The sequence below is a fragment of the Sabethes cyaneus genome, chromosome 3 (genome assembly GCF_943734655.1).
Source record: "Sabethes cyaneus chromosome 3, idSabCyanKW18_F2, whole genome shotgun sequence".
Taxonomy (NCBI): domain Eukaryota; kingdom Metazoa; phylum Arthropoda; class Insecta; order Diptera; family Culicidae; genus Sabethes; species Sabethes cyaneus.
In genome coordinates, this window is record NC_071355.1 from 158,218,806 (window position 1) to 158,277,179 (window position 58,374).

The window sequence follows — 58,374 nt, forward strand, 5'->3', positions numbered from 1 at the left end:
CGGTTTGGTAACAGGAACTCAACCAAAAAAATTAATATGCTCTAAACCAAATGGGATGGACCCAATTCGGTTCTACGGACTTCTTTACACAAATTTATTAAATTGTTAAGCTTTGTTTTCTCAAAGCCTTGCTTGGTATAGCCCAATAAGTGCAAAAAAATAATAAAAATAGGGGAAAATGAGCAAAATGGGGCACTTCCCGATAACACACCTGAAAGGGGTTAGCACCACGCAATTCTCCGGAAAATTTTACATAAGATCACCTATATTTTATCAGTCTGCGGGTTGTATCCTAATTGCGTCCGTTTTTTTGCTCGTTTTTGCCCATAGTGCACAGGTCGAAAGCCCCATTAAAAAGTAAATAAATAAATGAATAAATAATGGAAAACTAAAAAATAAACTATTTTTTATACTTACCTGACACTTGTTCAGGTAGTTATTTTTATATTTTTTCAAGCCGTATTCTACAAGATTCATGTGATATATATATTACTGAAACAAGAGATGCAATGTTTAACCGTTATTTGCTTTATTTCCACTGTAGATATCTTCTTCTTACAGAATGTGTGAATATTTTGATTGGTTTTGTTTTTCAATTGATACGTTATTATTTATTTATTTTGATATCAAGAGCATTGTTCTGCTATTTTAAATTCACTACATTATCAACAAATTCCTACACTTTTTGTTACTGGTTTCGATCGTTAAACTGACATAGGTAATACAATAGAGAAACATTATAGCATATTTTACGCTTTCACACTCTGCATTGCTTGACTAGACTAACATCACTAGACTGTTCACCGGTCAGTGTCTTAGCAATTAGATAGTACGATTTGAAGTATTGTTTACCGCGTGATTTATAAAAAAATAATAAATTTCCAGATGTAGGAGGGGTATTTAATTTTGGTTATTGACTTTACAGCTATTTGTTGTCATTAAACTGTATTTTCATTGCTCTCGTCGTAGTCTCGTAGAAACGAAATGGATTGTATTTGTGTACGAAATTAAAAAATAATATTCATAAAGGCAAATTGTACTCTTCTTCTCGAGCCTGGATGGAAGTCTTGCCGAAGTGAAGAGAGAAAAATCACCCCAGAAACAGCAGTAAGTCTGACCACAGCTTTTGTTTCATTCCACGAATCGAGCTATTGGATATGAGATTTGATTTCGAGACTGTTGCTGTTATCTGGCAAAGGCGGTCGGTAGTGTCATCCACCCGCAAAGCCTCTGACTCCGGGTACGAGGAGAGAAAATGTACGTGCTCGGTGGAATAAAACTCAAATATCCCGAAGCGTAGGGGGAAAACTTTTTTTTCGTTGCTGCTCTTTTGAACATGTTGAACTTTTGCTGTACTCACCTTTGCAGCATATGTCGTGGTTTTTTCTTTGAGCAACACCGTGTGAGGCATACACAATCACAATGAATGGGAAGATTACATATTTCCAGGGTGTTTTTTCAAATTAAAAATTTGTTCGAGTGGTCGGACATTACCGGGGAAGAAAGGATGGGGTGGCTATGGCTTCACTAGGGAAGCACCGGAACCGTTGGCTCCAGCTGCGTTGGAGGATTCCAGTTCGGTGTATTTTTCCATTTGGTACATATCGATCAGAAGACGAGATATCGGTACACTACCTATCGTTTCCTTGAAGAACAGCGTTTCGATGGTTGCCGAGCGGATGGTTCGCAGCAAGGGCAGCAGGAGCAAAAGTCGCCCGAAGCGGGTCGGTTGCCGGGGGTAGCGAACACGCACGTGATCCGACAGTACGCACTGAGCCTGATCCTGCAGCATTTCCACTGGCTGGACATCACATAACTCGGATGTTTCTGTGAGAAACAAAAAGTGACTCACATGAATAACTTATCTTTGTCTTTCTTAGATGTAAAAATCGAGAACGAATTAAAACTTTAATTGAATTACATAGATTCATATCTAAGACAAACATCAGTGTTAGCTGTTAGCTCAAAGTCACGAAGAAAACTATTTTACTCACCAGGGGAGAACAGGATCACCGCTTTCATGCAGCCAAGTTCACTCAGATCGGGGCTGATTTGTCGAAAGCGACAGAGAATTTCCTGCATTGTTTTCATCTCCATCTGAGTGGCGGGATCTTGCGGCAAGCGATCCCGCACCTGTGGGCTCTCGAGCAGGGCGCTCAGATCCCAGGGAACACTCCACTGGGCGAAGTTGAGCAAAAATAGCTCCTTCCAGGATTCCTGCACAGTAACAGATGATATTGCCTATCTTAGTATATATATTCACAGTAAATACACTACAGAATATCTTACCTGCAACAGCAGGTGTTGGTCATTTTTGGACAAAGTTTGAAATGGAATCAAACATCGCACCCATCGGACCGACATGAAAAGCAATCGCGCTGTAGTTTCCTGAAAATAAATTAGGATTGGTAAAAAGCAGTACAATTCGCAAGGCAGGTAATCTCACTTGCAAAACTTCCCACGTCGGTAGACGTAGTCCGGGGCTGCCAGGAGGTAATACCGTTGGATGGTGAATTAATGGCGGAGGAGGAGGGGGAGGTGGTACAGGCCCTCCTCCTTCGGAGAGATTGAAATTCGGGAACATCAAGTTATTGTTGTGCATTTGATATTGAAGAAATTCCTGACACTTGTCGGAACCCATAAGTATATCTAAAACTCCGTTTTGAGAAAGCGGTGAAGGAAGACTGAGGTTGCTTGCGTTGATCGGAGTAGGACTAAGAACACTTGACCCGCAGTCTACTGTGGATGGTTGAGGACTGGTCATACTTTCCGATGGCGAATCGACGCTAATGGAACTTTTGGAATCGGTAGGAGAGGGTGGCAGTTGTTCCAAAGGCTTATAGAATCGTTGGCTGGAAGGTGAAAAGTCGAACGAAGAAAGTCTTGTTTGCTCCATCTTAACGGGTGGCAACAAGTTGGGTGGAATTTGAGAGTTGTTGGCAGATGAAAACTCGAATTTCGTCTGTTCTAATTTTACATGCTGGAGCAAATTAGGTGGCATAGGATGACTAAGCGGGGCGAACGACAGAGGTTGCGGGTGGTGTAGTAACGAGTTTTGCTGCATGCTAGCGTGATGTATGCTGGCAAAATGTGGCACATGGCTGTAGGAGGACGTATTCACGAATGGTCCACCGAGATGATGTGGGTGAGCTCCGTTTGGCGGAAGGTGCTGCAGTTTCGGTTTTCGCGGTCCTCGTTCATGCTGGACAGCTGCAAAGAAAAAAAAAGTGAAAAATTAACTTCATTGGAGGACAGAAAAAATCGGTTGAAATTACTTGTATCCGCACCGCGGAAAACAGGAAAGCGAAGACTGCCAGTAAAAAAACTCCCCGCGGCCAATGCTCGATAAAACCGTACAAGTTGCAAAATGGGATCGAACCGTTTTTACGATACCGCTGAATATCGGTGCATCGTAAGCTGGAAAGTACTCCAGCGAGCAATGCTTGAAGGGTTGATGAATGAACAGCATCTGCCTGGCAGTCAGGACATTATATTTAAGAAGCATGGTAATGAAAGCGACTGACGCAACCGAGTACCGGAGGGCAAGCTTAAAAGTAGAGGGGTTGGAGTGGAACAAGACCAGAGCGTATTTCCATTAATTGTGATGTGTGAAACTTCACAGCTTTTACATTATTTATTCATTTCGCTCGTGGGTGTCTTAACTTTTGATGGCAATATCTTATTCGTCGTCTATCTGAATTTCTGCATATACATGCAAAGAAGTTTTTCTATTTGCATGAAAACTTTTCTGGCTGATTGCATTTTTTGTGTTTGCAATTACAGTTAGTCCAAAATCATGGGTCACACACAGTTATGGGTCATTTTAGCTTTTTCTGCCGATTAATGCGTGAATATTATACCAATTGATTGATAAAATTGTTGGTTATAAGTAGCACTAACAATTTGATCAATCAAATTGACGATGATATTTAAACGGAAATTAGCAGCTAAAGCTAAAATGACCCCCGATTGTGTGTGACCCATGATTGTGGACTGACTGTATTTCAATAATATATATATTAAATTTAGAATAGAGGTCATATAAGCCTCCAACTGGATTTTTCGGATAGCTATTATCATTGATGGAACCGGCGCTCATTTCTAGGACGGGATATAACCCTCTTTTTTGTCTTAGCTGTCATATTGACACTAAATGCACAGTAAATGTTTTTTATTTTTACCATTGAGTTAAAGATTTTGTAACATATATGAATATAACTTGAAAAAATAAATCTTACATTGTACATTATACCAATTTTTAGTTAGTATTATATTTCCAGGTCTATAGGTCAGGTTCAGTTTCGTAAACAAAACACAGCTTGAGAAAAACGAAAAAGAAGAAAAATAGATACCTGAAAAAATAAAATTTTGTCTTTTTTCTGTGACTGTGTTTCGTTTATAAACCTTAAAAGTTATAAAAGTCTTTGCCAAGCTACTACCAACAAAATAAAAAAAAGTTTGTTCCAATAGTGGTGCAGTTTCTGAGAAAAAGGTACATAAAGTTTGAAAATCGTGGTTTTCCAGGATAGGCGTTTTATTCCGCCGAAGTTGTTCCACGCCGCACTGGAATGCTTATGTGTATGATCGTTTTTCGGCCACTTTCCGTGGTCGGATCATTACAAATTTAGTATCAAAATAAGCGGAAAAAACTGCAGAATCAAAATGTGAAATAAAAAAATAATGATTTTTTCAAAATTTTTAGTCGTTCATGTCCCCTTAAATGAATTTTTGCGATACGTGGATATCGCCGATCGGGCGAAAGATAGGATTGGTCGCTCACTTTATTAAAACTATTCACTTTAAGCTCATCAAATTGGACTAGATTCATCGCGGTCCTAAGTAATCTTGTTGGGATGAGGAGACTTATCACTTTGCCTGGTGCATTTCCCTAACACAGACATCAAATTGCTCTAGATTTATATCAGCCCTGAGAAATATTATTACGACATAAAGACTATTTCTTTTTCCGGCGTACTCGTACTACACAGTAAATCAGAAGAAAATGTATAGGGATATTTGACCTTGAAACTTTTCGTTAATGTAATGTTACTCATGCGATTGAAAGAGAAAATATGAGACGAGTCTAAACCATGAAAATGCATTCATATTTGGCAGAGCTATTAGCGTTCAAAATTTTTCATATTTTCGGTAACTAGAATCTAAATTATGGAACGACAACCTGCGGTAAGACATAGTCCTACGTCAAAATGAAATCCATTACAAAAAGACAGATCATGAAGTCCGATTTTAAAACAGAAGATAAAATTCCTAGGGCCATCACAGCTTTTTTAGCTTTTCTCTCTTCGATTTCTGCAGTAAGTGCTTGCATAACGGTACCAAAATTTTCAATCAAGCAACGGCAATTCTTGCATCATCGGTAATTCCAATTTTCTGCACTGTTAATCCAAACTTTTTCTGTATTTCGTTAAAACGACATTGTTTGTTGGCTGAAGTTTTTCGAGTGTCTTAGTTACGAAGCTAGAAACTAAAGAAAAGTTGTTTCACTATTCAATCTTATTCACGACATGTTGTGACTTTTCTGCCATATCCAATAATGCATGTGGTAGACCAGTAGCGTCTTTAGCATCCTAGTAGTTAATAAAACCAACAAATTTCTCCTGAGGTGGTATTTAACTCCTCAGAATAACTCAATAGAACAGACATCTGCTGTTCTTTAAAACAGCTAGCTTTATCAACAATTATAGCATATATCTTGGTTTAGCATACTCAACATGCAATGTGCTCTCAATGGGAGTGACCATTTCAACAAAATCATTCTGAATTTTCAGATTGGTATCATGTAATCTTGCTTTTCAATGTTCTGTTAAACAAAGCATCAAATTTTGCTAAAAGTAGGCCGATTTCCAAGCAGTTTCCTCTGTTTTCTGCTTGTCCATTTTCTCTGTGGCCTCCGAAAGCTAATCCCTGTTTACTCAGGCACAAAATTATCCCAAATAGGGTAAATTAACCATTAGTGGACCAGTTAGTACTTGAGTAGTTTTCTTCCACGAATTATTTTAAACTGGTGACGCTAAACACGCAACCGATGGCACTTACAATACGAGTAACTTTCGATTAAGCCTAAAAATATCAATTTATGTTAAAAATCTTTATATTTTGCATATTTTTTAAAACAGATTGGAAGGTCCGTTTTCCTTTAATGGACCTTGTGGTTTACAATAGGATGGCGACCGGGTCCACTATAGAAATTCTAGCGTATTTTGCATGGAGAGGGTCCACCAATGGCGATATCTTTTGCGTTGTTGTCCTATAATGGACCCACACTTGTTGAAATTATCGATTTTAAGGCAATAATAATTGAATGCTGCTAAATCTTTATAAACTGGAATGTGTGGTATGTTTAGTACTTTCTGTTTCATATCATATTTCCTCGGAAATATTGCGCTTTTTGCACCATATTAGACTCCTGTGCAAAAAATGTCTGCACTGTGAACATTTTTACACACTCACCTCTCACTTATACTTGGACTTTGCAGCGCTTTGCACACTTACACTTGTACTGTTTTCATCTACTGTCAAACGATTTTCAGTGTTGATCAAATGTAAACATTATCAACGTTATTGATTGTCACCACAAATATTTAGTAGTATTAGTGACTGCGAAAGTTTAACTGTCATACGAATTATTTGGCAGAAGTCTAAGAATTCGTGCAATCATCAATAAGAAGCACAAGCTAATAACACGCGAAACTGTACCCGAGGTCCATTATAGGTAAAAGGTCCACTATAGGATAACTTATCCTAGTTTTGCTATAAGGTTTTGCAAGGTGACGTCACGAATGAACGCAATTCATCCATTTGACATCCACTCGTGGTTTGTTTACTATTTGTTAGGCAAACACAATATGCATAAACTAAAGTTAAACGTTTTAAAAGCGTATTGTTCAGCAGTGTCGCCATCTAAACTACTCGGAATGGCAGTTTTTGTGCTTTTCTGACCTGCCGCAGACGCCTTTAACAATATTCACTTTAATCATTTTAACCCGCATTCTAAGTCGATGTAAACAAACCACTGATAGACGTCAAAAAAGCGAGGTTATGCTCGTCCGTGCAAAACCTTATATATTGATACGTTTCTTCATCCTGTTGTGTGCGCTGCGATTCAACTTGCTTTGCCACAGTTGCTTTTTGATGTTTGTAAAAAATATATTTCTCTAAGCTTTTTCTATGGCAGTTGAAGGTATCGTGTGGTTTCAATGCCTCCGTTAACTTTTTCCATATATGGAAACCACTTGTGATGAACTTTTCTCGTTGGTCACATAGTTGCGAAGGGACCGAAAATGACGACGCGGAAACAAAATAGGGTACGGGAGGGTATTTCCAGCCCATTAAGCGGTAGCCTGAACAATATTCAGGAATTACGTTGAAACTATATTTATTCGAGACAAAAATTTTATACCAGTTGATAGAATATTATTGAATGAATATCGGCGTGTATTTTGGTTTTAAAGAAACGCTACTGAATTTGAGTTATAGTCGCGAGAAATGATGAAGTCACTGGGCTAAATTGAGCCCATTTTCTATAGTGGTGTCTGTGTTTTTTAAATCCGACCGGCCGAAATAGCCTGCACAGGGATTAGCGATTGCTGTTGGTTTTTTCAGCCTAATTACATACCAGTGGAAAAACAGTGGTTTTGATGTTTATTGAATAAAATTTAGCAAATTAGGCCATTGCAAATCATTTCAAAAGTTTTTGTCACACCCCCCCCCCTTGGAAATTGACTTGAAAAATCAGGGGGCAAAAAAATAATTTGTAGAATATGAGTCAAATTTTTTTTATAAAATCAATTGTCTGTGGGCTCTATAGCCTGAAAAACTTGAAAAATGAGTATACGAGTTGAGTTAACGCTTCTAGCATGAAATAGAAATGAAAATTTAAACAGCGGAATTTCGGAAAATCGGCCAAAACAATTATCTTTTTTTTTTGTCTTTTTTTTGTCTTTTTTTTGTAGATTTTTGCATGGAAATTAATAACGTAGGGTAAGGAACGAGTTAAGCAGTGTTACCTATTTTAATCAGTTGAATATAAATGATCCGAAAATGCACTTTTTTATTCATATTTTCAAAATCTTTTGATAGGATCATCTTCACAAATCACTTAACCATACATTTGATTCACACAAACACAATTTACTGGGTTTCCGACAAGAAATATGATGAATTAAAAATTGTTGTCCAAAAACGTACATTTTCCAGCTGCTCTTCAGCAATCGCCACCTCGCTACTAACGAAGTCATCAAATTTTCAGCACTGATTACAACCACTCTGAAAGTCAAGCACTCAATTGTCACATACCATATTATTCAGTCTCTTTTTTTCTATTATCTAAGGCTTTGTCACTAGCCGAAAGTTTTATTATTTTCTAACAAAACTGAAAACAAATTCTGAATTGACGGAACCTGTTCACCACTAGCAGCAGCTGCAGCACAACTGATGAACTATAGTGTTGCCAAGACACTGTTTCGGTTCTGGAAATAAGAATTTTAAGTTTGAAATTAACTGAAACCTCCTATGGTGAAAACGTGGTTCAATACTTTCAAGAGAAATGTATGTTCATAATTAATTTTTCTTTATTAAAAACAACACAAAAGACAGCTTTGTCAATAATTTTCGAAGATTTTCTCAGTGATTTAATGAAGCAACGATGTGTTTCAATGTTATTTGCTTTGACAACACTGTTCTAAAGTTAGATCGTGTGCACTTCTATGTTTGCCTCTTTTGTTCTCCCACCATCCTTATGAACAGCGAGTGAAACGTCAAACTCGCAGTTTCCCATAAGAACACCAGAGAATAAAAGAGACGACGAATACCGTTTGCCGAACGGTGCGGTGAGTGTATGTCCCGATAAACAATTTAGACAGATGGCATTTTACGCATCTATGCCGATTACGCATCAGATGCCGATTAGTAGGTCGCGGATAGGAACGCGAACTTACTGAATAGGGGGAAAAGTTCGAGGGATTTTTTAACGGGACGTAAAAAAATTCAGATTTCAGGATTGCTTAAAACAGCACCTTGCGGGTGAAAATGGGTTCGATGTGTTCAAAATTAGTTCCACCGCTCCAACTTTTAAAGCGAAAAATCAAAAGTTTAGCTCAACAATAGTGTCTTCCAATGGTAACAGCTTGAAGAACTAAAGATAGCAAGAAGATTGGTATGCTGATATCCCCCACTTAGTCAACCCATCGCTTGTAATAAGGTAAAACAATCAGTGACCCGCTTAGACTGCTTAAAACTAGTTCTTTACCCTATATATTAAAAGCAAGAATAGATTTGGTTTTCACGTTTGAACTTAAAATAAAAATGCCTGAAATCCAAATTTTTTTTGCTCGATTAAAAAATTCACTTTGTTTTTTTTTCGCCCCCCCCCCCTCAGTGGCCCAACACCGGAGGGACAAAAACTTTTTAAAATATTTGTAATGGCCTTACTGACATTTTTATGAAAATAGTTATAACACATTAAGATGAAATTAGTCGTCATCGATTCTGCCAATTTCAAAAGCAGTTTTTTTGTTTGAAACAAAAATTCTGTTCATGAAAATATATTTGAAGTGTTCAGATTCGCAAGAACAATGCAGTATTTACAATTTTACGAACAAAACTCCGCTTTTAGGCCCAAAAACTGCTTCCAAAATTGGGCTTTCCGACGAAAAGTTGATGGCTGCTAATTTCTCGTTAAAGCCTATGAGTGCTATATTCGTTTCAGTATTGTTATATAGCGGCAAAGTGTTTATTTAGGAAAGTGTAGCCAAAAAAGGTAATGTATGACGAAATTAGTATCGTGCTGGGAATTTCCTCCCGTACGCTATGTACCTTGTTGGTACTCAAACTGTACTTTAGCCATTGCACAGTGGTTTGAATGCTCGACAATCGACAAATTTTCAAATGTCTTTAGTAGCACCATTCATTTTCTGGTAAATTAAAAATAATAAACCAGAAAAAAGATGCCACTTTTTTCCATGTGTGGACTCATTACTTCGACCAGTATTGTTGATCTATTATAATATCGCCCGGCTGTTTGCTGTATGACCTGCACTGCATTTCTTTTTGTTATAATCGGTATTGAGTGAGCGATATGCTTTTTGAATTTTATGCGAGCTTGTGTGTATTGGGGTTTACCCTTCCTTCAAAGCTTGATCTACTTTACCCACTGATTCCTTGCTGCCAGCACTATCCCATATTATAGCCGTTCCTGGCGAGGACTCCTTCTTCCTCTGACCAGTACACTTATTACTATAGGAGGTATTTTTTCACTGTCAAGAGGCTTCAGTGAGTAAATAATAGAATTCAGCATGAAAGAAGGGTTAATGAGGGGCCTGAGAATAAACCCATGCTAAAGTCACTTGACATCGAATGGCTTGATTCTACTAAGACTCGAACCAACCACTGCTCGCTTGTCAAAATAGACTCGGTAACCTTGCGGCAACGGCGCCTGCCACATTTTACTTCATTATTAATCCCTTTCTGAATCAGTAGATTATTTAATTTCCACGACAATTTTGATTCAAAAACGACTCTGTGGTGAGAGTTACGATCAATGAAAGCCCTGAAGAGATTAAAAACTGTTTATTGTCAAATGACAGAAGTATGGTAGAATGATCTTTGACGATGAGTATAAGGAATTTACACGTTTAAAAAATTTGACTCACTTTCACAAAAAGTGGAACAACTAATAAAACCAGTGTGGAAGTTATCACATTTGAATGCTTGGGAGTCGCTGCATATCACCACAGCTGAGCAATGTTTGATGAAAGAAGACGATGCTCTGATAGTATTGCCGCACCGTGGGATGAAACCCAAATCTAGGTGGACAAAAGTAATTACGCTAAAACCGTTAGTCCTAGTATGTTCGGAGTAAAGTTGTTATTTTAACTTCCGCATTTTTTGGTGCATATGACATTAGGGTGACCATCATAGTAAGCGAGTGCAAAATATAAACTTTTTTATGGCTTAACTAAGCTGAATAAAATGTTCACCAAAGCTAAAGAGCATTAAATTTTAAGTAACTTTGCTAAAAAATTAAAGTTTTATCTCTTATGGTTGATGGGCTGGAGCTATTTAAAGTTTTTTGGTCGGAGTGGACCTAAAAAATCCGTTTTTTCTTTATATCTTCTTTCGTGTTTATTTCTCACACATCATGCCTTCTGATCACTTTCACATGCATGGAAAACGCACATTTTGTTTGAAAGAATCAAGTTGCTATCTCCTTCGGCTCCGAAGCTACAGGCATTTTATCTAAAAAATATGATTTTTTCAAATGTCAATAACGAAAAAACTGCTCCAAAGCAGCAAATCAAATTTTGTATAAATGTTTAGTAATATATTGGCCTCCGAAATTAATTGAGATCACATCGGTCTAGGTCGGCCCTGTTTTGCTAGACCGTATTGAATATTGAAGTAAAAATTACCGTTTTACTTACTAAAATCAATTTTTACGTAAATAAAACGGATTAAAAAAGCGACACACAGCTTCACGTAACGTATATTCTAACTCTCCATACACGGGTCCAGATCCAGTCTGCGGTATCTCTGACTGTGTGCTGAAGGGTGAGCTGACACAATGGGAGAGCCGAACAGTCATGACTACTTAGATGGCCGTACAATCGCTCAAACAATCAGAAAAAGTTATAACTCCGAGTAATAAGGTTACTCAAAAGTTACTGAGTCTCAATTCGCGACTACGAAGCTACGCGATCTCTTTTACCCTCATGAAAGTGCTCTTATGTGAGTGTGCGTGAAGAATGGTTCAAAATCTCTCTGTTTCTTGCACTCTTTAACAAATTCCTATCCTTGCTTCACGCATATACTACACTTATCCAGGTGGCGGCACCTTATCTTCGTAGTCGCGAATAAGAGCGATCTCAGCACGCTTACCGGTCTTGTGACAGGACATTGCCCGAGTAAATATCATCTTCGGAATCACGGTTTCGTACACGATGATGTTTAACCTCGGAACACTTGCTCTGCAATTGTGGAGCACTAATAGGACGCAGACTGCAGTATCTCAAAAAGGGTCTACTAGAGCCTAGACAGATGTGGTTTTCGACGCCGATCAGGGCAACAAGGTTCATAAACCAAGTTATCCCTGATTGGCACCTGTCTCTCTCAATAAGTGATAGGTAAGCTTAAAGCGTACAGTAAAAGAAATAAATGGGGCATACCACAATAGTTCAAAATACTGAACGCAGTGGTAAGAGTACCCAACAGAAAAGGAGAAATGCGAAATATTCTACACACTGTTTTGAGTAACTCTTATTCCTTTTATGAGTTCAAAGCATAAGCTCTGTTTTCGTGGTTCAAAATAACGATACTCGAATTAGAAAAACGCGGGAGATTATTTCACTTTGGATTTATTTCCAATACTGATCCTCGGGATCGAACTGCTGGCCTTATTTATAGGTCAGCTTATTGTAGTGCCGTGTGCAAATCACAATAGATTCGTGCTGCCGAATAACGTACAGCACACAGCCTAATAATTTTTGACAATAGACTATTGATTGGATTGTTGGATGTCTTATTGTGTCTCCCCAAATGGGAGATCGCCTGATCGGCTGAATTTTATAGCAAGTAATAGACAAAGGGATCTATCTGATCGCCGTTTGATAGCGGTTTGATATTGAAATTAGTCTGCTATAGGATGCCCGTCTGATCAGGTGTCTGATTGGTGCTATGCGTTGGTCAACCAACGTGGTTGACCATCAAGGTAAGTACATATATTTATTTTTCAGATTCGTTGGCCCGCCAGATGGGTTGGTCACAACGGTAAGTATATGGTGTCGGCCGCTATAAGCTCTTTAATGAGTAATATTTTACTTAAAACTGAGTGTCATTTCACCCGAAACTGTGCAGGATAGATGTACCAGAAATAGGGTAGACGCACCACCAGTAGTGGTAGTACCAGTAGTGGTGGAAACTTGAATTATTCCATTATTTTTGCAGATTTTGGTACAAGTTTGATAAGTATCGAACTACTAGTAACAGTATTATTTGATAAGTGGTAACTCGAAACATTTCATAATTTTCATAAATTTTGACCATAGGACAAGTGTTCTTACCAACACGCTCAAAGAGTGTACCTATACGCTTGTTTTCGAAAAGTGCATTGAGCTACATAACTCGAATAGCTGGTACACTTTAGATCTATTGCGTTTAAAACGTGAAAGAGATAAAAGGTACAAGAAGTTTTGTAGAATTAACAATGCAGATGACTGAACTAGGTACACAGCTTCACGTAACGTATAATCACGCACCTTGAAAAAAGCTCGTTGTGATGATTGGAACATTTTAAAACAGTTGATTCAAAGTAAAGATAATTCTTCGCAGTCCAACCCTTTCAATGGCACAGAAGAACAAGCGAGTCAAGTAATAGCGAATAAATTTAACAGTTATTTTGTTGATAATGTTCAGCTGAGCAATCAAAGTATTGATTTGATCAGTGAACTTCACGAAATAATACAACCGATTTTTAATAATATCAGATTTGATGGATTTCGCCCTATTACTTTGGTAGAGTTGAAGGATATTGGTTTTTCTTTAGAGAAATCGGCAGGTTCCCTTACGTTTTTTTGTATGCCAGAAGGACAAAAAAGTAAAACAAAGCCTAGGTGCTACATTCCGTTATTGAAACTTGACATTCTGTGTTTATACGACAGATTTCACAGCTGGCTGTTAGAGTACAGGACAATTGCGGAGCCAGTGCAACGATCCTATTGACTCTGGCAGCCTCTTCCAGCCGAGATTCGAACATATGACGACTTATTTAGACTAGCATCGTATCTCGAGGCCAACTGGGCGGTTTGCAGGTTATCAATACAAAAAAGTCTCGATATCGGCACATGTTTTTTGTCAAATTCTAAATCTCACCAATATTTCTGTTCAGAACTAACAACCTATCTTTTGTCATATGAGATTTCTACTTTCGTGAGCGAACTATGTAAGTTCTAAGGCACCTTTACAGTAGACTATGCAAAAAAAGATCGCCAACTACGACTTCAAAGCGATTAAGATTAGTTTCAAATGGATGATTTTAAACGTATCATCGCCCCTAACCCGAACGATGTTGATGCCATGGTAATGAAGAAGGAGTTCAACCACAACGGTAACACATTCGAAGATAGTCAATTCAACCCGAAATTGAAAATACATAAATCGAAAGCCGATAGCATAAAGCCTCTGTGTGTATCATTGTCACTTTTGTCTCGTCAAAAGACCGATACATTCATGTTTCCTGCTCGAAATCAAACCGGAAAGCCGACCATCAAAAGCTCGTGGGAAGCGGAACACTTGCCGGCAGCATCCCTGCCCGGCCCGGCCAGCTCATTTGTATCGCAACCCTCACCCCGTCAGACCATAAATATTTACTTGCACACTATTGCTGCTTCAGCTAAAGAGCGTCACACGATGAAGCTAACCTAAGCTTCATATATCACATATGCACACATATAGATACGCGTTATTTACCTGTACTTACGTCCAAACCCCGGAACGTCACAGCGCTCAACCAAAAAAAAAACAAAAAGCGGATATTCGCTGCATGCAATTAGATAATTTATAATTAATTAGCTTCACACATATACAATAAGCCCGAAATTTTCGCTCAGCTTCAATGAAGCATTTGAGTGCGTTTTTTCTACGATGAATAGTTAAATTAAATGACATGTTTAGATTCAGTTCCCGTAAAATGACCGTAAGAATTTCAAACTCACATCGATGAACTCGATCAGGGAAAAATAGGAAGTTTAGAACCGAGTGCATTCTGAGCAAGCTGATCAGACGGTCCGTATTTGAATGACTTGTCCCGGATGACCAAGTGTCCTGCATTGATGTGTTGGTGGTCTGATTAGCGTTTTGTATATCGTCAGCGTTGTTCCGGGGCGTCTCAGGTTGCTTGTAAAAGTATGACTTGGCTGAAGATCATGCCTTTGTCGCAACCCTCTGCGCGATAGGACAGTGCCGAACAGTGGACGAATCGACAGTGCTCCTGAAACACACATGTAGCGCATTGGTTGGTGGATAATGTGTATTGTCCGTGCCTCGCGTACGTATAAAGTATCAGTCGGGATATGAGCAACCTTAGATCGCGTATATAGCCAGCTTCGGCCAAAACTACTACTTATTACAGTAGGATATCGAATTTGGCAACAAAAGCGTGTCGCAAAGTTCTTGGTTATTATATCAAAGTCATCTGCAAAGCCTAAGGGTTGGCTACCCCTGATGAAAATTATACCTCTCGTTTCCAGGCCCGCTCGTCGGATCACCCCCTCAGGAGCGACGTTGAATAGCATGCATGATACCCGTCACCTTGTCTCAACTCTCACCGCGTCTCGATGCGCACAAAACACTCTCTCGATCCAATGTAGCTTTGATCTGTCGCGTCAGTTCATCCGGAAAACAGTTTTCGTGCATTATCTGCCATCGTCGGTTTCGATCAACGCTATCGTATGCTGCTTAGAAATCAATAAAGATGTGATGTGTGGGCACGTTGTACTCCCGACATTTCTGCAAGATTCATCGGATTGTAAAAATCTGGTCCGCAGTTGCGCTTGCCCCATAAAATCCACCTGGCGCCTGGTAATTCCCTACGAAATTGCCCATAATTTCGATTATGGCATTTTGAACTACGAGTTCTGTTTTATACAGTCCCTACAGTCATTTGTCGAGTTTTTTAAGCTACTGCGCGCACAGATATACCATATTATACAATTTTTACTCACGTCCATCAAATTTTAGTTTTGCATTTTAAAGCCAATTTTAAAAATAATTTGTAAATTATTAATATTGTTTTTCCACAAACGACCTTACCCGTTAGAAGGTTAACATTTATTGTAACATAATTAAAAATATTTTTCTTGAATGTTTTTATTCTCAAACATATGAGTAAAAATACTAAAACACCTCAACTTGATTTTCACAAAAAGAATCCAGTCGATTATATCAAAGTGAAATGTGAATTTGACAAATTTACAGATTCCAATGAAAGCTTCCAATGCATTTTTTCATTGGATTTATATTGAGATCCAGTAAAAATTGTCAATGAAATTTGTAATCTTCAACGACATCAATTTATGTATTATGACTTTCTAAAACTAACCTGTATAAAATTTTTCTTCACGTATCATTCACAAAGAAACATTAAACGTTCTCGTCAGTTTGCTGCCAAAAGGGCAAGTCCTTTCCTTTGTGTGGCCTCTTTAAACGTCTTAGAGAAAGCGAAAAGTACGGTGGAAGTAAAAATAGCGTTAAAAGGGGATTATCGAACTCAAATTTTGGTTTCTGCAAAAAGCCTCTTTGCCACGGTTTATTGGCCATCACCCAGTTCGTACAAGTCTGGGAAAAGACCGCCCGTGAACAATTCATCAGAAACTTTGCAAGAAGAGAGGGAGCCAAGCCGAAAGACGCGATATTGCCGCCTGATGGCAACGGCTTAGGTGCGAATTATGTGCTTTCCCAGCTTGACGGGTTGTTAGCGTGGGTGAAACTGTGTGCCGATGGGGTGAGTTGTGTGCTTCAAAGCGGAACCATTTCAAGGAAGCTATATAGCTCAAAGATCAAAAGAGGCGTTCACTACCCACTTTGAGCATCGGCTTGTACGAAAGAAGTAAGTGAACGCTTCATTTGAGGTTGTTTGTTCAAATATTTCAACTGTGCATGTAATCGTCAAAGTGAAAATGAGCTGGAAAATGTCACCGTGCAAGAAGGGCAATATGTACATTCTGGAAGGCTCAAGCCAATTCGATCTGGAAGGAAGGAAAGAATTTTCCGTATGACATTTTGAAATGTTGTTTTCTTCTTTTCAGCTAATTTTTGTATGTAATCACTGTACTCCGTTTCAAACCAGTATACTCTATAGATGGGGGATGGAAGCTTCACCAACTGTGTTTGCCCGCCATAATGTGATTTCGTTTGCACATTTCAGCTTCCGGTGAACCGCAGCATCATCAAGGATTGATTAGTATTCAAAATCGCGGCACTGCCTTAATCAGCGCACATTATTCGGTATACGCTCGCGGCTACATAAATGATTTGTAAATATTTTACAACCGTCACCTAGTGGGAGGTTCGCCCCAGTTGAGAGAAAAATGGAATTCGAAAGCACTTTTAACGAATTCTCTTCTGTAGGAGCTTTTATGAGATTTGCACAAAGTGAACGTATCAATCCAGATCATATAAAACTGGATGATTGTTTAGAAAAAGTAAATTCGCTATTAAATATTGTATATACTCACACTTACCGTCTTTGTTCATTGCTGATTGGAAGCACTTGGATAATCTACAGGCGCGGCACTGGTTACGATGGGTTTTGTCGACCGGACAGCGTCCCTTCAGTTCGCCGGCAGCCTTGCAGGTGTAAACCCGATTCCGGTGTATACTACGTTTGAAGAAACCGGAACAACCTAAAAATAACGGTAAATAACTATCATGAGTTCTATTTTTTGTATAGAGATAATAAATGATTTATACCATGCCCCAAACTAATTCTGATTACGATCATTCTCGCAGAAAGATAAAAGATCAACATACGCTAAGTCTTTAGTAAGCAATTTATTCAAAAATTCAAGTATAACATTTCTATTCGAATAAAAAACCGAGAACCCAACACACTTGTATAGTAACAGTAGTGAGTTCGAAACCTTCTACGAAACATTGAGAAGTGCATCAGCTAGCGGGCCAGTTTAATTCGATTGAACTAACCTTTGAATTCAAATCTATGAAATTTGAAACTATTCGTCAGTGAACTATTCATTCAAGATTCAGTAAATTTTCAATTATTATTTTTATATGAACATCCTTACCATCACAGCTATATATTCCATAATGTTTTCCTGAGCTTCGATCTCCGCACACCTTGCATGGAATGTCGAGTAATCTGTCACCTCAATAATATAGAAAAGAAAAAATGTGAAGAAATACAAATTAGTACTACTTTAAAAATTACTACATAGATACTAAGAGATTTCTTGAAAGCATTAGATCGTATGTATCATAAACAACCTAAGCAACAGTTTGAGTTTTATTACACTCTTATGATGGTATTTGTGACCAATTTTAGTCATGAAAACCATAATAAGAGTGTAATAAAGCCCTCATTGCTACTTGGGAAATCATTCACAAACAAATTAATTTTGCCTTTCTGGTTGTTCTGGTCTCAGTTGTTTCAATAAATGAAAACAACTCTAACTCTAATAACATAGCATCTAGAATGCCGCAAGGCTCTATGCTTAGTCCATTACTATTTTCATCAATTATCAATAATTTATATAGAGGAAACTGCTGCAGATTGAGACTAGCTGATAAAATTCGTTTTTCAATGCATGTTATTTATGTTCCTTAAAGCGTATAGTGAACATTAAGCCTAAACCTTCACTGATATATAAGTTTATTTCCAGAAGAAACTGGGTGCATATTTTCTTTGTAAACCGATGTATCAGCTTGTGAAGTACGTCAGAAAAAGTGACAAAATCCCTTCATAACAACAAGATTTCTCACGACCGCAATTAAATCTAGGCCAATTTGATATCTGTGTTGAGGAAGTGCGCTACAGCTGTAGTGTTCGATATGATTCTGTATGTATGCACAAGTTTGCCATTTCATTGGAAGAGTTGTGAAACTAGACTTACTGGCCTGTAAACAGATAGTTTGGAAGCAGGCTTCATTTTCGATTTTTCGCTCAGTAGATGCTCATTTGACTACAGTACCTCGGGAAAACAGAATTCGAAAAAGTAGTGTAAGGGGCAATTGTAAAGTTAATTATTAACTAACGGGTGGCAACTAAAATTTTGAAATCTTTCTTTCAACCTGTCAAAAAAAGACAAGGATACATGAAGAAGATCTGATTTAGCGAAATTAAAGATACATTATCCATTGTTGAAAAAAAATCCGTTTGATGTCCGAACAGGAGCGTTGTACGGCCGTCATGTCAAGTTTGCGAATGCATCTCTAGATTCTACCAATCAACTGTCTGCAATTCGTGGCTCTGCAGTTAATTTTGTACACCAAGGACCTCTATATCCCGAAGAAATGTTCGTTTAGGAAGAGATTTTTCGGGTTGTGGTTTTTGGGTACAAATGGGATCGAATAGGTATTCAGGAACGATTGTGTTTTTATGGCGTTATGCGATGATGCTCTATCCTGCCAAAACACGTATTCTCCATCTGCATGATATTTTCGTGGAAACGGGATCAGAATTTTCTTCAAACATTCGTCTGGGGCACATCCATTAATAGCCAAACCAGAGGGCTTGTTGTTGAAGAAACGAGAAAGAGAACGAAGTCCTTCTGCGTCCATAATTTTGGATGGTCTTTCACTACCTTGCTTGCAAATAGTTGTCCGGGATCTTAGGATATGGTAAACAGTCGAAACCGCAACATCTTCGCTTTTTAAATGTTGTACCGTATACTTATTGCCGAGATTTCTGTGGCAGTTCGTAGGAGTATACAACGTGCTCCCAACATGCTTCTTGTTTCTACGCCATTTTAAGCAAAACTGGGTAAGCATAAACAAAACAAAAAGTATTTACAAAAAGAGAAGAGAAGAGAGAGAGAGAGAGAGAGAGAGAGAGAGAGAGAGAGAGAGCTAAGTTCTCATTTCTCTCTGAGCTCGTTTGTTGTTGAGTACAGAGGCGGTGAAAAAATTCCAAAATTTTGGTTGCCACCCGTTATTGTAGAAGAAAGTATAGTTTTGTTGTTTGCATTGTAAAAATAAATTGTCAATATTTGTAAATACGATAGATAGAACTATACTTTGTTCAATAATTTTGTAGATAATAGCGCATATGAATATGATAATTCTGATTGTAGATTGCAGGAACCTAGAGTGGAAACATACCACAGCAACGACAATTTTAGACATTTTCAGACAAAATCATACAGACAACGGACAGACTAGTTAGTGAGTAGCAAATAAATACTAAAAATTGTATCAAAATAAGTAAAATATCAATATTTATAGCGATTCCTTGAAAAAGCTTTAAAAATAAAAAGCGAAGAGTCGGAGAGTAACTGAAAATTTGTTACGATTTTGGTTTGACTATATATGCCATTTTCCAAAGAGGAAATGAATACTTTTTTGAACAAAATCAGTTCATAATACATTGATACGTTTGACTGAAATTATTCAAGGACACTTACTCTCGACTTTCGTTCTTAATCTTTCGTCTTTGTGTACGGGCGTTCATCTTTTATTTTTCTTTGATTTCCTGTCTTCTTTTGTTATATATGTACTGTCATGTTTTGGTGTCGTTTAGTTGCTGTTTTTTTGGTGTTTCTTTTTTACGTCTGTTAGTCGTCTTTTGTTCTTTTTATTATCTGCCCTTATGGTAGTTTTACATCGTCTGTTTGCTTCACTTCAGCGATTTGCTGTTTTTATCGTCTTTTCTCATGGTTTATTTGCTCTTGATGACGTCTTTTTATTGTCATTTGTAGTCTTTATTGGTTTTTATAGTTCTTTTGCCATTTCCTCGTCGCCTTTTTGCATCTATTTATAGTCTTTTTGTCGTATTTCATTGTGCTTTTGACATTTTTGTTGCTATTTTGGTGTTTTTTCGGCGTCTATTTATTCATCGTATTTTTGCTGTCATTCATATTTTCACCTACTTGTTATCACTTTCCGTCATCCTACTTGTTATCAGTCATCTTTCCGTCGTTTTTTCGCCTTTGTTTTGTCGTATTTTCAGTATTTTATTGTTGTCCTTTAGACGGGTTTCCATCATCTTTTGTCATACTATATCTTTGTTGTCTTTTCTCTGTATTTGTCGTTTTTCGACGTATTTGTGTAGTCATTTCCTGGTCATTTAGTCATTGTATTTTCGTCGTCTATTTATCGTTTTTCACCTTTGTTTTTGGAATTTTTGTTGCTTTTATCGATTGCATTTTGCTCTGTTTTTGCGATTTTAACGTCTTTTTGCTGTCTTTTTATCTTCTTTTCTACGTTTTTATCATCATTTCTCCGTTTTTTGTTGTCTTTTTGTCACTTTTGCTAATTTTTCATTGTCCTTTTTGTTGTTTACAGCACCTGCTTTTTCATTGTTCTTTCGTCGTCTTTCTTTCGTATATTCGTCTACTTTTTATCGCATTATTACATGCTTTCTCGTCTTTTTTAAACGTTTTTTTACCATTTATGTCGTGTGTTTTGTTTATTCTGGTTTTTTTCTGCCGCTGTTTTAGTGTCTTCTCATTGTTTTCATGTCAATTCTGAACTTTGGCATCTTTTTGTCAAATTTTCATCGCAGTTTCACAATTTTTTCATCACTTCTTCGTCATCCGGTCTTCGCATTTCCATCGTCCTTACGTCGTCGGCTGTCTCCTCATTGACCAAACTCGTGATTTTAGTCATGACCTTGAAATGCGGTCCGGCATATATTAATATTTTTTTGAAACGATGATTCTACAATTGATGAAGGTACGGTAAGGGAACGTAATGAAGAAGGATTTTTTGAGAATGGAGGGGAACAGTGGAAAGGCAGGGGGTAATAGGTAGCTACGCTTAACAAGTTGTCGTTGTGACTCCTATCTTTTGTCCAATGCTGGAAGGTGCATGGGTCGAACCAAGCTATAATCAGAGATTATAACCGGATTTGAACCCACAACACCTGCCAGGGCGTGTGGCTCGCTGTTACCCGTGTGCCTTTGAACCATAGAGGCGCTGGACAAAAGAGGTCTGCACAATCCCCCTTATTAACCGTAGCGACAAGGGTTGGGCTATTTTTAGACACAAATTGTGCCTCTTCCTCCACCTACTGTGAAAACCACCGACCGAGAAGTTTTAATCTAACTTGTTTTTACTTTCAGGACGACGACACAATGCAGGCCCTTACGACTTGCAAGGTACTGCGTGTGACGTTGTTCGTCCGTAAGCGTGTTAATCCGCGTCTTCTCAGCGCGGGTCTTCGGAGAAAGGCTCCGTTCCTATGAAATTGACTCATCGTTTTCATGTCAATTCTGAACTTTGACATCTTTTTGTCAAATTTTCATCGCATTTTCACAATTTTTTCATCACTTCTTCGTCATCCGGTCTTCGCATTTCCATCGTCCCTAAGTCGTCGGCTATCTCCTCATTGTCTTTTCTTTGGATTTTAGTCATTTTTTCATCGCCATTTTGTTGTGTTTTTCTAAAGCTTACAGGGTGAGTAATAATAACTCTCAGTAAAGTAAATGGTCACAAACATAAGACGCTTGCATAAATGTTCACCGTAGTCTCCCAACTTTCGCCAGGTGTTCGATGGGAATCTCTCCAAGCAGTGCCTGTAGCTCGTGATTCATTCGCCTCCGCCACTCTCCGCTTTCCGTTTGTACTCCACCAAAAATAGTCTGCAACACCTTTCGTTCAAATACGGCTAGTGCACGTAAATCCTCCTTAAGCAAAGTTACTGTCTCAAGCCCGTAGAGGAGGTCTGAATAGCGTTTTGTACATCGTCAGCTTTGTGCGGCGGCGCATGCTTCCAGATCGAAGCATCTTGCGGAGGGAAAAGTAGGCTGGCTCGATTTCCAGCTTGAATGCGTCGTCGAATCTCCTTACTCGTATTATTGTCGGCGGTGACCAGAGATCCCAAATATACGAACTCGTCAACCACTTCCAGTTCATCACCATCAATAGTCACTGTTCGTGAGAGGCAAACGTTACTTTCACTGGAGCCTCTTCCTACCATATATTTGGTTTTCGACGCATTAAATTGTAACCCGATCCGCCTAGCATCCATTTTTAGTCTGGCGTCCCAAGGTTTCTAGTAATGAAGTCGAAGTCGTCTGCGAAAGCTAGGAGTTGGCTACTCTTGTTGAAGATCGTTCCTCTCGTTTCGATGCTCGCTCGCCGGATCACACCTTCAATAGCGATAATATACGATAACATTTAACAACATACAGGACAGTCCATCCTCTTGCCGCAACCCTTTGCGCGATTCGAAAGGACTCGAGAGTGTCCCCGAAACGCGCACGTAGCACATCACTTGCTCCAGAGTAGTTTTGATCAGCTGCGTCAATTTGTTCGGAAAACCGCACTCGTGCATTATCTGCCATAGCTGTTCTCGTTCAACTGTGTCGTATGCTGCCCTGAAATCCACGAAAATATCCCAGTAAACCATTTGGTTTGTATATCTCGATTGCAACTGAGATATACGAAGTCATATCTGAACGAAAAAGTTATATTTCACGCCATATAAGAACATATATGTACCAAAATGGAGGCGATATACGCGCGAAAATTATGACAGCTATTTGTAATTCTATTTTGCGTAGTTTTTATAACACACAACTAAATACTCCTGAATATATGATTAAGATATAACTTAATATTGCAATCGTCTATACTGCTTTATAATTCACAGTCATGAATTGTATATGAAGACACGCACAACTGCAAAACAACTTATTGTTCACTTCGGTTTGACATACTCTAATCATTATACAATTCCAATGTGAAATTGACATGAAAACGATTTAATGTGAACTTTCTATTACGATTTTGTGTTATCTGGGATGACGCGTGGGCACGTTGTACTCTCGACATTTCTGGAGGATTTTGTCGGAGAGTAAAAATTTAATCCGTAGTTAGCCATCTAGGGCCTTTGATATGACTTTTGTACTTTCCAACTTGGGCAGTCTTTTGAGAAACACCAACGCATTTTAGGATATATACGTACTTAACTTTATTATGTTGTGTGGGCACCATCATGTTGTGCATATCTCCAGGCCACTCGGAACAATTTTTTGGGAAACGCTCTGCGTTTTCTGCCCTGGAACGATGCAACAAATCTATCAGCCTACGAGTATCGTTGTTAATTTATTGACCTGTACTCGTTAGCTACCAGAAAAAAAATCATTGCAAAGGCTTTTTGTCTTTAGATTACTGAGTGGAGGTGTCTATCTGGATCTGCTCTCTTTTAAACCATATCCATGTTCCCCGAAGGCAGCTCCGAAACCGTACCTTACGTGTAAACTGCGGGTAGAACAAACCTTGGACCATATTTTTCGTAAAGTGAAGGAGTTTCTGGTGAGGAAAAAACTGGATGAAACTAGAAACTTTCGATGTATCTGTCATAAATATATTGGGTCGTTCAATCGCAGGCCAGAATACAACCCACACTCTATCGGTTGGTACCCAAGTGTTTTTAAACTACCGCCACACCCTTGTATTAGATAGTCTCGTATCTAATTTTGTGCCTCAAATTTTAATCATTCCATACACACACATACATTCCCCCGCCGACGGTCGTGTGCTGCCAGGTTTTCAATGAAGTTTGTGAATTTTTTAATTTTCCGATAAATAAGACGGTTGATAGAGGTTAATAAGATTAGTAAATTTTCGGCGCAACTTTATGTTGAAGTTGTAATATATGGGAGTCTGCTTTAACTTCACAATGTGAAAATATAGAACAGCAATTATTTATTTTCTGCTCCTGTAAACTACTTCAAGCTTAATACTATATTTTTCTAAAAACTCATTGGAAAACCTTTCTTCGGTATAAAAATAATGAATTTTTAAAGAAAGAAATGGTGACTTTTGGGACCATCCTAAGTCAGAAAGGGGCATCCTAAGCACCAAATAAAATACAGTAGAGATTTGTATAACGCGGATTTGTAGAACGCGGATTTCTATAGCGCGGGTACCATGATATTTCTAGAACGCGGTTTTCCGCGTATAACAAATACACGTAGCATATGGATATTGAGTTAATTGGGGCTAAAGTCGAATTTTGAGCGATTTTGAACAGATACGACCGTGGTGTCTTTTAAGAAGTTGTAGGGCACATAACAGTTGACTCTCTAAGTGATATACGGAAACCACAAAGTTACGGGTTGGCCTGCTGGGCCGGAATATCCGTTGAAATTTCCGTATTGGTAAAGTTGGTTAAAATTGGTGAAATATTTTTGAAGTAACTAAAGTCGGGTAATTAATACGAATTAAAAAAAAAAGTAATAAATAAACGACCTTAGAAAGCCATAAGGTGGTTCTCCGGAAAATTCAGAACATATCGTGAATATTTTGAGTGTAATTTGACTACACTAGAAGTATATTTCGACTATTTGTGATTCAATTTGGCCATTGGATGGTTTACCGGGAGAAAATTCAAAGCTTTTTTTTCATGTTGGGTATTTTTATCACTGCGACCATTTGTTTGATCTATTGTGATATATCCCCCATTTTACTATAGCTATGTTGTCAAGGTCAAGTCACTGGAAATGCAAATGTTTTTAATTTGTAACAGATCAAAATAAAATGGAATATCAGCAATCCTCAGCTAAACAGGCCACTCACGACTCGACATGGCCGCCAAAACGTTAACTGGAAAATTAGGATTTGCCGTCAAAGTGAACAATAATTCAATTCAATAATGCTAGTGTAATTTGATAGATGTAGTATAGTAAACTGAACTACCGGTAACATTTACTATACTTACAAATCTAATGGCAAATATATCAACTTTTGTATAAGCTCTTCACCAGGTATTGTAATCTTCTGGGAAAATTTTAACAGAAATCTAACCATCGTAGTTAGCCATGGCCATTCCGAAATCCGCGTTGACGGTATCTAATATTTTTATGGGTTTTGCCTGAGAAAAAGTGAGAGAGAAGTGTTATTGCTTTTGTTATCACCTTTTCCTGGACAATTCAGAATGGGGCTTCTTGTAAGAGCGAACAGGCTACGAAAACTTTGTTGCTTTCGTCAACGCGATAAGCACTTCGATGCCCTTGATCATCAAATTTAATCATTTAATATCGGATCGTTTGATGCATTTCATAATGGCCAGGTTGAGTCATAAACCGCTGAATTTATATTCCTATTTCACATTGTTCAATTCGAGGTTGAATGAACATAATTCCGAACTCAAAGAACAATTTTCGCTCGTTGACCACTTTTACGGATGTTCCGTATTTGTCGGAGAATCATTGGTTGGCTTCTCAATAGCACGGATTGTTTACTTTATTTATTTTACGCCAAATAATAAGCCATAGAGACTTTAAAAAGAATTTGGAAGCTATGAAAAGACTTCACAGAAATGAAAATTTACCGGATGTTCCGGAAGCTCTGGAAGACCAAGAGGCGATTTTTTCTGTCTCACCAAGCATCTGTAAGATGCAAAAATATATACTTGACATCTTTCCCAAAGGAATAATGGTCGGGTTGATTCAAAATTTCGTAAAATTCAGGTATAGCCCCAATTAACTCATTTTCCATATGCTACGTGTACTTGTATAATGCGCTTCTTATAACGCGGTCCCAATTACCCGCGTTATAGAAATATCGACTGTAATACGAATCTGAAATTTTCCGAAAAGGAACATATTTGTCAAATTTTAACAAAATCGGAGCACTTTTAAATTCAAATCGCTTTTTTCAGAGAATTGCTGCATTATGTCGTTTATTATTCTGACAGACACGCATTCTTACAGGTTTCATTAGTGTCTATTTAGAGTTTAGAAAGTTTTTTCCGATTAATTTATTGTAAATCTGTTTTTAGTAGTTCAACAGATTGACGTTTCTCTGCAGCAATTAAAGGTGAATAAATAAATAAAGTTATGTTCATTGAGCAATAAACCCAAATCTATTTTTTGTGAAAATCCGGCTGTCTAATCTCTGCTAATTTTCCTATGAAACCCTTTCTCTCGGCTATTTTTCTTCCAGCCAAAAAGGACCGTGTTGGAAAAAAATGTAACAAAAATAAAGCAATGTTTCGGATCCAGCAACCCCTTTCAATTAAAAATGTACACATCCACTTTGACGGCGCCTTTCGAGGCGGAGAATTGCTTTCTTGGCTGCTCCGAGCATAGAAGCACGTCGGGAAACGGCCCAGCTCGATTGTTGCAAATGTAATCCTTGCTTAGAGTCGGCGGCGGCTGCCGACTTTCCCGTACCTACTCGGAACATTTTTTCCTCATTATTTTCGTCTATTTACCAGGGTAGGCCATATGTACGACTTGTGAAAATTCCCATGCCTTAAAATTGTAACACAACAGGGTTTCCATAAATGAGCATTCTGGGGCGAAAGCAGTGGAAAATTGCAAGTATACAGAAAGGCGATGATGCGCGAACGTGAAAAAAAGGATTGTTGATAAGTTGCACTGTTGCGTGATGGTTACCAAACAGTTTTACAGTTTTGTTTAGTATTTAATTTCACTGAAATTCTTTATCAACGTACAGCAGTGTCACAGTATTTTGACTTTAATTGTAGTAATGTTTTACATGTATTTCATATATTATAAATTATAATAATTACTCATTATAATTTAATTACTCAGCTCAGTAAGATGAATTTCGTTGCTCAGAAAATAATTTACAAATTTATGATGTGGATCAAATTAATTAAAATTTTCAGTTTTTTCAATGAATCCTAAACCAGTTGATAAGATGTAGGGAATAAATTGGTGTTTTCATACAAAATATTTTCAGTAAAATATTAGATTATAACATTTTGCAAGTGTAAAATTAGCGGTAAGATCCAATTTAGTTTTATGAATCATAATATTTCAAAATAGTCGAATCATGAAACAATTTTAAACTTCTAAATCAAACCAATGATAGTTTAAACACACTCAAATCTTCCAAAACCAATTACCTCAAGGAAATGATATGTAGCGGGTTAGCACAATTCCGATTGTTATTCCTCGAGCACTTTCAAGCGTTTAAATGTTAAAAATCCCTGGGAACAGGCTAATCTACCGAAAGCCGATTTCAAACAATAAACACTTGAGTTTGTTATTTTTCCGCCAGCTCTCGCTCCGTCATAGGTACTGCTTTGCCGGGATTGAAAATTGGCAGCACGTGTCAACCGAAGCCATTCGCGAGGTTGTTGGTTTTAATTTTTGAAACCCTTTTGTTCACGGGCGTCCGGATTGCGCAACTTCGGGGTGTAAAATAAAAGAGTTTAATTGTCGACTACCCCTTTTCCGGTAATGTTTACGCGCGTGTCTAATACCAGTTCACCGTGACGTGCAGCAATATGCTTTTTGTATACAAAATAAACACGAGAAAGCCATTTTAAAACAGTTTGAACGGTATACCGGCGATACAAAATAAATAAGATAAATAAAAATTTTGATTGAATTTTGTTATTCACACTTTTGCTGAGCAGAGTGCGGTCGTGGGTTTTATGGGAAGAAGTATCTTTTCATCCTAGTAAGGGATAAGCGCATTTGTATTTGATAGTCAGTTTACTGATAAAGTCATGAACAAAAATCATTGCGTTTCAACTTTTTTCCGACAACTTCGTAAGTCATAAGCAGTATCCCAGCAAACATTTTCGTACGTATATCAAAGTAACAAATATGGTATATGTACCGATATATATCTAGAAAAATCGCATTCGAAGCACGAAACCAGCATATGCGTACTGTTTTGGAGGCGATATACGTACTGCAAATTATATGAAAACAATTCATATTCATAAGTATTTGTATACGATGAAATCCGACTCAACATGATTAGGTTCATAATGCTATACAATTCTGTGTCGAAAATCGTATGTGAATCAGTTACTATCATTTTATACGAATAAATGTAAACTAGGGTGCGCTTTATTAAGCTTTTTGAACGATTTCGAGTTTACTTAGCGATATTTAAGATGATTTTCACACATTATTATACGATTTGTGGTTTGCTGGGATGTGGGTGCTTTCCTGAAGCAGGACGGGACATCATCAACACAAATGAGTGAATTTACATTTATTTTAAATACAATCGAACATTTCTGAATTTTAGAAGTCTTTGAATTATAACAGCAAGGTAATTCTTTTAATTCCCCAGTCAGTAAGAATTTATCAGCATTGACTACCGGGACATGTGTTACTTTGTAATAGTTATAATTCAATTGCAATTCATTTCAATATTTTGCTGTTATCCTGTTACACATTATTTGACAGTAAAAATTCTTGAAAGGGAAAGAAAGATCATCAGTATGAATTGAAAATACATGATTTAATCCACCTAGTGGTAAAAGTAACCTTTATTATACGGTCTTACTTACTATTTGAGATAGAAATCGACACATCTTCGGAACATAATTCATCTATTGGTTAACGTTGTGTAGTGCGTTGGTTTACATAAAATTTTTGAAAATTGAATAAGTTTACAAAATTTGAACAAAATAGGAACACTTATAAATTTTGTTAGATCGTTTTTTCATGAAATTACTGAGTAAGTATAAGTAAGTTGTTACTAATTTGAGTAAACGCAAGTAAAAATAAGTTGTAAGAGTAAATATTAATCTTTAATATATATGGGAGTGTCGTGGTGGTTGGGCCACGTTTTGGAATTCGCCCATAACTTTCGTTTCAAAAGGAATTTTAGAAATCTTAATACATCGTTGCAAAGGTCTAAGAATAAGGTATATTTCCGGAAAGCTTTGAACTGATTGCTTGAAAAATAAAAAAGTTATAGGCATTTACGTGAAGACAAAAAATGTTGTCATAGTCGGGCCATGTTGTACAGGTCGGGCCACCGCAGAAAATCTAAGACATACGTATTGAAATTCTCCATAGAGACATGAAAAGAATGAATTCCGTGAACAACGGCTCATATAGGTACAAATACCCTATTTTTAATTGCATTTTTGCGAAATTTTGGCGATCTTGTAAAATTAATATTGCTACAATGGACTTTTCCGAAGTGTACAACTATAATGAAAAAACAACAAAAATCTAAGTTTTTATCGTATTAATTTTGCTTAATTTCATCACATTTTACGTGTCTGCGATTTACGTGTCATGTCGTTTTACATTCTCTAGCGATTATTGCGCTTCTGCGCTTAAAATTATGGTGGCCCAACCATGACCTCTCAAGTGGCCCAACCTTTACAAATAGAACTTTTCTAGTATTTCATCTTAGCCTTCTCAAACACCTTACTGGAGGGGATTTTCCTATAGTCTTCGTGTGCAGCACAACACACTTCATACATTTTCAATACATATTTATCTCGATAATTGCATTTCATGAATCATTTCTTGTAGAAAAGTTCATTGCGCCAGGAAAACTTTTTTTTTGTAAGATTTAGTCACTGAATTCAGTACGGGTGTTTTGAATATATGATTGAAACTCACAATATTGTGAAAAGCTGGTTATCGCAGTAAGAAGTTTTACAATGGTTGTATCATAGATAACACGAGTTATTAAAACTGTAAAATCGTGATGGTCCGACCATAACAGTGGCCCGACTATAACGACAATACCCTACATTTTATTCTTGACAGATACGTATTTCACCTACAACTTGTAGGCTTCCTCAGTGTCTGTTTTCGAACCACGAAACTGGTTAACTGGTTTAAGGAGCTCAAAACATAAAATGATAAAATATTTGTCATTGAATAAACGTAAGAGAGGAGACTCAAAGAGAATGTCTCACTTGTACATAGATGTTGAGCGAGATTTATTGTGACAGGTTGATTTGGAATATAATTGCCCTTCAACTAACATAAGAACCACGTGTTACATTATGACAGTTAAAATATCATAAATTAGCTAACGTTCTCTGCACATTAACAATTCTTTTCGATGCTCTGTTTATCAGTTATTTTACACTTGACAGCAATTCAATCGAAAGTATGTAAACAATTGCATGCAACTAGTTAAACGCCCAAAACCTATATTCGAAACCGACAGTCGCTAATTCTTCCTTCCATGAAAAATATGCAATATGCAATATGCATATGCGTGCAGCATGAATATTCCGTCAAACCCTTTTTCGTACACGAATACAGTTTTGAATAAATCCTTTCAGTATAAGGTTACAATCGGACAAAAAATAAGGTTGATCGCTTGCTTTTCTTTACAACTGTTCACTTTCAGGACATCAAATTGGACTAGGATTATCGTGGTTCGAAATTTTGTTGGGATGAGGAGACTTTTCACTTTTTCTGGCGCATTCTGGCAGACATTCAATTGGTCTAGGTCTAGATATTTAAACCATGAAAACCCATTCATAATTGGCAGAGCTATTAGCATTCATTGGTTGGTAAATGGTTGGATAATGCGTAAAACAGACCGCATAGTGGTCCTTGCCCTCTTATCCAGCAACTCCTATCCCTACCTCCACGTGGTACCAGCCGGAATACGAGCAACTTTAGCGGAGATCGGGTAACCAACCCCGGTGGAAACTAAGGTCGTATATCAACACGGAAGGAGGCACAGTGTGTTTCGACACTGTAAGATGGCAGCCCCATCACGAAACTCGGGAGCGTAGGCCTTGGTACGGCTACCTACCTAAACCATAAAAGCTAAAAAGAGTCCAGAAAATTCAACTCGTATAACTCGGTATAGACGTAATATTCGGTATGGCGACGACGTGGAGTAGACACTTGGTACCTAGAACTGCGATCGTTAAATTTCGTTGGTAGCGACAGGGTGCTCCTCGATTAGTGAGAACCAGAGCGGTGGAGCAGGATTCAAGAGCAAGCGACCAACGAGAGGATGTGCATGTTGAGGACAAAAGATCATTTCTTCAACTACAGTGTCATAAACGTGCATTGTCCACATGAAGGTAGGCCCGACGACGAGAACGAAGCGATCTATATTGCGCAGCTGGAGGCAACGTACGACAGCTGCTCACCACGGGACATCACGATCGTCATCGGGGATATGAACACCCAGGTCGGTAAGAAAGCAAGGTATAGACCGGTGATCGGGCCCCATAGCCTACACACCGACACGAACGATAATGGCCAGCGATGCATCAACTTTACAGCTTCCCGAGGTCCTTTGCCCCGGAGCCAGCGGAATGATTGGTTTGACGATGAATGTAGGAGGGTGATGGATGAGGAGCAAAAGATGCAACGAAACCAAATCTTTCGGGAGAAAAAGCGCTACCTGGAAGAGCAGGAATATGCAGAGTTGAAGCACTTGCATATTGTTCTCAGGAAACGCGAAAGTTCTACCAGAAACTGAACGGAAGGCGGCGGCGTACAGGAGAACGGAGTATGGATGCGGAGGAATAACCATGAACTCGCACAGCTCTATGGCGAACCCAGTATCCAGAAGCTGGCTAAAGCTGGACGGATACGATGGGCATGTTGCAAGTATGCCGGACAACTACCCTGCAAAGATGGTGTTCGCCTCAAATCCGGTAGGAACAAGGCGACCAGGAGCGCGGCGAGCATAATGGTTAGACCAGGTGGAGCGTGATCTGGCGGAGAGTACTCGGTGTCCGAGGAATTGGAGAGCGATAGCCCTCAACCGAGTTACATGGAGTAACTTTGTTCAACAGGCTTTATCTTAGGACGGCAAGCCACCTAAGTCAGTAAGTAAGGCCCTTTGCCCCGCAAATATATCCACAAAGCCACTTGGAGATCACCTGACTGGAGAACCTTAATCCAAATCGACCATATTCTCATCGAAGGCCGAAGGGCCGCTCTGCCGTCAACGAGGCCGCAACCGCGGTGCTAGGCGAGGAAACCTCGAGCGCTTGAAATGATTGGTTTGACGAAGAATTCCAACAAGCGATAGAGTGGAAAAAAACAGCTTGGAAAAACTGTCTAAGCATATCCACGAGAGAGAATTTGGCCAAGTATTGACGAGCGCGGAATGAGTTGACCACGATCCTGAGGAGGAAAAAGCTCCAGAAGGAGGACAGAGATCGTGAGGAGCTGAAACAACTATTCCGGACTAACGACAGGCGCAAGTTTTACGAGAAGGTGAACCAAACTCGTAAGGGCTACACACCCAAACCTCATATGTGTAGGGGCGAGGGAGGGGATCTAATCATAAGCGATCGCGAGGCGGTCGACAAATGGAAGCAGTTCTTCGATAAGCATTTCAACGGCGATATAACAGAAGGAGACGCGACGGAAGTTAACCTCGGAGTGCCTACAAACGACGACAGTGTGCAGGCTCCCGATTTCGAAGACATCCGACAAGAAGTCCGTCAGCTGAAGAATAATAGAGTCGCCGGAAAGGACCGACTCTCCGCAGAACTCTACAAAAATGGCCAAGAACCGCTAATAACGGCACTTCATTGCATGATTTATAGGATTTGGGAGAAGGAGAAACTACCGGAGGAGTGAATGGAAGGTGTAATCTATCCCATTTACAAAAAGAGCGACCGGCTAGATTGCTGTAACTGCCGCGGTATTACGCTAGTCATCACCGCCTACAAGGTGCTATCTCAGATTTTGTTGCGTCGTCTATCCCCAATAGCAAGAGAAGTCGTGGAATAGCAACAGGCAGGATTTATGGGGGCCTATGCTATGACGGATCAAATTTTTACCCTCCGACAAATCCCCGAGAAATGTCGGGTGTACAACGTGCTCACGCATCATATTTTCGTGGATTTCAGAGCAGCATACGATACAGTTCGACGCGAAGAGCTGTGGCAGATAATGATCAAGTACGGTTTTCCGGACAAACTGACGCGGCTGATCAAAGCTACTTTGGAACGAGTGATGTGCTACGTGCGTGTTTCGGGGACACTCTCAAGTCCTTTCGAATCGCGCAGAGGGCTACGGCAAGGGGGTGGACTGTCCTGTATGTTCTTCAATATCGCTAGTGAAGATGTGATCCGTCGAGCGGGCATCGAAACGAAAGGAACGATCTTCAGCAAGAGAAGTCAACCCATAGTCTTCGCAGACGACCTCGACCTCTTTACTAGACACCTTGGGACGGCGGCGGCAATCTACACCAGACTAAAAACGGAGGCTAGGAGGATAGGGTTTCTAATCGATGCGTCCAAAACCAAATATATGGTATGAAGAGCAGTGACTTTTGGCGACGATGAACTGGAAGTGGTTGATGAGTCCGTACATTTGGGATCTTTGGTCACCGCCGACAATAATACGAGCGAGGAGATTCAACAACGCATTCAAGCTAGAAGTCGAGCGTACTTTTCCCTCGGCAAGACGCTTAGATCAAGCAGCATACGCCGCCGCACAAAGCTGACGATGTACAAAACGCTAATCAGACCGGTACTCCTCTACAGACTTGAGACAGTAACTTTGTTTACAGAAGACATACGCGCACTTGCCGTATTTGAACGAAAGGTGTTGCGGACTATTTTTGGTGGAGTACAAACGGAAAGCGGAGAGTGGTGTAGGTCTATGATCCACGAGCTGCAGGCACTGTTTGGAGAGATTTCCATCGTACACCTGGTGAAAGTTGGATGACTGCGGTTAGCCGGCCACGTCGAAAAGACACCGGACGATTCTGCAGTGAATTCCGTTCTCTTCAAGAATCCCACCGGCACCAGGAATAGAAGGGCCCAACGTGCTAGATAGCTCGACCAGATTAAAGACGACTTGCCTATGTCAGTGGAGAGGAATTCTTGATACGGCAAGAGCCACCCCGACTCTCGGCTGGTAAAGTCACTTACTTACTTACTTATGTGTCCATGTCCGCCGGTCCGGCAGAACAAAGGGATGAAATTAGAGATCTCCACTGCTGACGGTTACCCGCCATGGCTTTTACCTGTCGTCAGGACAGGTTCTCGTCTACAGCCCGGATGTCGTTGGCTAAGCTCCGTCTCCATGAGCCTCTGGGTCTGCCTCTTCTACGCTGTCCTTGTGGATTCCAGTCGAGTGCTGCTCTGCAAACCTCGTTCGTTCCTTTCCTCAAGGTGTGTCCGATCCACTTCCACCTACGTTCACGAATTTCTGTGACTATCGGCCGTTGATGATACCGACAATGGAGTTCCTCATTGGATATCCAGTTATCAGGCCACTAGGCACGAATGCTGTATCGCAGGCCCCGGCACCACGTTTCGCAGGCATACAGCAGTACGGATTTAACGTTTGAATTAAAGATTCGGGTTTTCGTACGTAGAGTGATCTGGTTTGAGCGCCAAATGTTTCGCAGACCTGCAAAGGCACCCCTGGCCTTCCTGATCCGTGTGGCTATATCAGTCTTGGTACCACCATCGGGCGTTGTTTGGCTACCAAGATATTGAAAGACGGCTACCTGCTCAACTTGTTGTCCCGCTACTGTAAAGTTGGTGGAATTGTCAGTGTTCACTACCATAGACTTAGTTTTCGCTACATTGACTGTGAGACCTGCTGCCTGGGAGCTCTCGGAGAGGTCGTCTAACTTGCTCTGCATATCGTTTCGGCGTTGTGCGAGCAAGACAATGTCGTCGGCTAGGTCGAGGTCATTTAGCTGCTCCATCGTTAGAGGATTCCAAGGCAATCCTCGATTTGGTCTACTGTCAATTGCTCCAACTAATATCACATCCATAACGATGAGAAACAGAAGCGGTGATAAAATGCAGCCCTGTCTCACGCCAGCAGTAACCCTTATGGGGTCGGACAAGACGCCGTCGTGCAAAACCTTACACGAGAACGCCTCGTACTGAGCCTCGATGAGATGGACTAGCTTATCTGGAACTCCTCTACGCCTAAGTGCGCCCCAGATGTTTTCGTGATTGAGTCGGTCGAACGCCTTTTCGAAGTCAACGAACACCAGCAGAAGAGAGTCCTGGAATTCGTTGATCTGCTCCAATATAATGCGGAGCGTTGTGATATGGTCTACACATGATCGGCCAGCACGGAATCCAGCTTGCTGCCGCCGGAGAGTAGCGTCGATCTTCTCCTGGATCCGGTTGAGGATTACCTTACAGAGTACTTTGAGAGTAATACAGAGCAACGTGATGCCACGCCAGTTACCGCATTCCGTTAGGTCTCCTTTCTTAGGGACTTTAACCAATATGCCCTGCATCCAGTCCACCGGAAAAGTTGCGGTTTCCCAAATATTGCTGAAAAGCTGATGCATCATCTGGGCTGACAAAGATGGGTCAGCTTTGAGCATTTCGGCTGAAATACGATCTATCCCTGGCGCTCTATTGGATTTCATACTCTTGATGGCTGCTACAATTTCATCCAGCGATGGCGCCTCCGAGTTCACGCGATTTATTCGACGAACTGTAGGCGTCGTACGCTGCTGGTTTTGTTGGTCTCTGACATTTGAAACTCGGAAGAGTTGTTCAAAATGTTCAGTCCATCGCTTAAGCTGTTCTGTACGGTCAGTCAATAGCTGACCAGCTCTGTCCTTTAGCGGCATCTTTGTATTCATCCTGGCACCACTAAGGCGGCGAGAAATATCGTACAACAAACGGATATCACCATTGGCGGCGGCGGTTTCTCCTTGTTCGGCTAGGGAGTTAGTCCAGGCTCTCTTGTCCCGCCTACAAGCACGTTTAACAGCCCTCTCCAGTTCGGCGTATCGTTGACGGGCAGCTGTCTTAGCCGATCTGGTCCGCGCTCGCTCAATGCCGGCTTTCGCCTCTCTCCGCTCGTCGATCTTCCTCCAAGTTTCATCCGAAATCCACTCCCTCCGCCCACTGCGCGCTTTGCCGAGGGTTTCATCACTGGTCGTGATGAAGGCGTTCTTGATGCCGGTCCATTGCTCTTCGACGGTTCCACCAGATGGCAACTCCGAGGCTCGAGATTCAAGTTGTTCAACAAAGGCCCTTTTCACCTCAGGATTCTCCAATCGGCGGACGTCGTAGCGGCACCCAACTTTCTCCTCCCGTCGTTGGACACGTGCGACGCGCAGACGTATCTCAGCGATAACAAGATGATGGTCGGATGCAATGTCAGCGCTGCGTTTATTGCGTACATCAAGAAGGCTCCTTCTCCATTTCCGGCTGATGCAGATGTGGTCGATTTGGTTTTCTTTTCGGCCGTCGCGGGAAACCCACGTGACTTTATGTACTGGTCTATGGGGGAAGAGCGATCCACCAATGACCATGTCGTTATTACCACAGAATTCTGTAAACAGCTCCCCGTTTTCGCTCATCTCTCCTAGGCCATGGCGTCCCATGACGCGTTCAAGGTCCGCGTTGTTTGAGCCAATCTTCGCGTTGAAGTCGCCCATGTGAATTTGGATGTCCCCCTTCGGGATTTTCTCAACCACGCTGTTCAGCTGGCTGTAAAAGCTCTCTTTCTCCTGCAGGTCGGCAGCATCTGTTGGCGCATAGCACTGGATTGCCGTAAGGTTCCTAACCCGTGTTCTAAATCTGGCAACGATTATTCGCTCATTTATTGGTTCCCACTTCATCAGGGCCGCACGTGCCCCTGGGCTCAGTAGGAATCCAACTCCTCTTTCTCGAGTAGCATTTTCACCTCGTATGCCAGAGTAGAGCAGGACTTGCCCGGATGATGTCCTGTGTTCGCCAGTACCCGGCCAGCGGACCTCGCTCAGCCCCAGGATTTCAAGCTTCAGACGGCTAGCTTCCCTTGCAAGTTGAGCCAGCTTGCCCTGCTGGGCAAGGGTCAGTATATTCCATGTTCCGATTCGTGTCCGTGTTTTCATGCTAAAGGTCGTTGCCAATAATCCGGAGAGATTTCTTCTTTCATTTTCATTAACTTTTTGTGTGTTCTGGTACAGTAGGCTGTTAATCTAAGGTCCTTATCCCGCTGATGGGGCTGCCATCTTAATGTGGGCGGGAGCCACTGTGCCCCCTTTCCTGTTAGCATACGACAACCGAAGTTGCGTACCCCAGCCGGCACCTCGTGGAGGTAGGAATAGGAGTTAATGAACAGAGGTTATGGTAAAGTCAGTAAGTCGTAATAATAAGATTTGCGGTAGACAATATACCTTCGAAAAATTTGGAACTTGACACACTATTAATAAACCTCTTTTTGCCATTCTTCTGGATTCAGAGCATTTTTTGTTGTTATTTGCATCTGGTATTGCCGTGAAATGGTTGGAGATCTGAATTTGAGTAGCTATATGTAATTATATTTAATTCTGTCTTCTTATACCGTGCCGTATCGAAATCCGTACACCTAAGAGCTAGACAATTTTAAATGGTCAATATAAAATTATGATATTGTAATAAGCAATTCGTCATGTTTTCTTTTGACAGTATAATGCTCATTTTAACGTTATTTGGAATAACAGGAAGCTAAAATCAATCCTAGTTATAAAAAAACGAGATCAAAATGTGCATCTCTTGATTCAAAATCCGTACACTTTTTTATGCCTGATTCAAAATCCGTACACCTGTGACTCAAAATCCGTACACCATGTTAAAAATCAATCAAAGTCCGCATAATTTTGAATCTAAATCCGTGTAAGCTTGATCGAAATGAGTTTAAAGTTTGTGGCTAAATTGTTTTTCTTTATTTGATTAATTGCTTTATAAAATATGCTTTTCTCGATAATTGACGCATTGTATTTTAGTCCTGCTCATCTAAGAGTCGTTCACACGCACAGTAGGAACACAACAAGGAATCAATCTTTTTGTTTTTAAGCCAAATTATGGGTAATTGTTCATTTTCGGTCGGAAAGTTAAAATATCAGGTTTGGTACTGATTAAATATTGCCTCTATCCATGGGACCACCCACTTGTAACAAAACCTCGTTTGTGTTAAATGTTCTTACATTTTTTTCCTTATGCCTCAGGAAATATTAGGCTTAGAAACAAACTTTTTTAACATTTTAGAGTAAATTAACTTCACTTATAAACAATATATAACATTTTTTCTTGATTTTTGTTGCAAATTATACGGAAAGCTGAAAAATTGCAGAAAACACTCCGGTATTTCGAGAGTACCAATTCAATATAGTAGCTCTTATCGTAGTGACCGGAAGTTAAACTATCCTCGATGCTTTTATTAAGGGATTATCCACCATGTATTATCGTAATTGCCATCTTCCAGTTTATCGACATATATTTAGCTTTAGTTATTTCCATTTTGTTTGGCAAAACATAGAATAGAGTTGGATCACTAAGGATACTGCACAGGTGTACGGATTTAGATTCAACTAGTAAAACTGAATCAAAATCCGTACAGTACTAATTATGATGAATAAATATTATTTCAATGCCATAATGAATGAAATTAAGCTGTAGAACGATAAACACCTTTAGTTCAAATTGATTTTCGGGATTTTAAATAGGAAAATCACTTCAAGTGCGCTTTACACTTCATTTTATTGGAAGTTATTTTCTTAGCAAAATGCTAACAACACAGCCAATTTAGAGGGAAATCTGATAGGCATTAACGTTTTAATTTTTATTACTTGTATTTGATGGCCTACTACCTATATTTTGACATCGACGTAATGCTAATAAACCACGGGTCTAGGCCTTTTATTAATATTTTGCATTTAGACTTTTTAATACATATAATCAAGCAAATTGTATTAGGTGTACGGATTTCGAAGCTGTACGGATTTCGATACCGCATGGTATTTGCTATAATGTATTGATGTAAAATGATGTTTCTTGCTCTACTATTCATTCGCCTTTACGCATTTTGATCGATCCGTTTTTTCTGTATCTTAAAGTTCAGGAAGTAGTTTGTTTTTATTTTATATTTTGATGCTCAACTAAGATGGAAGTAAATAATATTTTATCCGACGGGGACACATAGAATAAGTATCGCAAATTTGAACACTGTTAATGGGCCTTTTAATAAGCGTAGGCTCCGCGCAATGTTAGTTGTACACAATATTTTTACATTATTTAATAGTGTAATGCAGTTTTATTCGGCTTCCAGTAGAACACACGAAAATTGATCAGCATTCTATCAACATATTCCGGTTTGGTTTTCGATATTCTTTGTATACTGCTATGACCGTCACGAATCACTGCCGTATAATGTGTATGTATCTCTGCTTGATTATTTTTAATAATTCCTGTACATCAAGAAAGGGCAATCAACAATTTATAATTTACGTGAACGAAACTCTGTTTGCAATCCCGAAGAAAAACGAAAAATGTATGAGTCTTTAATCACCAGTGAGCACCTCACGAAATTGCACCTTTTATGTAACAATGTTGTTAACTTCCAATCAAATTCGCTCTATGTTATCTTTCATCTCGTATAAGCACTAAATCCATCACATCGATGCCATCCGTGAATTTACTAACTGAACAGATTCATCGATCGCTTATCCCGCTCTTCATATTCTATTTACAATTGCAACTTTGTAGAATGGATAACCCACTACTACCGGATTCATCGTCTCTAAATTGAGTTTCAGAAATAAAAACGCTGAAGGATTGTACCGACTTCGAAATATGTAGTCACTACTGACGTCGGGTTCTCCAAAATTGCACTATAAAAAACAAAGGAGTGGATGGGTTAATGTTTATAAAATATGCTTTTCTATTCAATTTATATGCGATGTAATGTAGCAATAGTTAAAACAGAATAATCCTGATTTCGTTCTTCCCTAGAAATCATAAAATAACGAAATATAACACAATTAGAATACTGTATCTGCGAATAAAAATACTTTCCAGTTTTATGTTAGTATTAGGATTATTATGGTTTCCAAAACACACTTTGTTTATTCTGAAATCATAATTTTAGAAACCAAATGTTATTCCCTAACGAAAATTTATTTATTGACATCAGCTCAAGTAATAAAAAATAATTTTTCTTCATGAGCATGTTTCTTTAGCATAAAAAATAATACCTGTTCCCATTCTTCGTGGTTGCCAAATAAATTTGAAATCCAACGTGATTGTAAATTTATAAACTTATTTTGGTTCCGAACATTAATAAATCAATCACAGCACTTCTATTTTTTCTAACAATCAATGAAAACACAATTTTCACCAATTTTTTTTTGTATTTCAAAGAAATAGTACTTCGACGTATTGCACTGACTCTGACACAAGAATCTGTATGAATGGAAACGAAATTTTCACTGTCACTCTGTCGGGTTAGACGCACAACCGACGTTAAACGGAACTACTACGGACTTTTACCGGACCGACCGATTCCCGTACGAAAGCGCGAGAGCAGATAGCTAGATCGGTGCCACTAGCTCGATTGTTCCTGATAAACTGACTGCGACTGTCCAGATTTCCCGCAAAGGCACAGCCAGAAACTGTAGAAGCTGATTACCAACTGATGCTGTATTGACTTCATCACAATTCACATTGGCTACGTTACCACTGCTGGCATCAGCATTGCACTTCAACCGGAACGGCCTCATTCACTCGTCCAACCTTCTCACCCTTGTCTTCCGCATTCTGAACACGTACAGCTAGCATCCCTATTCGAATATCCTCACACCCTCCGCACTAGCGAGTCCTTATGTTCATGTTCTCATCCCACGCCTCAGTCAGCTCACTGCATTGGCTATGACTGGCGCAGCAACACAGAATTCCACACCAGTCAGTCATTTTCCTTGTTCTGCACAACCCGAATGTCACCTCGGCACCCGTTCCATGCCACACGATGGCTCCGAAAAGTCCTTCCTCAGACAGCAATCGCGGTAGCTGCCGTCATTGGCACTGTTCAAGCCAACCGCAGCATCCAACCGAGAAAGAACCAGCCACAGCCAGCCAGCCAGCCAAACCGGACCAACTCTACTTCGCGTTCCGCTTTTTTACAACTCAACATTGCAACTTTGCAACATATAAAATTGAACATGTGTCATTCGACATATACATAAGGCTGCACAAGGCGTGGCCATCGTTCCCCCTGGATTCCAACTGGAACGATTACGGTAACATTGGAATGTTGCTCTCTGAGAGGCGGAGCCTTCCTGTTACTACGCTCATTCATTCTTTCATTCATGGATCGCAGGCGATAAACACTGACACGGTGGCAATACAAGGCCACACAAATACTACGAGCACACAAGGATAAATACGTGTAGTACGATGGAAGCGACGATCCTTTCGGCACGTTTTGGTTATTTGTCAGATTTATCGTATGACCACAACATTCCATGTTTTTCTTTCGAAGGTGTACGTTGTTGGGGACTCGGTTGGTCAGTTCGTTGCAAATTGATGTCACGAAAGTTAGAGGTGGTGCGTGGTTCTAACGCTAATGTCAAGGACATTCTTGTTTTTGCTTTCTCAATCTAGATAAGTATGTATATGGAGCCGATGTTCAAGCTGAAGCAGTTTAGTTGCATTTATAATTAATACATTTTCTCGTAGTTAGTGAGATGGGAAAGGTTTTCCTACTTTCAGTACACGACATTCAGTAATCGGTAATCTGGGTTTAGATTGACATATAAAATCAGAAAAACTATTCGCCCGAAAGGAAAATTGTAGACATTGCTGGAGCTTGTCAGCAGTTTTGGAGTCTTTGGGCCCTACGCTGTTTGGGCGTTAAACTACGACAATACAGCAGGTTACCTTTGAAAGCTGGTCCAATCCGGTACTACTTGGTTGATAGAACCAATGACCTTAGTTGGATTCAGGTGAGCAATATAATACGGAGTAATTAGGAAACTTTGTAAAAAGTTTTCATGAAGCAACAACTCAACAATAAAGATTGGCCCATTTAGTAATGGGACAATAATAAATTGCGTATACATACATACATACATGCGTATACATGTCGGATTGCAATTCATTCGGCATTCGACAAATAATTTCACACACATATGAAAAATTTTGTTTATATTTATATCGAAATCTGAATTACAGGAAATTCGAGATCTCAAAAATGCAGATTTCGTTCTCGTTTGCCTGAAAAGTGTCTTAAACATGTCTATGTTCGTTCAAATATTAAATATTTGATTTTCTGGGTGTTTCATAACTGGAAAACTTTACTGTTATACAGCCTGGGCGAGTCAATCGGTTTAAGTCCAAAATTAACATTATATGTATGTTACTGACCTTTTCTTTTCCATTTGATACACAATAAAAATCAATCACAAAACATACAATAAAACAATTTAAGGCAGGTTGTTTTTCGAACACATTTTCTACCAAAAATACCATAAGCTATATTTTGATCATTGTTTGCTAAAGAGGCTAGACTACAAACAATGAGACGAGACGTTGGTAGTAACTTGGCAGTGCTAGTTTAATAACCACATCTGCGGATGTTTCACAACCGGGGACAATCCGCTATCTCATGCACCAACCATCGTACACTCTTAAATGAATCTGCTTGTAAATAGGTTGAATTTAGCTAAAACTCGGTCAAAACTACTCAAAATGCCCTTAAAGTTTGCAACCTTGAATTTTGAGTAGAAAATTTGGACGGCCTTCGTTTTTGGAGCTACAGAGCCACATACGAAATTTGTCTTGAATTGGCCAAATAAAAAAATATGTTCAGAACAGATCTCCTGACATTTTGACATTAATATCACAGCATTCTGACAATGCGTTCGAAAGTTAACATCTTTCAAAAACAAGAATTCCAAAAACAGAGCGTGAATACTCCCTTTTTAATTTTGAAGGAAAAGGACGTCTAGAACAAAATGATTGACCTCAAATTTTTTCTAAAAGTAATTTCCATGCTTTATTTCAGTTTTGTAATATAGGGTAGTTGATCCAATAGCTGTGGTAGTACCAATAGTTGCGCTACTATTCATTATTAATGCATATTTTCGTTACCGTAGCATTTTAAATAAAATAATTACGTTCATTATATAAAACAAGTTCTTAGGAGTATTGGTAGTTAGACTACACCATTTAAAATTAAAGCGCACAACTATAGGCGCTCATTTATATAGGCGCGCTACGATGTTTTTTTCACTTAGCAACCTAGCAATGTATACGGAATAACACAATTAAAAGAACACCAAACTTAAATAAGGAAACATCAGCGCAACTATTGGGACAATATAATTGAAACGGAAAATTCAATTTTTTCTTTATAAAGCTTCTTGTACAACGAAAGCAATTGTCTTGCCTTGTGACAAATACCTTGTGTTTGATAAATTTATATCCCACAAGCATTATTTGAAGCATATAGCTCAATAAACAAGAAAAAAGAAGTTAAATTGTGCTTAGCTGCGCGACTAATGGAGCATCTACCCTATTTTAACTGAAATATGTGGTAGAGCGTTAGAAATGAAAAACGAAAAATAGAAATTGGACTATTTCTTACCTGGCGCTCCTTCAGATAAATATTTTCGCATGAAAATCCAAACTTGAGCCTCCTTTGACTTGTACTTTCATGGCAAAATACTCATTAGTTCGATCGCATAGTTTTTACGATGTTGCCCATTAGAAGGTTAAGTTCCTCCAATTTTCTGGTAGTAGTACTACTCAGAATCTGAGTTTGTACACTTTGAGGGTATTTTGAGCTTAAACCAAGTTTTATCTAAATACAACCTATTTAGAGGTGAAGTCATTTAAAAGCTTAGAGCAAACAGTTTCCTGTGCAAATGTAAGTAAATGTTGCATCTTTGCATACTCACAGATGGATTGCCGATGGATGTAGAGGTAGTTCGTCTCCAAGTGCTCTCCAGAAAAAGAAGCACAAAAAGGGAACATGTGACAGAAGGGGAAAAACGGGAAAGTGCACAAAATAAAACGTGACAAAAACTTGACAAACGGGATAAAAAAGAAAAAAATACGTATGAGTACGTAAAAAATAAATACGTAAAAATACGTGTGAGAGAGAGAAGAAGAAGAAAAACTGACATGAAAAACGATGAACGAAACGTAACGGAATGGTAGAAACAATGGAATATAAAAAGAGAAGAAAGTAGGAAAGCAGAATACGGGAGAGAAAAAGAGTGAAAACGAGGCAAAAAAGGGAAAACTGGACGAAAAGGGGAGAGAAAGAAAAGGAAAAGAAGAAAAATGGAAGAAAATAAACAAAAGCGAGAAAGAAAACGAGGAAACCAGAAAGAACTGGACAGAAAAGAAGAAATACGGGATAAAAATGGAGAAAAAACGGTATAGCAAAGGAGGACTCGAAAAAGAGAAATTACGGAAGCAGGAAAATGGTTAAATGAGAATAGAAAGAGAAGAAAAACGGGACAGAAAAAGAAAAAAATGGTGAAAAAACGAAAACAAAAGACAAAACGGATAAAACTGAAAAGAAAAAGCGAACGCGATAGAACATAGCATAGCATAACATAGCAAAGCATAGTTTGACCGCCCGTGAGCCCGCAATTAGAAAAAGAGAACGTGACGGAAATTGAGGAAAAACAGAACATAATAAGAGGAAGAATGAAACAGGCGAAAACAAAGAATTTGGATAGAACAGGAGTTATAAATGAAAAAAACACAAAAACAAACAAGATGAAACGTGACAGAAAACGACGAATACTAGACAGTTTAGCCCCAACGAAAAACAGAAGAAAAAAGCAGAAAACGGAATTGAAATACGTACGAATACGAATTGAAAAACGTAAAGAAAATCGGGGCTAAAAGGGCGGAAAACGGGACAGATAAAAAAGAACAACGGAACAGAGAAAGAGGACACAGGAAAAAGAATATAAGAGAAAAATGGCAAACTAGGCAAATAGAGAGAAGACGAGACAGAAAAGGTAAAAAACGCGACAAAAGAGATGTGGAAATAGAAAACAAAACGATGGAAAACAAGATAAGAAACGTAAGATGGAACAGAAAACAAGAAAAACCCGATAGAATGAGTAAAACGGGAAAAAAATCAAACCTGATTTAAAAGGAGAAATAGGGACTACAAATGGGACAGAAAAAAATAAAAGAAAATAGATAAAACGGAAAGAAGAAAAGGTAAAATGTGAACAAAATAGACGAAAAACGAGTTTTTTTTGCTTTGATTATAGTCGCTTTAACAGCTTAGATCATTCGTGACTTCTGCGGGGTTGGGATGACCACTACGCCGAGATTGACCCCCGAAAAACGAGAGTTGAAATGGGAAAAGCGGGGTGCAAAAGAAAAAAAGTGAATCAAAACAAAATTAACGTGACAGAAACGAAGAAAAAACAGGGGTTCAAAAATGGGGAAAATATAACAAAAAACGAGTGAAAAACAGAACTGAAAAAGAAAACACGGGCAGAATAAGAAAAGAAGGGAAATCTGCAAGATATACAGCCCTAATGGTTGTACGAAAGGGTGACGTAGGACTATATCAGATCAAAGACTAATGTAAACTGCATCTCTGGCATATGTATGTTTATAAGAATCTGTGAGTGCCATTGTTTAAGTGAATCTTTAAAAGAGAAGAGCGAAATATTCAGATTTAATTCTCCATTTAATGCAATGGTGGCTTTGAAAATACGTGGACGGGGGTTCATACGTACAACGCCTGCAACCTTTGAGACATTGTGTGCATCATAAAGGTTGAAATGGTAATGAATGACCAATTTCTGTATTATTTGTATGAGAGTCCTTATGCTTATACCACAGGGGTGAGAGGTTTTAAACCATCATAAAATAAATAAATTCAAAATAAGTTCATGCCTCCATGTGGGGGTTACATGACAAATTTGATTCCATTTGCTTGATTAGTTTTTGAGTTATGAAGAAATTTGTATTTCATTTGTAGGGGATCTCCCGTTCTTCAAGAAAGTAAAGGTTCTAATTCACCATAGCAAAATCCCCCCCCCCTGTTAAAAGACAGATGGGTTTCATTATACCATAGAAAAAAATCCTGCCTTCTAAGACCTCCGCATGCCAAATTTGGTTCCATTTGCTTGATTAGTTCTAGAGTTATGAGGAAATTTGTATTTCATTAGTATGGAAGCCCCCCCCCCCTCCCTCTTAGAAGGCGAAGGGGTCTCAGTACACTATAGAAAAACATCTTACCTCCAAAAACCCCTACATGTCAAATTTGGTTCCATTTGCTCGATTAGTACTCGAGCACTCCAGTTATGAAAAAATTTGTATATTATTTGTATGGGAGCTCCCCCTCCTAAAGAGGGGAGGGGTCTCAATTTACTATAGTAAAAATTCTTGCCTTCTGAAACCCCTACATTCCAAATTTGGTTCCATTTGCTTGGTTAGTTCTAGAGTTTTGAGGAAATTTGTATTTTATTTATATGGGAGCCCCTCCTCTTTCTTACGCCCTCCTTGAAATTGCTCTCTTAACCCCTATAACATTGCTGGTCATTTTATCTATCCAACGACATATAAATTGTTCAGTTTCGTTCAGTAGTTTAGTAGTTACAGGGATACCTCGATATAAGACAATTTATAATTTCAGAAAGTTGTCTTATATCGAAATTGTCTTATATCGAAACATGATTTTTTCACAAAAATTTGGCATTAACAGTCACCAATTTTGCTCTGTGTTGTGTGTTCATGTTTTTTGAACTATTTAATATTGTTTGAGCTATTAGTTGTTTACAATTTTTAGGATTATTTTGAAATAATGAACAAATTTATGGCGCCGCTTTTGGAATGGAAAATTTGCGTCAAAGGGATTTGTCTTATATCGAGGTAAAAATTGTTTTATATCGAATTGTCTTATATCGAGGTTGTTTTATAACAAGGTTGTCTTATATCGAGGTATCTCTGTATTAGCATTTGAAATCTTTCATTCAAACGTTACACTTCTATTTTCGTTTTCACAAAGTGCTACCCAGTCCCACTATAGTAAACAAAGACCCCAGGTTCTTTTATAGTAAACAAAGAACCATTTGGTTTGTAAATCTCGATTGCAACTGAGATATACGAAATCATATCTGAACGGAAAAGTTATATTTCACGCCATATAAGAACATATATGTACCAAAGTGGAGGCGATATACGAGCGAAAATTTTGACACCTATTTGTAATTCTATTTTGCGTAGTTTTTATAACACGCAACTAAATACTCCTGAATATATGATTAAGATATAATCAAATATTGCAATCGTCTACACTGGTTTACAATTCACAGTCACGAATTGTATATGAAGACGCGCACGACTGCAAAACAACTTATTGTTCACTTAGGTTTGACATACTCTAATCATTATACAATTCCAATGTGAAATTGACATGAAAACAATTTAATGTGAACTTTCTATTACGATTTTGTGTTATCTGGGACGTAGTCCTAAGTCAAATGAAGAAAAATGAGGGCAAAAACCAAGAGAACGGTACAGAAAAAATGAAAAAGTTATATAAATAGTGGAAAACGGGACTAAAAAAAGAAAAAAAAACGAAATAAAAAGACGTAATACATGCGAGACAATAAGATAAAAAACGTTCATCCTAATTTTTAGTAAAACTTCGTGTCCATGCCTAGTTTGAAGTGAAATTTCTAGCTACAATTAGTTCAAATTGATGTTTAATTTAATCTAAGTTCAATTATGAGTCAAATTTAAATTATGATTTTAGGTTAACATTTTGAACTCCAGTTTCAAGTTTCATTTCAAATGTAATTCCAAGTCTAATCTCAAGTCCAATTCAAAATCTAATTCAATTCCTATTTCAAATGAAATTTCAACTTCTATGTCAAATAATAAATTCAAATTCTATTTAAAGACCGATTTCATGTCTAATTCTAAGTAAACTTTCCTACAGAAACTTCCTATCCAAGTTACTCCAGATTTAGGCCCAATTTAAAATCAAATTTCCAGTTCAATTTGAAGCTTTATGCCCAAATAAGTCCAAATCACTAAGGTGCCCAAACATAAACAAAACTTCTGGCATCCGGCCATTTAAAAGAATATTTTGTTCTGGAAACATCGAGTAATCGGAGGATAGCGAACCTGTTATCAAAATTAATTGCGCAAAAGTATATCCAGTCAGTATCAAGTCAAGTCCTATTTAAAGTCTAATTCAAGTCCATTTTTATTTTTTTATGTCAGATTTGTAGTTCAAATTCAAGTCCAGTTTCAACTCCGATTTCATGTCCTGGGTCAAGTCTAATTTAAAGTACATATTATTTAAGGTCCAATTCAAGTCTAATTTCAAGTCTAATTCAATTCCGATTTCATCTCCATTTGCAAATCCAAGTAGTTGCAAATCGAATTTTAAGTCACTGGTTCAGGCTAGCGCGCGTTTTGCGCCTTCTTTATGGAATTTAATGTAAAAAAAGTATCGTAACTGGACTCTGTTACGTATGTACGAAGCTTTTAACCTATTTGACCGGCATTTTTCGATAAGTAAATTAATTTGCCTGAAAATAAATCCGCCATTCTAACATTACATGATTTTTCCTGAGAAATGTTTTTGAAAGATCGGTGCCCTACCTTCTGTTTATTTCTGGACACGCCAATGCATCTTATCATTCATGAGCAGGGAATCAAACAAAAATCACGAACGCACAATGGACAATGATATTCAAAATGTTGGGACAATATAAGATGAACGTTTTTTTCCTGTGTGGACTCATCACTGCGACCAGTATAGTTGATCTATTGTGATATCGCCCGGGTGTTTGCTGTATGACCTGCACTGCATTTCTTTTTGCTATAATCGCTATTGAATGATCGATATGCTTATTAAATTTTATGCGTGTTTGTGTGTATTGGGGTTTACCCTTGCTTCAAAGCTTGATCTACTTTATCCACTTATTCCTCACTGCCAGTACTATCAAGCGTGTAGGGCGCTATATCTCTGCATATTAGCGTTGGTAAGAGGAAATGCTTATCAACTTAGGGACAATATTGGCTCGTTTTATTATCCCTGATTTCCCTGATCGCGGATAAGTTCAAGTTGTTACGTGGTTTTTGAGCCGTAAATCTCGCATGTGCATAGTATTTTTCGATATAAATTAAATTATGGTTGTATATTAGCACCATTGGTATTGTATTAAATTTGTTAAAAAGGTATTTTTTATATCTTAATTTGCGTAGTTACTGACTTTACAAGAATATTTTCGAATATCCAGGTTAGTCTCATATGACTGATGCTTACATACTTACATCATCCATCTAGCTCCGCCCATCTACTAACAACAATTCCTTTCCCGAAATACTTGTGAAGATGCAGAGGATTCCCTGGTCTTTAGTAGCAACAAGTATTGGACTAACATTCCTTCCCATCCCACCAGGACCCGCATTCGGACGTGGCCGGCGTCGGTATTGATCAGCATGCAGGGACCTGATAAGGTTGCACAATGAAAAATAGCGTGCTGTCCCAAGTATGCTTTTTCCAGCCATCATTTTGCAATTTTCATCGGTCCTGGTCAATAACGGAGTAGCAGCACACGAGCGGTGTCCTATGCTTATGCTTATGCTTATGCTTATTCCTCACTGCCAGTACTATCCCATATTATAGCTCAATTCGTTCCTCTGACCAGCGCACTTAACTATAGGAGGGACTTTTGCACTGTCAAGAGGCTTCAGTGGGTAAATATAGAATTCAGCATGAAGGAAGAGTAATGAGGGGCCTGACAATAAACCCATGCTAAAGTCACTTGACATCGAGTGGCTTGATTCTATTAAGATTCGAACCCACAACCACTCGCTTGTCAAAGCAGACTCGGTAACTTTGCGGCGACGGAGCCCCCCTATGATGAACGTTTATCATTATTGCATGAAAGTTAGGACAACAACAAGATATCGTAGTTCTTTATCATGGATACAGATGTTTCATGACAACCATGCTGTTGCTTGCGTTGCGTCACCGAAAGTTATCCTGCTCATACAAGTGGGGCGACATTTGTTTATCCCTACTTTTTACTTTGTTGTTTGGTCGCTGCGTATGATTGTTTTGTTGGCAGAGTATAACCAGTTTATCGCTCTTCGTTTTTGTCGTTTGTGTCTGGGTATGAACAATGATGTGATGTATTGATACATGACTTTTGAAAATCTAACGTATCTAACCTCTATCTGCATGAAGATTGTTCAACGCGGTACAGGAGTACTTGGATTTTTTGTCGCTTTTCATAACCTAAACCACCCAATTGCAATTACTTAATTGAACGTTGAAAGAATTGAATTTTCTGATTCTTTACTGAATTGGTGCGCTACTACCCAAATGACCGCAAGATTGTAGAAAAATCGCCCACTCGCAATCGACATTTTTTGCCGCAACATCTGGAGCTCCCCAAGGAATTCATTTAGGCTTAATAATTTATTATTATTTATTGATTTACTTCAGCTGGCATAAGAGTTGATTGCGAAAGGCCGATCTGAATTGAAATTTTACACAAGTAGAACCGAGTAGAACGAGCTGAACGGTTTACATGAGTAGAACCCAAAAATTTGAGACCAAAAAATCGATATTTTCCGGATAAACGCCATCTAGCGAGCAAATGTTGTAAAATGTCACACTTTCCCGTTAGCTTCGAAGTAAGATGCTGGTCTAACAAGTCAGTCGTCGTATATTCGGTTCTCGGCTAGGTGGCGCTGCTAGATGGAGTCAGTATGATTGTTGCACTAGCCCCGTAACTGTTCTGTACTGTATCAGCTTGCCTGCGAAGCCTGTCGATAAAGAGGGGTCAAGTCTCAGAAACGTTTGCTATAAGCCCAAGACTTTTTGCCACACGTAACTTTGAAAATCTCGTGTTCACGTATATTTTTGTAGAAGGAAACATCGTTCTAGGTGGTAAAGATTCCGTTATATAAACGTCGCAAATATGAAAAAATTCGATTTTTCCGATTTATTCATACCATGCTGCATAAAAATCCGGACGGTACCGATATCCGGACACTTTCACTAATTTATCCTTATTAAGTAATAATATATCCAATTTATGAGGTGTAGCTATGTGGTTTACTTTGCAAATATAGTGGTATTCCGATTATATCTACACCTGGTTTAATCTACACCCGATTTTAGGTACCCCCGATTTTGTCTACCATTTTGACCCGGTTTTATCTACCTTTTTTTTAATTGTTATTTCAACCATGCGGCATGAAATTTTGGAAGATTTCATGCATTTATGCATAACAGAGAATACTTATTTGTATTTTATAGTTTACTATATGGCATCTGTGGTATGTAATTATGCACAGAATGGGTATAATAATACTGAAGTCAAATACGAAAAGGAACTTCCATTTATTTTGTAACGCATATTTTTAACATTTCATAATGATCCTTTGTGAGATTTTTCTATACCGTAACGCTAACGGGCACTCCCCGTCTCCGTTAGGAACTATGATTGTCACTTTTGTTTTCTTAAGAATTCTAATCTTTTGAACCATTGAGCCGATTTTAATAATTTTATTACCAAATAAAAGGTATTTTAATGAGCTTTTCAGAAAAAAACAATAAGGCCATTGCAAATAATTTCAAATTACTTGATCACTTTCATTCTCTGGTTAGGTAAGTGAGTCAGTGTCGCACTTGACTAGAATCGTACCGTTAATAACACAAAAGTGCAATTAAAAGTAAAAAAAATGTGCAGAGAGATGATTATTTAATACTACATGTAACAAGTGATAAGTTGTTTACTTATACGCATACATTTCTTAGACAAAATATGAGAAAGTTTTGCCTGTCCGGAAAACGATTCAAAAGTGTCCGGATATTGATTCACTGAGCTGTGAGGTGTCCGGATTTATGAACACGACAAGCCTGTTTATTTTTCTTATTTTAATATATTTTATTGAGTTTTTATAGTAAAATTGATGTGTTCTTGCAAATTTAAGCTTTATATTTAATTCTAGTACAAAGCAATTACTAGAATGTTGCGAAATTATTGTTTACGGAGTATATTAAAAATATGACCTGCTTAAGTGTCCGGATATTGATGCAGCATGGTACTACCTCGTAAAAGGTTCCCCCCACCAAGTCGCCGTTCATAATTTTATCATTTAGTCCATCAAATTATCTATCTGAAACATCTAAAAATTCATAAATCCAGTAAGTTATACTAGTGTGAATTTTGGAATCAAATTACCCCAAGGTACAGACAATACGAGTTTTTCCCCAAAGTACAGACAAAGGGTTAAGGGGAAACCGAAAGTGGCTCAAAGATGGCTGGGTAAATGGCTATCATTCGAAGCATATATTGTTTTGCGCCTTAAAAATGCATCTGTATTGGCAGAGCACGCTTTCGCCACGTAATCAGTGCTTCCAGTGCTGTTATAATTTCCTAAAACTTGTAATTCAATTTATCGATCTGCTATGTATCAATAAACGCTCAGCAAAACATAATTGCTAATGAAAAATAAATTTAACTGATCTTATCGATCATTACGTGTTCATAAAAGCGACCAATGTATAATTTGGAATTAGTTCATAGATATTTGGTTGCGCACATATTTCATTGAACTAGCGATTTTCGAAAAAGCAGCAACACAGTATCAAACTTTCGTCACATCAATGAGCTTTTAAAGAGCTTTCAACTTTCGCCGCATCGATGAGCTTAGAGTGAAGTAAACAAACAAAACGCAAACGTAGGAATCAAAAACGCAATCCGATGCAAGCGGATTAATTAAACATCCTAGTGATCCTACGCATTATTCAGTTGCTGCTGTTAATTTTATTTGAATCGGAATGCCTTGATAAAGAAAACAAACCCTTTTTCGGAATGTTTGCAGTCAGTGCGGTTGGCTGCGGATCAGCTGTTTATGTTTGCAAGCTCCGCTATTTGACATATATTACCAATACTAATGCAATATTCAAATAAACGTTTAGGTTTTTAACGAACACATGAGATGTACAGTACAGTGTTTGTCGCACTAACACAATAACGTTAGCCACTTTCGGTTCCGCCTTAAAGAGCCAATCTTTTCCTCATGGTGTGTTACCAACGGAATGATTTTGAATGCTTCAATATACCGCTAGATAGAAGACATTCTAACGAACACGGTGTTATACAATAAGCATAATATTTTATCATATTAGCGATACTAGCGAGCATTTTATTGTAAGTGTTCGAAGTTTGAGACTGTTTTAAGTTTGAATCAGAACGGTATTCCGCCATTGTATTTTCTCGGGAACGTTCACTATAAAATATTATACTACCTACGATTACAAAGTGCCTGATCAAGTGTTGAATAGAGTAACTAGTGTTAAAGATTTAGGTATCTTGTTGGATACTAAGTTTACTTTCAAAAAAACACATCTCCTACAGATTTTCACGTATTAAATTGTCTATACTTACAAAAGAATGTTCAATTTCATTTTTCCTTCGCTTGGCTGACAGCGAAACAGTGGACATCAGCGAGCGATATGGCACTGCAAAGCCAGAGTGAGTTCTGCAGAGCAGGTGTACCGTTTCTCGTGTCCTTTCTGACCGCACTCAACATGGCGTGTTAAATTGATCCGAAACACAACAACCGCCATTGCCTGTCTGCGATGAACGGTGGTTACTCGTTACGCTCTCGTACAATAGCGACGATGCCAACGAGCGACGGACCGGACGGGCGGTGTAAGTGCTTCGGCGTTCGCTTTCGGCTAGCTCCTTGGCCTTAGATTAGAGAACATCCGAAAGTTATAATGTTTGTTTGTTTCAGACAAAAGGTAAGAATGATTAATTGCGACCATCTGGATCTCGGCAAGTCCTGGCTGTTGCTGGGACTGAACCGACCAGTGTGCACGTTTACCGGCTTACGAACGAGGGGAGACTCTCGGTGGGATTTCCAACTGCTGCTGCTGCTGTTGAGTCCAAAGTTGTTGCGGTTGGTTTTATGGTTGTTCATCACGGTAAGCTTTTCTTCTTGTTCCTAATGAGAAAAGTTCCTCCACCCTAAATGGCCGCTAGCGTGTACTACATGCCGTTAGTTTTTGAGGAATGGTAATACTACCCGGTACTTACCGAATTTATATTGCTGTACGCAATTATTGTAGTTATGTGATATTTTATCCCAAGTATCTCCAGTATATTGAAATATGCTTTGAAGGGAATATAAATACCTATAATGGAATTCTGACTGTTAAGTGGATTCACATAGATTTCGTGCCGGAAAGAGATCATGCTTTTTTGCTCATTACGTATCCGTGAATTGCACATTTTTTACGTGTTAATTAGATGCCTTAGTCGCTTTTTATAACTTGTTTCACTAGGAATAAATCAATTAGGGTGGAAATGCGGTGTATTTCCGCTCAAAACGAAACATCATTACAACTTGTTTTTTTGCTCTTGGCTTTGATTTGCGTTAGCGATGATACAAATGTATTTCAAATCCTCCATTACCATAAATAAATCAAACCTAACTCAATTAGGACAATCCTGAGAGCAAACATTTTTTTCTCATGAACTTTGATAATGTGAAGTGTAAAGCGGGGATGTCAATGTTATGCGCAATTACAATTTGCATATTACATCACACGCCTTGACGAACAACTCGGATACGGACGGAAAATGACAGTGAAAGCTCACGCCTGCCAGTTTCTGGAAGCGATTGTTTGTTTTGAAACGGCTCTGGTGTGGTGTGGCGATGCTGCTTGTGCTTCGGCATCATTATCATTTTCATGGTTAGCGGTGGTGCTATGGCCCGAGAATAGTCTTATGGTAAACGTAAAAAAATGAACTGGCCCATTTTATTTGTCCATTGTCGCATTATGTATAGCCAGTCATCAACTCTTTTGGTAACGAGCGATTGACCTAGCTCGAATAAGTTTTGTAATTTAATCATCTTGGTGAAAACGCTGTACAATTTTTATCCAGAACATTAGCAACTTTGTTGACATGAATATTAAGTTAGTAATACTCATTGAAACGGGGCGCTCCGTTATTACTTACTTAATATATGGGTTACTACCGACACGAGGCCTTTCAGTATTGAAACTTTTGTACTTGGTTGGTTGAAAATGGTTCAAAAATGAGAAATACACTTTCCCCTGGTTCGCGAAGGGGCCCGATAGTTTTAAAAAAAGTCAATTTTCAGGAAACCTTAAGATCTATATCATTTGATATTTCCTAAATTTGAAATAAAAGAACTGGCAAATGGCATAGTTCTATAAAGAAGTAGAAGAAGAACAGGGCTTTCAACTGGAGTAAAGAACTAAACTTTGAGATCTAAATATTAGTTAAGAGCAGTAAAATTGACTGACAGGTTAGTCGAGCAATCATTCAGAACTGCAATTCATGAATGATTTATTTTGAAGGGTAGACAACTGAGAAAGACAAATACTGTCAGCAGTTCAGTAGTCCATGGGGTGGCAGATAATAGAATACAACCAGGGGTAAAACTGTATGCGCTGAACGCCTTCGTGCAGGGTTGTCAATTATTTCAAGTACTGCTCTTAATCGATTTTTATTTTATTAGGTGCGCGTTGGCATTAACTAAATGAAACAACCAATTATCTGTAGCAAGGTACACAATTTTCATTGTGATACTAGCTGATTGCCTGATCTTACTCGGGACCCCTTTGTCTCTCAGCCACTTGTACATTTGTTATTGCAATGAAAATTCTCATAATGCAAGAAGCACAACCCTTTTTCTTCATTTGAATGTGTCTACTGCCTTTGTCAGCTCTCCTCGTGTTGTCCTCCGGCCACTTGCAAATCTCTTCTTTTCAGTAACCGTTATAAAGCAAGACAAAGCCTTTTCTCCTTTTGAGCCTCCCCCTCATTAAAGTCCAGTTACTTGTTTGTAGTTTGTACTGCTATCGTCCCAAATGCAGGAGAAATACACTCCTTTACCCGCTTGAACCTTCGTCCCCCCTTCTAAGAGACCATCTCCCGTTTTTGTCAACACAACTGCGCTGATAAAGAACTGTTCAGGCGTTCCGGAGTTTACTGGCGGAACATACATTCATATTCACGTTCCTCGTCCCCCTGTCCCCCCCTCCATCCCACTCCTCTTCTACCACGTAGTCAATTGAGCATCTGTTCCCTCTCTGTAAATCCTTATTTCTTAAAAATGCCTTATGCCCTAAAAATTAGTAATGGACGTCAAACTACAAAAACAAACCGCACCAGACAATCGGGTTTGATTTTGAAGTTTGACGTCACACTTGTTTGTTTGTCTTTTATTGTCTAGTAGCATAAGGTTGACCCTTTTAAAAATGCTACTTCCGGTTTGTCAATAAGTATAATATAGTCTTACATTTCTACAGAATTATTTAAACTAAAACCACAGACAAACAGACATAACACTCGCTTTCCATTCTTCGTACCGATTAAACCGTAATTTCAAATTTGGGCTTAGTTGGGAATGTCTCCGTTTTTGTCAAAGTGGCGCTTTTTGACGAAAGAACTGAAATTCCCCATAAAAATACTTGCTACTTCGAGGGATACCCATGTTGCTATTTGATATTTGGTAATGTCGATCATAAATGGTGCTAGTGTTCAGGCTAAATGTGAGGTACGATAATTTTTGTTGATTTTTCCTCCAAGAGTTATGTCTATTTGTCTGTGCTAAAACTATTACTCTAATTACGATTCCAAAAGTCGATGCAGCCTCTCTTAAGAACTACTTCAAAATTTGCACGCTTTACTATAGGTGGTAAACAGTTTCAATTAATTAACCTTGACCGTGATTGGTCGATTTTTGAATCCACGAACACTTTGATGTAATTACTTCATTGCACTAACACCACTTTACCAACATCGCCACACCTGTATATATCTCATTTACTGATAAACTATTTATTTTGAAGTAGGACTACGTCTCTCAGGAAGGTATCTGGTATAGGAGGTAGTTCCAAAAAATCGAAAAATACGTGCGTTTTCGTGATTTTGAACCCTAATAGCACTGCCAATTATGAAAGATTTTAATAGTTTGAATACTAATCGAGTCTGACCACTATCTCGTAGTGAGTAAGATTCGCGCAAGGCTGTCGAACACGGCGAAAACTCGCACTGAAAGGACGCTGCGTTTCAAAATCCAGCGGTTAACGGCTGACGGCGTAGCAGTGGAGTACGCCAGGAAGCTTGACCAGCGAATCGCAGAACAGCAGGTAGAAGAAGATATAAATGGGCTGTGGAGGAACATCCATGGTGCCATCCAAACAGCAGCGAGAGAGGTGGTAGGCACGACGCGTGGAAGACAGCGTAACAGCTGGTTTGATGCCGAATGCCAGATAGTGACAGACGAAAAGAACCAGGCCAGGAGTCGCATGCTCACTGCGGCAAACGGTGAGAAGCAGGAATTTTGCCATGCCTGTGATGTGCAATGATAGTGCTGGCAACCTGCTTACCGACAAAACGGTGGTAGCAGCCAGGTGGAAGGAGCACTTCCAGACACTATTGAATGGAGAGGTAAATGCGGAGATCAGCAGGGACAGGATAGAAATTGTAAGCGATGGTCAAGCTGTGGAGCCACCAACACAGGAGGAGGTTAAGAAGGCAATCAGTGAGCAAAAAAACGGTAAGGCTGCTGGGAAGGACGGTATCCCGGCTGAACTTCTAAAAGCGGGGAGCGAGCGGTTGTACGAAGCAATCCACCGGATAATTGTCAGGATCTGGGAGGAAGAACAAATGCCGGAGGAGTGGTTGGATGGCCTCATTTGCCCAATTTTCAAAAAGGGACATCGAATGGAGTGTAAAAACTATCGAGGAATTACATTGCTCAATTCTGCCTACAAGGTGCTTTCCCGTATCCTGTTCTGCAGACTGAGACCGTTAGCGGAGTCCTTCGTCGGCGAGTACCAAGGTGGTTTTCGTGAGGGTCGCTCCACGACGGATCAGATGTTTACCCTGCGCCAGTTGCTAGACAAGTTCCGGGAGTACAACTTGCAGATACACCATCTGTTTGTGGACTTTTTACGATTCAGTTAAACGAAATGAGCTGTGGCAGGTAATGCTAGAACATGGTTTTCCGACGAAACTAGTTACGCTGATTCGTGCGACGCTGGACGGATCCAAATCATGCGTTAGAATAGCGGGTGAGGCCTCAGCTGCTTTCGTGACGTTGGATGGACTGAAGCAAGGGGATACACTCTCTAACCTGCTATTCAACATCGCCTTGGAAGGTGCATTACGAAGGGCAAACGTGGAAAGGAATGGAACTATCATCACGAA

The 58,374-nt window shown here is 38.9% G+C and overlaps 1 protein-coding gene across 1 annotated transcript; it reads right to left on the minus strand.

Annotated features, from left to right (window-relative positions):
* Positions 1-1,516: 1,516 nt before the first annotated feature.
* On the minus strand, positions 1,517-23,976 carry LOC128740323 (protein dissatisfaction-like). The gene is made up of 7 exons (XM_053835861.1): positions 23,943-23,976; positions 17,814-17,894; positions 17,253-17,414; positions 2,447-3,210; positions 2,290-2,388; positions 1,995-2,217; positions 1,517-1,827 (listed from the first exon to the last, which is right to left on the minus strand). Exons 1-7 carry the CDS (start codon positions 23,974-23,976, stop codon positions 1,517-1,519), a joined length of 1,674 nt encoding a protein of 557 aa, XP_053691836.1.
* Between the last annotated feature and the right edge of the window lie 34,398 nt (positions 23,977-58,374).

Coding starts and splice junctions, on each gene's coding strand:
- LOC128740323 (XM_053835861.1), bottom strand. CDS start 23,976: ATGGTCCAAGGTTTGTTCTACCCGCAGTTTACAC. Junction 17,895..23,942: donor GTTCTACCCGCAGTTTACAC/GTAAGGTACGGT, acceptor TATATTATTGAG/GTGACAGATTACTCGACATT. Junction 2,218..2,289: donor ACCAACACCTGCTGTTGCAG/GTAAGATATTCT, acceptor GTTACTGTGCAG/GAATCCTGGAAGGAGCTATT.